The 70,405-nt window shown below is 38.7% G+C and overlaps 9 protein-coding genes across 9 annotated transcripts; 3 read left to right on the top strand and 6 right to left on the bottom strand.

The window, feature by feature from the left end:
• Positions 1-790: 790 nt before the first annotated feature.
• Positions 791-3,228, bottom strand: LOC137390177 (heat shock protein 70 B2-like). Its single transcript, XM_068076460.1, has 2 exons — positions 3,056-3,228; positions 791-2,844 (listed from the first exon to the last, which is right to left on the bottom strand). Exons 1-2 carry the CDS (start codon positions 3,147-3,149, stop codon positions 1,034-1,036), a joined length of 1,905 nt encoding a protein of 634 aa, XP_067932561.1. The 5' UTR covers positions 3,150-3,228; the 3' UTR covers positions 791-1,033.
• A 1,345-nt stretch (positions 3,229-4,573) lies between these two features.
• On the top strand, positions 4,574-6,952 carry LOC137390176 (heat shock protein 70 A1-like). Its single transcript, XM_068076459.1, has 2 exons — positions 4,574-4,736; positions 4,890-6,952. The coding sequence occupies exons 1-2, from the start codon at positions 4,643-4,645 to the stop codon at positions 6,698-6,700; spliced, it is 1,905 nt and encodes a 634-aa protein (XP_067932560.1). The 5' UTR covers positions 4,574-4,642; the 3' UTR covers positions 6,701-6,952.
• An 8,123-nt stretch (positions 6,953-15,075) lies between these two features.
• On the bottom strand, positions 15,076-17,437 carry LOC137389490 (heat shock protein 70 A1-like). The gene is made up of 2 exons (XM_068075505.1): positions 17,290-17,437; positions 15,076-17,134 (listed from the first exon to the last, which is right to left on the bottom strand). The coding sequence occupies exons 1-2, from the start codon at positions 17,381-17,383 to the stop codon at positions 15,324-15,326; spliced, it is 1,905 nt and encodes a 634-aa protein (XP_067931606.1). The 5' UTR covers positions 17,384-17,437; the 3' UTR covers positions 15,076-15,323.
• Positions 17,438-18,741: 1,304 nt separating this feature from the next.
• Positions 18,742-21,229, top strand: LOC137392307 (heat shock protein 70 B2-like). The gene is made up of 2 exons (XM_068078978.1): positions 18,742-18,886; positions 19,090-21,229. The coding sequence occupies exons 1-2, from the start codon at positions 18,793-18,795 to the stop codon at positions 20,898-20,900; spliced, it is 1,905 nt and encodes a 634-aa protein (XP_067935079.1). The 5' UTR covers positions 18,742-18,792; the 3' UTR covers positions 20,901-21,229.
• Positions 21,230-25,343: 4,114 nt separating this feature from the next.
• Positions 25,344-30,174, bottom strand: LOC137390030 (uncharacterized). Its single transcript, XM_068076255.1, has 4 exons — positions 29,473-30,174; positions 27,723-27,831; positions 26,504-27,223; positions 25,344-26,040 (listed from the first exon to the last, which is right to left on the bottom strand). The coding sequence occupies exons 1-4, from the start codon at positions 29,509-29,511 to the stop codon at positions 25,904-25,906; spliced, it is 1,005 nt and encodes a 334-aa protein (XP_067932356.1). The 5' UTR covers positions 29,512-30,174; the 3' UTR covers positions 25,344-25,903.
• Positions 30,175-30,260: 86 nt separating this feature from the next.
• Positions 30,261-32,650, bottom strand: LOC137390026 (heat shock protein 70 A1-like). Its single transcript, XM_068076252.1, has 2 exons — positions 32,475-32,650; positions 30,261-32,319 (listed from the first exon to the last, which is right to left on the bottom strand). The coding sequence occupies exons 1-2, from the start codon at positions 32,566-32,568 to the stop codon at positions 30,509-30,511; spliced, it is 1,905 nt and encodes a 634-aa protein (XP_067932353.1). The 5' UTR covers positions 32,569-32,650; the 3' UTR covers positions 30,261-30,508.
• A 1,315-nt stretch (positions 32,651-33,965) lies between these two features.
• Positions 33,966-36,436, top strand: LOC137390027 (heat shock protein 70 B2-like). Its single transcript, XM_068076253.1, has 2 exons — positions 33,966-34,102; positions 34,308-36,436. The coding sequence occupies exons 1-2, from the start codon at positions 34,009-34,011 to the stop codon at positions 36,116-36,118; spliced, it is 1,905 nt and encodes a 634-aa protein (XP_067932354.1). The 5' UTR covers positions 33,966-34,008; the 3' UTR covers positions 36,119-36,436.
• Positions 36,437-38,789: 2,353 nt separating this feature from the next.
• Positions 38,790-50,645, bottom strand: LOC137390029 (uncharacterized). Its single transcript, XM_068076254.1, has 8 exons — positions 50,472-50,645; positions 47,891-48,038; positions 46,559-46,742; positions 45,469-45,665; positions 42,736-42,906; positions 41,138-41,246; positions 39,919-40,638; positions 38,790-39,463 (listed from the first exon to the last, which is right to left on the bottom strand). Exons 1-8 carry the CDS (start codon positions 50,636-50,638, stop codon positions 39,327-39,329), a joined length of 1,833 nt encoding a protein of 610 aa, XP_067932355.1. The 5' UTR covers positions 50,639-50,645; the 3' UTR covers positions 38,790-39,326.
• A 17,966-nt stretch (positions 50,646-68,611) lies between these two features.
• LOC137390308 (CCHC-type zinc finger nucleic acid binding protein-like) lies at positions 68,612-69,388 on the bottom strand. The gene has a single exon (XM_068076640.1). The coding sequence runs from the start codon at positions 69,386-69,388 to the stop codon at positions 68,612-68,614; it is 777 nt and encodes a 258-aa protein (XP_067932741.1).
• Positions 69,389-70,405: the final 1,017 nt, after the last annotated feature.

Raw genomic sequence — 70,405 nt, forward strand, 5'->3', positions numbered from 1 at the left:
GCAGCTAGACTGGATGAGGAACTGACACCTGTCAGTAACAGGTTCATAGCAATGCGGTTCTTCCTATAAAAGAAGTCTTGCTCAGCCTTCACTAGCTGGCATTATGACAGACCCTGAGTAGGTCAATGAGAAGTTATGCAGAGGTCTGACAGACACTCCCAATAGAGTGACAGCCAATAGCAGATTAATGCTGATTGCTGAATTTAATGCTAAAACTGGCTCAGATGTTGGGAAAAGGAAAAGGTGTACCTGGCAGTTATGGAGTAAAAAAGAGCATCAATCATGATGGGCTTCTATGCCTTTCTACACTAGTACAAGTATGTCTACAACACAGCCACTACATACTCGTAAGTCGTATGTTTTTCTTTTGCCAGAAGCTTTTTGTTTTTTTATAATGAATATAATTTTAGGATGTAAGGTGGTTGCGCATGATTGAAATGACGCAGTATTCATTAACTCTTACTTCATGTCTCAGCATCTTTAGGTCTATGTCTGCATGCTTGGGAATAGCAGGCTGCAGTTTCTTACTAAGGGTTGTCTTCCATCTGAATCGAAATGCTGCGTTTCTATTGGAAACTTTAACCAATTATATGTTACTTCTTCAATTTCCTTTATAACAATATTCCTTTCTTGGCATCTGTTTGTTAGTATGTAAAAACTTCAGACAACTCATTGTAATTTGAAACTAACTTAGTTAAGCTAAGTTAAATTAGTCAACTTCGTTGACAGTAAGAAATATTCTACTCGCTACTTTGTGATGCTTTCAATATAATGGCACTGTGTTTGTAATAACCTGTTAGAAAAGTTTATTTACAAAGTAATTTGCTTCACAAAAATAACATGTATATTTCAAGATATCACTAATTCTATTTGAAGCAACAAGGAAATTCATTATTGATATCTTCCATAAAATATTAAATAAATACTATCAGCAGTTACAATAGTAAAAATAATAAAAAACAAACTATAAAAAATAACATATTAACGAGGCATGAAATATTTGTAGTGCTATATAATTAATGCAATGGTTTAATTAGTCGACCTCTTCGACAGTCGGGCCTTGGGTAGATGTCCCGTAATTTCCGGTAGACTGGCTATTGTTTCCAGAAGATTGATGAAGTTTAGCCATAATGGGAGAGCAAGTGTTCTGCAGCTCCTTAAGCTGGTGTTGGTATTCATCTTCCTCCGCTAATTGGTTGATATCCATCCAGTCTATCACTTTTTGACATACATCCTTGACCTTGGTCGAGTCTTCTGATGACAGTTTAGACTGATTTTCTTCCGCTGCTTGCTTGTATTGATAAACGGAGCTCTCGAGCTGATTTCTTGCAGAAACACGCTTTCTCTGTTTTTCATCTTCCTCTTTGTATTTCTCAGCATCTGCTAGCATCTTGTCAATGTCCGCCTGACTGAGTCGTCCTCTGTCGTTAGTGATGGTGATTTCCTTCGATTTACCAGAGCTTTTGTCTACTGCTGACACATTGAGGAGGCCGTTGGCATCAAGGTTGAAGGTCACCTCTATCTGCGGCACTCCCCTCGGCGCTGGAGGTATTCCGGTCAAGTCAAATGTGCCCAGTTTGTTGTTATTGGCTGTCATAGTTCTTTCTCCTTCAAACACTTGAATGGTGACAGCTGGTTGATTGTCAGCGTAAGTTGTGAAAATCTTGGTTTGTTTGGTTGGGATCCTCGTGTTTCTGTCTATAAGGTTAGTCATCACTCCTCCGGCTGTCTCTATTCCCAGAGACAAAGCTGCAACATCTACCAGAAGGACATCTTTAATCACATCATGTTGATCTCCTGACAAAATGGCTGCCTGAACAGCAGCTCCATACGCTACCGCTTCATCAGGGTTTATCGATCGGTTGAGGGGTTTTCCTCCCATGAAGTCTTGCAGTAACTTTTGTATTTTAGGAATTCTGGTTGAGCCTCCGACGAGAACAATTTCGTGAATATCTCCTTTGGACATCTTTGCGTCTCGCAAGGCCTGTTCTACGGGTTCGAGCGTTCCACGAAACAGATCACCGCAAAGTTCTTCAAATCGGGCTCGAGTAATGCTTGTGTAGAAATCAATGCCCTCAAACAGTGAGTCAATCTCGACATTTGCTTGCGCACTGCTCGACAAAGTTCTTTTAGCTCTCTCACAAGCTGTTCTCAGTCTTCTCAAAGCTCTCGCATTTTTTCTTAAATCTTTTTTGTGTTTTCTCTCAAACTCTTTGGCAAAGTGCTCTACCAGACGGTTGTCGAAATCTTCTCCTCCGAGATGAGTGTTTCCAGCAGTGGATCTCACCTCGAACATCGATCCTTCAGCAATGGTTAAAATCGACACATCGAATGTTCCACCTCCCAAATCAAAGATGAGAACATTCTTGTCGGCTTGAAGATTCTTGTCGAGTCCGTAAGCTAAAGCAGCTGCTGTCGGCTCATTGATGATTCTCTTGACATTGAGACCAGCGATTACACCTGCATCTTTAGTTGACTGCCTTTGAGAGTCGTTGAAATAAGCTGGCACAGTAACAACTGCCTCAGTTACCTTCTCTCCTAGGTATGCTTCTGCAGTCTCTTTCATGCTTGTCAGCACCATCGCACTAACTTCCTCAGGGCTTAGAACCTTCTTCTCTCCTTGGTATTCCACTTCTACTTTGGGCTTGCCACCATCATTGACGACTTTGAAAGGCCAGTGTTTCACATCATTTTGTATTGACTCGTCTCCGAATTTTCGTCCGATAAGCCTTTTAGCGTCGAAAACTGTGTTTGTAGGGTTCATTGCAACTTGGTTTTTGGCTGCATCTCCGATGAGTCTCTCAGAGTCTGTGAAGGCGACGTAGCTAGGAGTTGTCCGATTTCCTGTCAATAAACAAAACAATTTAGTCTACATGCATGGGAGATCAAACCAAATGGTGTGCACAGTTAGCTGCAAAATTAATAGCTAACAGACAGCTTAAAGTCACAGAAATCAAACTGAAACTTAACTATCATATTAGTCATCAGTAACATCTGTATCCGTAGTGACTCTATTGATTGATTACTACAGTAAAAGTATGCTGAAAATACTTACCCTGACTGTTAGCTATGATCTCAACTTTTCCATGTTGGAAGACTCCTACACAGGAGTAAGTAGTACCAAGGTCGATGCCAATAGTTTTTCCCATGATGTGCACAATTTTTGCTGTGTATTGCTTCTCTGTTGAAACCGTTCCTTATGGAAATGTCTTGTTATGCCTATATCATACAACTGCCACTATATATACTGCCTAGTTAGCACTCCAGCAATTACTAGAAAGCAAAGGAAATTACTAGAAGCATGTGCTACCTTGTTTATTATTGGTTTGAATAGCCAATGATTGGACGCTGTACGGTTCAGTGGACACAACAAACGCCCAGCGGGCGGAGTCAACTACATGTCTAGAAATTTCTTCGCCTGCTATATCGCGCCCGCCGAGTATCATAATCAAATCACAATGGAATGAAAGCTGCTATTCTTTAGCAGTAGCAAGTGCCTGATGACAAATAGTCCACGACCAAAATGTGAGAATGCTCACCTTTGAAGTTTTCCTGATGCTCTAAAAATATTTGTTTTGAGTTTGATGCTGCCCGAGAGTAATGAAAGCTAACTAATAGCCTTAGCTAGAGCTTGACAGTGCAGCAGATGATTTTTATGGAGTGTTCTCGGTGGTTTTAATACCCTCTTTTGCTTTCTAAGCTTCATGTTCCTCTGCCATGCTGAGAAACCTTCATTTGTTTTATTAGATGTACTCAACAATTTGTCATTTCATCAGTCCATGCTGCATTTGCAGCCAACCAAGAATTCTATTATGAAAATGAACACTTCTTGCAGAACTAGCTAGAGGCTGAAGAGAGACTTTACTTGGCAAGTTTTCTATCAAATGTGTATCATTCACTCCTGCATCCAATGCTATTACTATTGCTTGACGGTGAAACAGATGATTTTTATAGAGTGTTCTCGGTGGTTTTAAAATTTTCTTTTGCTTTATAAGCTTCATGAAATGTTTTTATGGGGTTCTGTAAAACCTTCATTTGTTTTATTATGATATAATAAAACTAGTGAAATGACCATCTGTTGAGACCATATTATGTATTCAACAATTGGTCATTTCACCAGTCCATGCTGCACTTGCAGCCAACCAAAAACTCTATTTGTGTAATGTGGAATGTTCTAGAATTACAGCTGCCCTGCTGATTTAGAACATTCTGGAATGATTTCGTTTGTACCTAGTGGCTAATGCTTATAGCGTTTTCAGTCTTTGCTCTTTGCTGAAAGTCAGACAAACAACTTATTGATTGTTGGTCAGTTCACCTGTACCAGCTATTGGATTGCATCATTTGTCTGGAATGTTCTTGGTAATTCCAACCAAGTCTTTTGGCTCCGCCTAGCTTATGTTTCATTGGATAATTCAACCAAAGACTAGCTAGTGATTAGAGATAATCAGTGAAGCTCAACAACAATAACAAGCGGATCTAGAACATTCCTCCAGCTACTAGTACAGCCTAGAATGCTCCAGAAGACTATTGGGCTAAGATATAAATACCAGTGCACTGTTGATGTGGGTTATAACTACAAAAACTTTGCTATTGGCAACGCTTAGACTGAGAATCAACAAGCAAAAGATTCAAATCATTCATTATGGGAAAGGCTATCGGAATAGACCTCGGGACCACATATTCATGTGTTGGAGTCTTTCAGCATGGAAAAGTTGAGATCATAGCTAACAGCCAAGGTATAGCTTTAATACAATTTGTTAAAATACTTTTTCTTTGAAAATATTTCTAGTGGAATGTTTCAAAAAGTTGCTAGTTGACACTTTATAAAAAACGCCTTTTTGCATCGCATGTGAAATATAGCTGTTCAATCTTCTACTTTACATTGACAGGAAATCGGACAACTCCTAGCTATGTCGCCTTCACAGACTCTGAGAGACTCATCGGAGATGCAGCCAAAAACCAAGTTGCAATGAACCCGACAAACACTGTTTTCGACGCTAAAAGGCTTATCGGACGAAAATTTGGAGATGAGTCAATACAGAATGACGTGAAACACTGGCCTTTCAAAGTCGTCAATGATGGTGGCAAGCCCAAAGTAGAAGTGGAATACCAAGGAGAGAAGAAGGTTCTAAGCCCTGAGGAAGTTAGTGCAATGGTGCTGACAAGCATGAAAGAGACTGCAGAAGCATACCTAGGAGAGAAGGTAACAGAGGCAGTTGTTACTGTGCCAGCTTATTTCAACGACTCTCAGAGGCAGTCAACTAAAGATGCAGGTGTAATCGCTGGTCTCAATGTCAAGAGAATCATCAATGAGCCGACAGCAGCTGCTTTAGCTTACGGACTCGACAAGAATCTTCAAGCCGACAAGAATGTTCTCATCTTTGATTTGGGAGGTGGAACATTTGATGTGTCGATTTTAACGATTGCTGAAGGATCGATGTTTGAGGTGAGATCCACTGCTGGAAACACTCATCTCGGAGGAGAAGATTTTGACAATCGTCTGGTAGAGCCCTTTGCCAAAGAGTTTGAGAGAAAACACAAAAAAGATTTGAGAAAAAATGCGAGAGCTTTGAGAAGACTGAGAACAGCTTGTGAGAGAGCTAAAAGAACTTTGTCGAGCAGTGCGCAAGCAAATGTCGAGATTGACTCACTGTTTGAGGGCATTGATTTCTACACAAGCATTACTCGAGCCCGATTTGAAGAGCTTTGCGGTGATCTGTTTCGTGGAACTCTCGAGCCCGTAGAACAGGCCTTGCGAGACGCAAAGATGTCCAAAGGAGATATTCACGAAATTGTTCTCGTCGGAGGCTCAACGAGAATTCCTAAAATACAAAAGATACTGCAAGACTTCATGGGAGGAAAACCCCTCAACCGATCGATAAACCCTGATGAAGCGGTAGCGTATGGAGCTGCTGTTCAGGCAGCCATTTTGTCAGGAGATCAACATGATGTGATTAAAGATGTCCTTCTGGTAGATGTGGCTGCGTTGTCTCTGGGAATAGAGACAGCCGGAGGAGTAATGACCAACCTCATAGACAGAAACACAAGGATCCCAACCAAACAAACCAAGATCTTCACAACTTACGCTGACAATCAACCAGCTGTCACCATTCAAGTGTTTGAAGGAGAAAGAGCAATGACAGCCAATAACAACAAGCTTGGCACATTTGACTTGACAGGAATACCTCCAGCGCCGAGGGGAGTGCCGCAGATAGAGGTGACCTTCAATCTTGATGCGAACGGCCTCCTCAATGTGTCAGCAGTAGACAAAAGCTCTGGTAAATCGAAGGAAATTACCATCACCAACGACAGAGGACGGCTCAGTCAGGCGGACATTGACAAGATGCTAGCAGATGCTGAGAAATACAAAGAGGAAGATGAAAAACAGAAAAAACGTGTCGCTGCAAGAAACCAGCTTGAGAGCTCCGTTTACCAATACAAGCAAGCAGCGGAAGAAAATCAGTCTAAACTGTCATCAGAAGACTCGACCAAGGTCAAGGATGTATGTCAAAAAGTGATAGACTGGATGGATATCAACCAATTAGCGGAGGAAGATGAATACCAGCACCAGCTTAAAGAACTGCAGAACACTTGCTCTCCTATTATGGCTAAACTTCATCAGTCTTCTGGGGACAATAGCCAGTCTACCGGAAATTACGGGACATCTACCCAAGGCCCCACCGTCGAAGAGGTCGACTAATTAAACAATTACATTAATTGTATAGCACTACAAATATTTCATGCATTGTTAATATGTCATTTTTTATAATTTGTATTTTATTAACTCTCCTATTGCAACTGATGATAGTAGTTCTTTAACATTTTATGAAAGATATCAATAATGAATTTCTTTTTTTGCTTCAAATAGGATTAATGATATCTTGAAATATGGATGTATTTTTTGTAAAGCAAATTACTTTGTAAATAAACTCTTCTAACAGGTTGTTACAAACACAGTGACATTCTATTAAAAGCATCACAAAGTAGCGAGTAAAGTATTTCTTACAGTCGACGAAGTTGACTAATTTAACTTAGCTTAACTAAGTTAATTTCAAATTACAATGAGTTGTCTGAAATTTTCTACATATACTGACAAACAGATGCTAAGAAAGGAATATTAATATAAAGGAAATTGAGGAAATAACATATAATTAACTAAAGTTTCCAATGGAAACGCAACATTTCCAATTCAGATAGAAGACAACCTCTGTTAAGAAACCATAACCTGCTATTCCCAAGCATGCAGACATAGTCCTAGAGATGCTCAGACATATGAAGTAAGAGTTAATGACTCTTGTGTCATTTTCATCATGCACAACACCCGTGAATCTCAAAAATATATTCATTATTGAAAACAAAAAATATTCTGGCAAAAGAAATATAAGTGATTGATATAGTTGTGATGTCGGGAGACATACTTGTACTCAGTATAGAAAGGCATAGAAGCCCATCATGATTGATGCTCTTTCTTACTCCATAACTGCCAGGTACACCTTTTCCTTTTCCCAACATCTGAGCCAGTTTGAGCATTAAAGTCAGCATTCAGGGCTAACCAGCTATTGGCTGTCACTCTAATGGTAGTGTTTTCGAGACCTCTGCATAACTTCTCATTGACCCCTCAGGGTCTGTCATAATGCCAGCTAGTGAAGGCTGAGCAAGACTTCCTTTATAGGAAGAACCACATTGCGATGAACCTGTTACTGACAGGTGTCGGTTCCTCGTCCAAGGTTGTCAACTTTATCTTTTTTTGAGTTGATACATTTCTGCTCCAACAAGGAACTAACTAGTTTCTTGCAAGCTGTTACAACCCTGCAGCATAGAAGTCTATAATTGTCTATATTAAATGGCATATGTAGCACACTGAATGCAACAAATATTCTATTTTCCTGTACAAACAAAATAAAATTCAGCTCAATAGAGCATGAACGTATGAAGCAGAGATTGTCAGAAACTGGTCTATGATAAAATGCAGTAGATGTATGGCTGTTAGACCAACCGACCTATTTTAGATCAGTGTTAACGTGCATAAACGAAATTGTTGTACTTGTAGATGCTGACCTGGTAGTGCGGGCAGCAGTTATGAATATCAGCTTTCACAAGGGAACATAATATCCATCTACTGGCAGTTTGAGTAGTGACTGCATGATGACACAATCTGTATGGCACAATCTAACATGAAAGCTCTATGTATGATACCAGCTAACATGATAACTCTATGCATGTTACTAGCTAACAAGACAACTCTATGTATGCTCCTAGCTAACATGACAACTCTATGTATGATACTAGCTAACATGAAAGCTCTATATATGCTACTTGCTAACATGACAACTCTATGTATGATAATAGCTAACATGATAACTGTATGTATGATACAGCTAACATGACAACTCTATGTATGCTAATAGCTAACATGAGAACTCTATATTAGCTACTAGCTAACATGACAACTCTATGTATGGTATTAGCTAACATGATAACTCTATGTATGATATTAGCTAACAAGACAACTCTATGTATGCTACTAGCTAACATGACAACTCTATGTATGATACTAGCTAACATGACAACTCTATGTATGCTAATAGCTAACATGACAACTCTATGTATGCTAATAGCTAACATGACAACTCTATGTATGATAATAGCTAACATGATAACTCTATGTATGTTCTGTATACATAGAGTATGCGTACATAGAGTGGTCAATCTGATCACCGGGGTGTAATATTAGTTAACCTAACAACTCCAAATGCAGACGTTGACACTGAATTCTTCTTGACCTCTGCTAAACAATATCTTGAAAATTAGTCTGATGTATATTTTCAGGCAGGCTTCAAAGTTCAAACATGTATTTTCACTGCTAGTTAACATTCTGAATTTTATCCCTGTTGTCACACTAATTGACACACAGTGATCATGTGATGATGTCATGTGTTCACCAATCACAGAAGATTATGCTTATGCGTTCAATATGACAAATCTTAACAAATATGGCAACCATATTCTCTGTGACGACTTCCCTTCACAAATGGAAGTTGAAATTTATTATCATTCACTTGTATAACATACATACATACGTACGTACATACGTACGTACATACATACGTACATATGTACATACGTACGTACATACGTACGTACATACATACGCACGTACATACGCACGTACATACGCACGTGCATACGTACGTACATACGTACATGCATACGTATGTACATACATACATACGTACATACATACATACATACATACTAGAGCATAAGGGCACAAAACTCGCACTAGGAAAATCACTCTATGGTAGGGGGGCTACCATCAAACCCTTACTCAAAGATATATTTATTTGAAGAACTCCTAATAAATCAGTAGATAAAGCAAGCTTATTATAAAAATTAGCTGCCAAAAGGCGTCTCCATGAAATAAGTGATTGTAAGCTAGTTGAACAATAAAAATATTGTTAGTGTAAGAGTGCATGTAATTAAAGATACTATTGGTTATTGTAGAAATGTTTACACAGACTAACAGACAGAAAATGACTAAGCGGGATTCATAAAAAAACAGCATACAAAGTGATTGGTTATTGATGGTTATTGGCGCGCAGAAAGAACACATAATACTCTTGGAGGCTAATCCATAACCATTCTCTGACAAGCCTCTATATTCATCAGCCATGTGTAAACATTCTATGGAGAACATGATCATTCCAGAAACATTGCATCTTTTCGAACAGACGCCGATCGCAATATTGTAGATTAAAAGGATTACTCTATCTTGAAGAAGCAAATAGGCCCATTCTTGCAGTAAAGGGGGACAACGAGCGTGTCACCCGAGATATGAAGATCAAATATGTGGAAACCTCTGTTAATATTAGAAGCGACCATCTCTGTGATCAGCTCACCTATAAAAAAAAGATTATTACAGCACTCACTGTAGCTATTCTCTAATGGCAGATGCTTGCTCGATATCAAACCTTGACCTCTGATAAAACCTATGAATGCCATAGCGCTATAGCTTCATTGAAGGCTAGCCGTACAGATGCTCTAATTTGTATCTATGAACATTCGTACTGGCATATTGTTCTCATAGTTAAAATGGCTGAACAAACAGTTAACCTGCCATTGTTAACATACTAACATACATATAACTATTAACATACTAACATACATATAACTAATAACATACTAACATACATATAACTAATAACATACTAACAAACATATAACTAATAACATACTAATATCCATATAACTAATAACATACTAACATCCATATAACTAATAACATACTAACATACATATAACTAATAACTAATAACATACTAATATATATATAACTAAAAACTAATAACATACTAATATACATATAACTAAAAACTAATAACATACTAACATACATATAACAAATAACATGCTAACATACATATAACTAATAACATACTAACATACATATAACTAATAAGATACTAACATACATATAACTAATAACTAATAACATACTAATATACATATAACTAAAAACTAATAACATACTAACATACATATAACAAATAACATGCTAACATACTAACATACATATAACTAATAACATTCTAACATACTAACATGCATATAACTAATAACATACTAACATACATATAACTAACAACATACTAACATACATATAACTAATAACATACTAACATACATTAACATTATTAAAGCAAAATCTCAAAAGCAAAAAATTATTGAAGCAAAAAACTGAAAAGAAATTAAAGCTGATTAAAGCTGAAAGTGTTTGGAAGAGAATGTTCAGGACAGTTGAGCATCAGACTACAAGATATTTTTATCAAGTCGTTCAGAGTTAGATACAGAGAACGATGAACTGAAAACACAAAGTTGAGCAAAAAGAAAATAATTGTGTATAAAATGCATGTTTCGCAATTTTCCACCGTAATCGCTAATCACACAGCAATATACCAACTAACATTATCCTCACTGTCATTTTCGACAAGTTACAAAAGGATGTGCAATTAAATGCGCGATCCTTGAATGTAGTTCAGTAAAATTTAATTAAAACGATTTGTGTGCAACTCAATTGTGTTAGACACATCTAACTTTGAATCTTTTTTGACTCTGCAAACTTCCAAATACGTTCAATATAAAGCGGACTGATTACAAAGAGAGCTGGGAATTTGCGAAATTAAGAGTTCTATTGTGTGCCACTTGATAGATTCATGCATTGTCTAAAAACTTCAATTACTTTTGTTATCAGCACTGAGTTTAGATCTTGACTTAACAACTTAGCGAACTTAACAGCCAACTTAACAACAACTGACCTGTTGCTTCGCTAAGTACTTTGATAGTATTGCAGTCTTCACTGGCCACAAGCAAGTACTTATTGCCATAGAATGTCACTCCTTCCGCATTCGCGACCTTTGCTGTCCACAAAACATGTCCTTTCACAACATCGATCCTATGAACCTCGCCTGACTTGTGCACAGAGATGGCCACGGTTGAGTCTGACATTGAAGCACGTGCATATATGAGTGTTAAAAAGGAATTCACATGGAATGTTATTAACCTTCTGCCCGGTTAACGTGAAGACAGTTAACAACTTTCTAGTTCTATCAGGTACCACTAGCCAATCGTTAACTATGGCCATCTTGGTCAACGACGTGCTGTCGATCAGCTCCCAGCTTGTGATAACTTGACCAGACATTATTGTAGACGAAGATTAAAGCCTTTGTGCCAATGATAAGCGCATAGATTCGCTCCTTATGTACAATAATGCAATCACAGTTAGTAATCGTGCTAGGAAAGATGTTAGTGGCTTTGCCAGCCTTATCGATGACAACTATTGGCTCATTATACAGACCGGCATATATCTTTGAACCGAAGACAACGGCTGAACGACAGTGGGAGCTTGTAGCCACAGATTTTAGTATACTAAGGGAAGTTGGTTGAACTATAGGGGTAACTTCACTTTTTTCAGAGTGAGCTTCAGAAACAATAGATATATCCTTTTCTGTCAGCGCAAGCTCTATGGTTCGACTTCTCGCTGCAAGCAAACGTAATACTGAAAAAACATGACTTACAAATAGCCTTTACCAGAATGCAATGGCAATTGAACAGCAATAATTGTCTTCACAATAGCTAAAATAATGACTATGGCAGTGTAAACAGACCTTTAGTTTTAGAGATCCTCCAAAGATTTAGCTAATATCTAAATGCAAATATTTATTTGTGAAAAATTACAGAAGATCTTAAAGACGATCAAGTTTGAGCTTGAAGACGATCTATCAAGTTTGCATGATAATGAAACACAATCATGAGATAACTAGTACTTGTATCGATAATAGCGGCTCGCGATAGTAAGAAAAAATGACTTCAGCATCCGAAATAATACACAAAATGTGGATTTACACTATCATTTACTGATGAAACCGTAATATAGACCGTGTTATGTTAAGAATGTAAAATAATTCCGTTTTTTGTTTTTGAGAATGTGAGCCCAACTTATTTTAAGACTTGTCATTCCTTGTAAGTCTGATTTAAACCCACCTTTCTTCTTCAATTCTCTCACATTCTTCATATGCTGTTCTTGAATAGCCTTTGCTAATGCCTCTTGCATCATAGACATAATTTGATCATGCTTCACCACGATATCAACCTAACGATGAGATATCAGAGGCTATATATATAACCTATATATATATGCGCTTATATAGTTGTGAAAAAGAGTCTGCTGTTAAATAAGGAGACACGGTCTGAACACAAATAGAGCATTTGTTTATATATGTGAGTACTCCACACAGGAAGCCATGCAGAAATGCTTCATAAACTCATAAATAGTGCTTGAGACGTGAAACAAATTAAACAAGGCAAGCGTATTCCACACGCAATATCAGCCTTGACTAATGGACTTGCATAAGTCATATGTTATCGCAAAGAAGTTACAAAGAATCTTTGGCGCAACAAAAAATGAACAGCTCTGTGCAGCTCATTGAGATGAGCTGCACGGTGTTGTTCTTTTTTCATTAAAAAGATAATTATTTTTATAATCTGGTATTGAGATATTGTTGAGCACAGTTTTACATACTGCATCATGTAATTCATCAAGTACTGTATTAAATACTGCATCATATACTTTATCAAGTACTGTATTAAATACTGCATTATATACTTTATCAAGTACTGAAATAAATACTGCATCATATACTTTATCAAGTACTGTAATAAATACTGCATCATGTACTTTATCAAGTTCTGTAATAAATACTGCATCAGGTACTTCATCACGTACTGTATTAAATACTGTATCATATACTTTATCAAGTTCTGTAATAAATACTGCATCCTGTATTTCATCAAGTACTGTATCAAATACTGCATCATGTACTTCATCAAGTACTGTATTAAATACTGCATCATGTACTTTATCAAGTACTGTATTAACTACTGCATCGTGTACTTTATCAAGTACTTTACTAAAACTGATAAAGACGAATTAGAATGCGTTGAAAAATGATACTTTAGGGTTAATCTACCCTGATATGAACAGCTATGATCAGCGTATAAATACCCTGAATGCAGAGGAGCTAAATGTGTTTTCAGATATTTGCTGTCTAAAATACTAAAATCGTATCTCCAATCTGACTGACCATCCATTACACTCCTACTTCCCCAAAAACCACTACACCTTCTACCAGACACCAACACCTTCCCAATTTACATTATAGAACAGTGTTATGCAAAAAGAGCTCTTTCTTTGAATACACATAATTTACTTTACTATATTTTTGTTTTTGTTGTCTCGTGGTCCAAGTTGCTTAAAACGAAATTGACTGGTGTAAAGTTAACCTCTATCTGCTGTCTGCCAAATATTTCTAGCACTTTAGAGGCATACAATTATTTTTATCTTAAAGAATAGAGAAAGCATAATATTTTATGCTTTATTATTTATCTTGAGGTGTTGACTGATGTTCTAAAAAAGAATCAAGAAGATTGACCAACCAGAAGCTGAGATATAGCCAGCCAAACACAGGTCTACCAAAAAACATAAGTGTTTTGGTAGTCATGTAGGCCAAGTATGCGCTGAGTGATTGTTTTTATGGGTGTCTTTGAAAGCCTCTCAGTTGTATATTACCCTGTGATAAGACAAATGTCGTTTTTTAAAAATATAGTTCAACGGTACCGTTACTATTTTCAACAGAGTTACTCTTAGCTAGCAGGGTTGTAGCAGCTTGCAAGGAACTAGTTATGTCCTTTTTGGAGCAGAAATGCATCAACTCAAAAGAGAGAAAGCAACAACCTTGGATGAGGAACTGACACCTGTCAGTAACAGGTTCATGGCAATGTGGCTTTCTCTATAAAGGAAGTCTTGCTGCCTTAACTAGCTGTCCTTATGACAACCCTGAGGAGGTCAACGAGGGGTAGTATCATACACTGATCTGAAAAACACTCCAAATAGAGTGCCAGCCAATAGCAGGTTAAAGCTGACTGCTGACTTTAGTGTTCAAACTGGCTCAGATGTTAGGAAAAGGTAAGGGTGTACTTGGCAGGATTAAGAAAGAGCATCAACCATGAGTGGTTTCTATGCCTTTTTATATTGAGTACCACCATGTCTCTCAACACAAATCGCATATTTTTCACTACATAAATCGCATGTTTTTCCCTTGCCAGCAATTTGTTGTTTTCAATAATGAATATATTTTTAGGATGCAAGGTGGTTGCGCATGATTAAAATGACACAATAGTCATCAACTGTTATTTCATACGTCTGAACATCTTCAAGTCTATGTCTGCATGTTTGGGAATAGCAGGCTATAGTTTCTTAATAGGGGTTGTCTTCTATCTGAATCGAAATGCTGCACTTCCATTGGAAACATTAGCCGAGTATATGTTATTTTCACAACTTCCTTTATATTAATATTACCTCTTTGGCATGTGTTTGTTAGTATGTAGAATGTTACAGACAACTCATTTTAATTTGAAATTAATTTAGTTCAGCTAAGTTAAATTAGTCAACTTCGTCGACAGTGGGAAATACTCTACTCGCTACTTTGTGATACTGTCAAAATAATGTTGCTGTGTGTGTGACAACCTGTTAGAAAAGTTTATTTACAAAATAATTTGCTTTACAAAAAATACATCCATATCTCAGGATATCATTAATTCTATTTGAAGCAAAAAAGGAACTTTATTATTGCTATCTTCCATAAAATATTAATTAAATACTATCAGCAGTTACAATAGGAGAGTTAATGAAATACAAATTATAAAAAATAACATATTAACAAAGCGTGAAATATTTGTAATGCTATATAGTTAATATAATGGTTTAATTAGTCGACCTCTTCGACAGTGGGGCCTTGGGTAGATGTCCCGTAATTTCCGGTAGACTGGCTATTGTCAGCAGAAGACTGGTGAAGTTTAGCCATAATAGGAGAGCAAGTGTTCTGTAGTTCCTTAAGCTGGTGTTGGTATTCATCTTCCTCCGCTAATTGGTTGATATCCATCCAGTCTATCACTTTTTGACATACATCCTTGACCTTGGTCGAGTCTTCTGATGGCAGTTTAGACTGATTTTCTTCCGCTGCTTGCTTGTATTGGTAAACAGAGCTCTCAAGCTGGTTTCTTGCAGCGACACGTTTTTTCTGTTTTTCATCTTCCTCTTTGTATTTCTCAGCATCTGCTAGCATCTTGTCAATGTCCGCCTGACTGAGCCGTCCTCTGTCGTTGGTGATGGTGATTTCCTTCGATTTACCAGAGCTTTTGTCTACTGCTGACACATTGAGGAGGCCGTTCGCATCAAGATTGAAGGTCACCTCTATCTGCGGCACTCCCCTCGGTGCTGGAGGTATTCCTGTCAAGTCAAATGTGCCCAGTTTGTTGTTATTGGCTGTCATTGCTCTTTCTCCTTCAAACACTTGAATGGTGACAGCTGGTTGATTGTCAGCGTAAGTTGTGAAGATCTTGGTTTGTTTGGTTGGGATCCTTGTGTTTCTGTCTATGAGGTTGGTCATTACTCCTCCGGCTGTCTCTATTCCCAGAGACAAAGCAGCAACATCTACCAGAAGGACATCTTTGATCACATCATGTTGATCTCCTGACAAAATGGCTGCCTGAACAGCAGCTCCATACGCTACCGCTTCATCAGGGTTTATCGACCGGTTGAGGGGTTTTCCTCCCATGAAGTCTTGCAGTAACTTTTGTATTTTGGGAATTCTGGTTGAGCCTCCGACGAGAACGATTTCATGAATATCTCCTTTGGACATCTTTGCGTCTCGCAAGGCCTGTTCTACGGGTTCGAGAGTTCCACGAAACAGATCACCGCAAAGCTCTTCAAATCGGGCTCGAGTAATGCTTGTGTAGAAATCGATGCCCTCAAACAGTGAGTCAATCTCGACATTTGCTTGCGCACTGCTCGATAAAGTTCTTTTAGCTCTCTCACAAGCTGTTCTCAGTCTTCTCAAAGCTCTCGCATTTTTTCTTAAATCTTTTTTGTGTTTTCTTTCAAACTCTTTGGCAAAGTGCTCTACCAGGCGGTTGTCGAAATCTTCTCCTCCGAGATGAGTGTTTCCAGCAGTGGATCTCACCTCAAACATCGATCCTTCAGCAATCGTTAAAATCGACACATCAAATGTTCCACCTCCCAAATCAAAGATGAGAACATTCTTGTCGGCTTGAAGATTCTTGTCGAGTCCGTAAGCTAAAGCAGCTGCTGTCGGCTCATTGATGATTCTCTTGACATTGAGACCAGCGATTACACCTGCATCTTTGGTTGACTGCCTTTGAGAGTCATTGAAGTAAGCCGGCACAGTAACAACTGCCTCAGTTACCTTCTCTCCTAGGTATGCTTCTGCAGTCTCTTTCATGCTTGTCAGCACCATCGCACTAACTTCCTCAGGGCTTAGAACCTTCTTCTCTCCTTGGTATTCCACCTCTATTTTGGGCTTGCCACCATCATTGACGACTTTGAAAGGCCAGTGTTTCACGTCATTTTGTATTGACTCGTCTCCGAATTTTCGTCCGATAAGCCTTTTAGCGTCGAACACTGTGTTTGTCGGGTTCATTGCAACTTGGTTTTTAGCTGCGTCTCCGATGAGTCTCTCAGAGTCTGTGAAGGCGACATAGCTAGGAGTTGTCCGATTTCCTGTCAATGTAAAGTAGAAAATTGAACAGCTATATTTCACATGCGATGCATAAAAGCATTTATTATAAAGTGGTAACTAGCAACTTTTTAAAGCATTCCACTAAAAATATTTATAAAAAAGAAATATTTTAACAAGTTGTTTTAAAGAGATGTACCTTGGCTGTTCGCTATGATCTCAACTTTTCCATGCTGAAAGACTCCAACACATGAATATGTAGTCCCGAGGTCTATTCCGATAGCCTTTCCCATGATGAATGATGCGAATCTTTTGCTTGTTGCTTCTCAGTCTAAGTGTTGCCTATAGCAAAGTTTTTGTAGTTATGATCCACATCAACAGTGCACTGGTATTTATATCTTAGAACACTAGTCTTCTGGAGTATTCTAGCCTGTACTAGTAGCTGGAGGAATGTTCTAGATCTGCTTGTTATTGTTGTTGAGCTTCACTGAACACCTATAATCAATTGCTAGCCTCTGGTTGAATTATCCAATGAAACATAAGCTAGGCGGAGCCAAAAGACTTGGTTGGAATTACCAAGAACATTCCAGACAAATGATGCAATCCAATAGCTGGTACAGATGGACTGATAATTAATTTTAGCAATCAACAAGGTTTTTGTCTGACTTTCAGCAGAGCAAAGACTGAAAACAAGCACTAAACTGACAAGCACTAAGACTTAAATAAGCATTAGCCACTAGATTCAATCGAAATCATTCCAGAATGTTTTAAATCAGCACATTCTTATCAACAAATTGATTACTGCTGTTATAGTATGTGAAAAATATATTTCAAACGAACAAAAACAAACGAAAGTTTTTCAGAGCGTAGAGGAACATTTTATGAAGCGTACAAAGCGAAAGAGGATTTTAGAACCGCCAAAAAAGCTCTATAAAAATTATCTGTTACGCCATCCAGCAATATTAATAGCAGTGAATGTTGGAGTAAATGATACACATTTGATAGAAAACTTTGCCAAGCAAAGTCTCTCTTCAGCCTTTAGCTAGTTTTGCAAGAAGTGTTCATTTTCATAATAGAATTCTTGGTTGGTCGCAAGTGCAGCATGGACTGATGAAACGACAAATTGGTGAGTACATCTAATAAAACAAATGAGGGTTTATTTAAAACCAAAGAAGAACATTTCATGAAGCGTAGAAACCAAAAGAAGGTTTTAAAACCACCGAGAACACTCCATAAAAATCATCTGCTTCACCGTCAAGCTCTAACTAAGGCTATTAGTTGGCTTTCATTACTCTCGGGCAGCATCAAACTCAAAACTAAATGCTTTTTAGAGCATCAGGAAAACTTCAAAGGTGAGCATTTTCTTATCTCGGTAGTTGAATATTTGTCATTAGGCAATTCCTATCAGCTAAAGAATAGTAAAGAATACTCTGGGATTTTCCAGACATGTAGTTGACTCCGCCCACTACGCGTTTGGCACGTCACTGAGCCATACAGCGACCAATCATTGGCTATTCAAACCAATAATAAACAAGGTAACGCACGCTTCTAGTAATTTCCTTCGCTCCCTAGTAATTGCTGGAATGCCAACTAGGCAGTATATATAGTGGCAGTCGTATACAATAGGCATAGCAAGACATTAGTTCCATAACGAACAGTTTCAACAGAGAAGCAATACACAGCAAAAACTCGTTAGCACATCATGGGAAAGACTATTGGCATCGACCTTGGTACTACTTACTCCTGTGTAGGAGTCTTCCAACATGGAAAAGTTGAGATCATAGCTAACAGTCAGGGTAAGTATTTTCAGCATACTTTTGCTGTAGTAATCAATAGTCACTGCAGATACAGATGTTACTGATGACTTTTAACCTAGTTAAGTTTCAGTTTGTTTTATGTGACTTTAAGCTGTCTGTTAGCTATTAATTTTGCAGCTAACTGTGCACCTTTTGGTTTGGTCTCCAGTGCATGTAGACTGAATTGCTTTGTTTATTGACAGGAAATCAGACAACTCCTAGCTATGTCGCCTTCACAGACTCTGAGAGACTCATCGGAGATGCCGCCAAAAACCAAGTTGCGATGAACCCGACAAACACAGTTTTCGACGCTAAAAGGCTTATCGGACGAAAATTCGGAGACGAGTCAATACAAAATGATGTGAAACACTGGCCTTTCAAAGTCGTCAATGATGGTGGCAAGCCCAAAGTAGAAGTGGAATACCAAGGAGAGAAGAAGGTGCTAAGCCCTGAGGAAGTTAGTGCGATGGTGCTGACAAGCATGAAAGAGACTGCAGAAGCATACCTAGGAGAGAAGGTAACTGAGGCAGTTGTTACTGTGCCAGCTTATTTCAACGACTCTCAGAGGCAGTCAACCAAAGATGCAGGTGTAATCGCTGGTCTCAATGTCAAAAGAATCATCAATGAGCCGACAGCAGCTGCTTTAGCTTACGGACTCGACAAGAATCTTCAAGCCGACAAAAATGTTCTCATCTTTGATTTGGGAGGTGGAACATTTGATGTGTCGATTTTAACAATTGCTGAAGGATCGATGTTCGAGGTGAGATCCACTGCCGGAAACACTCATCTCGGAGGAGAAGATTTCGACAACCGCCTGGTAGAGCACTTTGCCAAAGAGTTTGAGAGAAAACACAAAAAGAATTTGAGAAAAAATGCGAGAGCTTTGAGAAGACTGAGAACAGCTTGTGAGAGAGCTAAAAGAACTTTGTCAAGCAGTGCGCAAGCAAATGTCGAGATTGACTCACTGTTTGAGGGCATCGATTTCTACACAAGCATTACTCGAGCCCGATTTGAAGAGCTTTGCGGTGATCTGTTCCGTGGAACTCTTGAACCTGTAGAACAGGCCTTGCGAGACGCAAAGATGTCCAAAGGAGATATTCATGAAATTGTTCTTGTCGGAGGCTCAACCAGAATTCCTAAAATACAAAAGTTACTGCAAGACTTCATGGGAGGAAAACCCCTCAACCGATCGATAAACCCTGATGAAGCGGTAGCGTATGGAGCCGCTGTTCAAGCAGCCATTTTGTCAGGAGATCAACATGATGTGATTAAAGATGTCCTTCTGGTAGATGTTGCAGCTTTGTCTCTGGGAATAGAGACAGCTGGAGGTGTAATGACCAACCTCATAGACAGAAACACGAGGATCCCAACCAAACAAACCAAGATCTTCACAACTTACGCTGACAATCAACCAGCTGTCACCATTCAAGTGTTTGAAGGAGAAAGAACTATGACAGCCAATAACAACAAGCTTGGCACGTTTGACTTGACAGGAATACCTCCAGCACCGAGGGGAGTGCCGCAAATAGAGGTGACCTTCAACCTTGATGCCAACGGTCTCCTCAATGTGTCAGCAGTAGACAAAAGCTCTGGTAAATCGAAGGAAATCACCATCACCAACGACAGAGGACGGCTCAGTCAGGCGGACATTGACAAGATGCTAGCAGATGCTGAAAAATACAAAGAGGAAGATGAAAAACAGAGAAAGCGTGTTTCTGCGAGAAACCAGCTCGAGAGCTCTGTTTACCAATACAAGCAAGCAGCGGAAGAAAATCAGTCTAAACTGTCATCAGAAAACTTGACCAAGGTCAAGGATGTATGTCAAAAAGTGATAGACTGGATGGACAACAATCAATTAGCGGAGGAAGATGAATACCAACACCAGCTTAAGGAACTGCAAAACACTTGCTCTCCTATTATGGCTAAACTTCATCAGTCTTCTGGGGACGATAGCCAGTCTACCGGAAATTACGGGACATCTACTCAAGGCCCCACTGTCGAAGAGGTCGACTAATTAAACCATTACATTAATTATACAGCACTACAAGTTTTTTATGCCTTATTAATGTTATTTTTTATAATTAGTTTTTATTATTTTCCTATTGTAACTGATGATAGTATTTATTTAATATTTGGTGGAAGATATCAATAAGAAATTTCCTTTTTTGCTTCAAATAGAATTAATGATATCTTGAAATATGGATGTATTTTTTTGTGAAGCAAATTACTTTGCAAATAAACTTTTTTAACAGGTTGTTACAAAAACAGTAACATTATTTTGAAAGCATCAGCAAGTAGCAAGAAGAGTAATCCCCGAATGTCGAAGAGGTTGACTAATTTAACTTTTACATAAATTTCAAGCATAAAAACTACTTGCATACATTATCAATATAATATGATTAGCAAGTATTCTGTAAAAAAAATATATTGTTTGTTCAACTCAGGCGTATGACATCTGTTTTTTTTGTATTTTGTTCAAATTGTAACTTTAATTCAATGCAGTACTATGTATTAACAATAAGTCAATTGTAAAAAGCACATTTTCAAGATGTCGTTATAAAACTAACTGTTCAACTGACCAACTGAATCTAAAAATGACAATTGTAAAAATCTCAAGAATAGCTAATTTCAAATTAAAATGAGTTATCTGTAGCTTTCCACATACTGACAAACAGATGCCAAGGAAGGAATACCGGTATTAATATAAAGGAAATTGAGAAAATAACATATAATTGGCTAAAGTTTCCAATGGAAACAGCAGCATTTCTAATTCAGATAGAAGACAACCCCTATTAAGAAACTATAGCCTGCTAATCCCAAACATGCAGACATAGACTTAAAGATGCTCAGACATATGAAGTAAGAGTTAATGACTATTGTGTCATTTTAAACATGACTTCCACCATGCCATGCGCAACCACCTTGCATCTTAAAGATATATTCGTTATAAAAAAACAAAAAACCTCTGGAAAAAGAAAAGCATGTGATTTATGTAGTTGTGATTGGGATAGATCGTTATACTTAGTATAAAAAGGCATAAAAGCCCCTCATGGTTAATGCTCTTTCTTACTCCATAACTGCCAAGCACACCTTTTTCCAACATCTGAGCCAGTTTGAGCAGTAAAGTCAGCAATCAGCATTAACCTGCTATTGGCTGTCACTCTATTGGGAGTGATTTTTAGACCTCTGCATAACTTGTCATTGATCTACTCGGGTTGTCATGCCAGCTAGAAAAGGCTGAGCAAGACTTTCTTTATAGAGAGAGCCACATTGCTATGAACCTGTTACTGACAGGTGTCGGTTCTTCATCCAAGGTTGTTGCTTTCTCTTTTTTGAGTTGATGCATTTCTGCTCTAAAAAGGACATAACTAGTTTCTTGCAAGCTGTTACAACCCTGAAGTTTAGGATCACTAAGTGTTGGTAATCCATGCTGCGTTTGCCTATGACATGACCCTAAGTGTAGTCTGCCTTTCTGGATGATTTGACATCGACCTACGTATCACCATATGAACCTTCTATCCAGAAAAACATACTCTACCTCTCTGCCAGTCTTATTGTCATACTCTTTACTCCACATGACTTCTAGTTTTCAGTCGGTGTCTGATTCAAAGTGGTGTTGAACAGCAATGCACTTTATAGCAAACAGTGAACAAAATGGCTCTAATTTGGATACGTTGTACTTTCTTAAATAAATCCAGTCAATCTTCAAGTGACAACTATTTCATAGGTCTCATGCGACTGTCAAGTCCTTATTTCAGTGTGTAAGAGCATAGCGTAATTACCACAACTAAATTTTTGTCCAGGTTACAACAAGAACAGAAATCTATAATTGTCTATATTAAATAGCATATGTAGCTCACTGAATGCAACAAATATTCTGTTTCCATGTACAAACAAAATAAGATTCAGCTCAATAGAGTATGCGTGTATGAAGAAGAGATTGTGAGAAACTGGTCTATGATAAAAATGCAGTAGATGAATGGCTGTTAGACCCACCAACCTATTTTAGCTGAGTGTTAATGTGCATAAAATAATTGCTCTACTTGTAGATGCTGACTTGGTAGTGCGGGCAGCAGTTATGAATATCAGCTTTCACAAAGGAACATAATAACATCCATCTACTGGCAGTTTGAGAAGTTACTGCACGATGACACAATCTGTATGACACAATCTAACATGAAAGCTATGGCGCCTTGTGGGTGCCGTGTGACATGTGCCACGAACCAAACCATCCTCCGAACCGAACCTACGTCGGTTCGGTGCTCGTGTGACCACGCCTTTACAGTGCCTGGTATGGCACCTTACAGTGCCTCGCCTTGCGCGTTCACAACTCGAGTTGTACAACTCGAGTTGCCGTGTTGTCCAACTCGAGTTGCCGAATTGTACAACTCGGACTGGGTTTATGATTAACTCCCGTGGTGTTATACGCAAAACTAACACGGGTTTGTAAAAAAGCAAAGTGAGTAATTGGGGTGTCTCATTGACAGAACATTTACAGAAATTTAACACTCTTAATTTAAATGTATATACACATTTAAATTATATAATTATATTGGCGATATTTATTTCTATAAATATAACGAGACAAAAGCAATTGTAGAATGTAAAAAGCAAACTAAAAACAATCTATATGAGAGCCGGGCAGCGAAATTTTTTTTCCCAAACAGGTTTACATTAGGCAGTAAAATTTTGGCTCATGATTGGCTTTAGTAATTGAGTTTAGTAATCAAAACCTACATCATTACATTGAAAGTCAATAGTTATAATTAGAGAGGAACACAAAATTCCAAAATTTTATTCAAAATGGCTTAAATTAATTAGTTTTAAGAGAGCGCCTCTTACGTTTTAACAGCACTTTTTGAATGATAACATCAGTTTTGCTACGTTATTTAGTATTTTGTGTTCCTTTCTAATTATAACTATTGATTTCTAATGTAATGATGTAAGTTTTGGTTACTAAAACTCAATTACTAAAGCCAATCATGAACCAAAATTTTACTGCCGTATGTAAACCTGTTTGGGAAAAAGAAATTCGCAGCCAGCCGGGCAACTTCTTTTTGAAATGAAAAAAACCATTTCTCTAGAATCTGACAAGAAACTGAAGGAACACCGAAAATGAACATAGAAATTATTTCAACGGCGTTTAATGATGCACAAAAAAATTCCATATAGCTAGAGAAAATGAAACGATGAGATGTTCTCAAGCCGAGTTGTTGAACTCGAGTTGCTGTTGAAAGAACTCGGCTTGGGTTTTGATGAACTCGAGTTGTGCAACTCGAGTTGTACAACTCGAGTTATATTTACAAACTCGAGTTGTACAACTCGAGTTGTGCAACTCGAGTTGCACAAATCGAGTTGCAAACTCGGCACAGTATAATTTTAATAATTCGCTATTAGCTCTAGTTTTACAGTACATACATAGTTTAATTTCTATTAGCTAACAGGTGCCTATTGATGTACCATTGTTAATATAACCAGATCTACGGTTATGCTACCGTAATACCAATATATTGCACCTTACTTTTGAAAAGTCGCGTTGCGTGTTCACAACTCGAGTTGTGCAACTCGAGTTGTACAACTCGAGTTGTGAACGCGCAACGCACTGTAAGGCGCCATAGCTTGGGTTTTGATGAACTCGAGTTGTACAACTCGAGTTATATTTACAAACTCGAGTTGTACAACTCGAGTTGTGCAACTCGAGTTGTACAACTCGAGTTGCAAACTCGGCACAGTATAATTCTAATAATTCGCTATTAGCTCTAGTTTTACAGTACATATATAGTTTAATTTCTATTAGCTAATGGGTGCCTATTGATGTACCATTGTTAATATAACCAGATCTACGGTTATGCTACCGTAATACCAATATATTGCACCTTACTTTTGAAAAGTCGTGTTGCGCGTTCACAACTCGAGTTGTGAACGCGCAACGCGAGGCACTGTAAGGCGCCATAGAGGCACTGTAAGGCGCCATACTATGTATGATACTAGCTAACATGACAACTCAATGTATGATATGAGCTAACATGACAACTCTATGTATGATATTAGCTAACATGATAACTCTATGTATGATATTAGCTAACATGACATCTCTATGTATATTCTGTATACATAGAGTATGTGTACATATAGTTGCCAATCTGACCACTGGGGTATATTATTAATTAACCTAGCAACTCCAAATTCAGAAGTTGACATTGAATTCTTCTTGACCTCTGCTAAACAATATCTTGAACACTAGTCTGAGGTACACTTTGAGGCAGGCTTCAAAGTTCAAACTTGTATTTTCACTGCTAGTTAACATTCTGAATTTTATCCCTGTTGTCACACTAATTGACACACAGTGATCATGTGATGATACCGTGTGTTCACCAATCACAGAAGATTATGGTTATGGGTTTGATATGACAAATCTTAACAAATATGGCAACCATATTCTGTGTGACGACATCCTTTCACATATGGGAGTCGAAATTTATTATCATTCACTTGTATAATATACATACATACTAGAGCATTGGGCCACAAAACTCACACTACTAAAATCATTCTATGGTGGGGGACTACCATCAAACCCTCACTCAAAGATATATTTATTTAAAAAACTCATAATAAATCAGTAGATAAAGCAAGCTTATTATAAAAATTAGCTGCCAAAAGGCGTCTCCATGAAATAAGTGATTGTAAGCTAGTTGAACAATAAAAATATTGTTAGCGTAAGAGTGCATGTAATTAAAGATACTATTGGTTATTGTAGAAATGTTTACGCAGACTAACAGACAGAAAATGACTAAGCGGGATTCATAAAAAACAGCATACAAAGTGATTGGTTATTGATGGTTATTGGCGCGCAGAAAGAACACATAATACTCTTGGAGGCTAATCCATAACCATTTTCTAACAAGCCTCTATATTCATCAGCCATGCATAAACATTCTATGGAGAACATAATCATTCCAGAAACGTTGCATCTTTTCGAACAGACGCCGATCGCAATATTGTAGATTAAAAGGATTACTCTATCTTGAAGAAGAAAATGGGCCCATTCTTGCAGTAAAGGGGGACAACAAGAGTGTCACCTGAGATGTGAAGGTCAAATATGTGGAAACCTCTGTTAATATTAGAAGCGACCATCTCTGTGATCAGCTCACCTGAAGAAAAAAGATAATTATAGTACTCACTGCAGCTATTCTCTAATGGCAGATACTTGCTCGAGATCAAACCTTGACCTCTGATAAAACCTAGGAATAGCGTTATAGCTTCATTGCTTCATATGCCATTAAATATTATTTCAATTTTCACTTAGTGCTAGTATATTGTCATATCAGTAGGTACATAAGTTTTTTTATTGCTAATATGCGGTAAAAATAAAAGTTTAATTTAGTCATGATATGCATTGTCTAGAAACTTTCATTACTTTGGTTATCAGCATTTAGTTTAGATATAACTTAACAACTTAGCGACCTTAACAACTTAGCGAACTTAACAACTTAGCGAACTTAACAACTTAGCGAACTTAACAACTTAGCGAACTTAACAACTTAGCGAACTTAACAACTTAGCGAACTTAACAACTTAGCCAACTTAACGAACTTAACAACTTAGCCAACTGACCTGTTGCTTCGCTAAGTACTTTGATAGTATTGCAGTCTTCACTGGCCACAAGCAAGTACTTATTGCCATAGAATGTCACTCCTTCCGCATTCGCGACCTTTGCTGTCCACAAAACATGTCCTTTCACAACATCGATCCTATGAACCTCGCCTGACTTGTGCACAGAGATGGCCACGGTTGAGTCTGACATTGAGCACATGCATATATGAGTGTTAAAAAGGAATTCACATGGAATGTTATTAACCTTATGCCCGGTTAACGTGAAGACAGTTAACAACTTTCTAGTTCTATCAGGTACCACTAGCCAGTCGTTAACTATGGCCATCTTGGTAAACGGCGTGCTGTCGATCAGCTCCCAGCTTGTGATAACTTGACCAGACATGTTGTAGACGAAGATTAAAGCCTTTGTGCCAATGATAAGCGCATAGATTTGCTCCTTATGTACAATAATGCAATCACAGTTAGTACTCGTGCTAGGAAAGAGGTTGGTGGCTTTGCCAGCCTTATCGATGACAACTATTGGCTCATTATACAGACCGGCGTATATCTTTGAGTCGAAGACAATGGCTGAACGACAGTGGGAGCTTGTAGCCACAGATTTTAGTATACTAAGGGAAGTTGGTTGAACTATAGGGGTAACTTCACTTTTTTCAGAGTGAGCTTCAGAAACAATAGATATATCCTTTTCTGTCAGCGCAAGCTCTATGGTTCGACTTCTCGCTGCAAGCAAACGTAATACTGAAAAAACATGACTTACAAATAGCCTTTACCAGAATGCAATGGCAATTGAACAGCAATTGTCTTCACAATATCTAAAATAATGACTATGGCAGTGTAAACAGACCTTTAGTTTCAGAGATCTTCCAAAGATTTAGCTAATATCTAAATGCAAATATTTATTTGTGAAAAATTACAGAAGATCTTAAAGACGATCAAGTTTGAGCTTGAAGACGATCTATCAAGTTTGCATGATAATGAAACACAATCATGAGATAACTAGTACTTGTATCGATAATAGCGGCTCGCGATAGTAAGAAAAATGACTTCAGCATCCGAAATAATACACAAAATGTGGATTTACACTATCATTTACTGATGAAACCATAATATAGGCCATGTTATGTTAAGAATGTAAAATAATTCCGTTTTTTGTTTTTGAGAATGTGAGCCCAACTTATTTTAAGACTTGTCATTCCTTGTAAGTCTGATTTAAACCCACCTTTCTTCTTCAATTCTCTCACATTCTTCATGTGCTGTTCTGGAATAGCCTTTGCTAATGCCTCTTGCATCATAGACATAATTTGATCATGCTTCACCACGATATCAACCTAACGATGAGATATCAGAGGCTATATATATAACCTATATATATATGCGCTTATATAGTTGTGAAAAAGAGTCTGCTGTTAAATAAGGAGACACGGTCTGAACACAAATAGAGCATTTGTTTATATATGTGAGTACTCCACATAGGAACTCCTGCAGAAATGCTTCATAAACTCATAAATAGTGCTTGAGACGTGAAACAAATTAAACAAGGCAAGCGTATTCCACACGCAATATCAGCCTTGACTAATGGACTTGCATAAGTCATATGTTATCGCAAAGAAGTTACAAAGAATCTTTGGCGCAACAAAAAATGAACAGCTCTGTGCAGCTCATTGAGATGAGCTGCACGGTGTTGTTCTTTTTTCATTAAAAAGGTATTTATTTTTATAATCTGGTATTGAGATATTGTTGAGCACAGTTTTACATACTGCATCATGTAATTCATCAAGTACTGTATTAAATACTGCATCATATACTTTATCAAGTACTGTATTAAATACTGCATCATATACCTTATCAAGTACTGTAATAAATACTGCATCATATACTTTATCAAGTACTGTAATAAATACTGCATCATGTACTTTATCAAGTTCTGTAATAAATACTGCATCAGGTACTTCATCACGTACTGTAGTAAATACTGCATCATATACTTTATCAAGTTCTGTAATAAATACTGCATCCTGTATTTCATCAAGTACTGTATCAAATACTGCATCATGTACTTCATCAAGTACTGTATTAAATACTGCATCATGTACTTTATCAAGTACTGTATTAACTACTGCATCATGTACTTTATCAAGTACTTTACTAAAACTGATAAAGACGAATTAGAATGCGTTGAAAAATGATACTTTAGGGTTAATCTACCCTGATATGAACAGCTATGACCAGCGTCTAATTACCCTTAATGCTGAGAAGATAAATATGTTTTCAGATATTTGCTGTTTAACATTCTAAAATCGTATCTCCAATCTGACTGACCATCCATTACACTCCTACTTCCCCAAAAACCACTACACCTTCTACCAGACACCAACACCTTCCCAATTTACATTATAGAACAGTGTTATGCAAAAAGAGCTCTTTCTTTGAATACACATAATTTACTTTACTATATTTTTGTTTTTGTTGTCTCGTGGTCCAAGTTGCTTAAAACGAAATTGACTGGTGTAAAGTTAACCTCTATCTGCTGTCTGCCAAATATTTCTAGCACTTTAGAGGCATACAATTATTTTTATCTTAAAGAATAGAGAAAGCATAATATTTTATGCTTTATTATTTATCTTGAGGTGTTGACTGATGTTCTAAAAAAGAATCAAGAAGATTGACCAACCAGAAGCTGAGATATAGCCAGCCAAACACAGGTCTACCAAAAAACATAAGTGTTTTGGTAGTCATGTAGGCCAAGTATGCGCTGAGTGATTGTTTTTATGGGTGTCTTTGAAAGCCTCTCAGTTGTATATTACCCTGTGATAAGACAAATGTCGTTTTTTAAAAATATAGTTCAACGGTACCGTTACTATTTTCAACAGAGTTACTCTTAGCTAGCAGGGTTGTCGCAGCTTGCAAGGAACTAGTTATGTCCTTTTTGGAGCAGAAATGCATCAACTCAAAAGAGAGAAAGCAACAACCTTGGATGAGGAACTGACACCTGTCAGTAACAGGTTCATGGCAATGTGGCTTTCTCTATTACGGAAGTCTTGCTTTGCCTTCACTAGCGGTCCTTATGAAAACCCTGAGGAGGTCAACGAGGGGTAGTATCATACAGTGACCTGAAAAACACTCCAAATAGAGTGCCAGCCAATAGCAGGTTAAAGCTGACTGCTGACTTTAGTGTTCAAACTGGCTCGGATGTTAGGAAAAGGTAAGGGTGTACTTGGCAGGATTAAGAAAGAGCATCAACCATGAGTGGTTTCTATGCCTTTTTATATTGAGTACCACCATGTCTCTCAACACAAATTGCATATTTTTCACTACATAAATCGCATGTTTTTCCCTTGCCAGCAATTTGTTGTTTTCAATAATGAATATATTTTTAGGATGCAAGGTGGTTGCGCATGATTAAAATGACACAATAGTCATCAACTGTTATTTCATACGTCTGAACATCTTCAAGTCTATGTCTGCATGTTTGGGAATAGCAGGCTATAGTTTCTTAATAGGGGTTGTCTTCTATCTGAATTAGAAATGCTGCACTTCCATTGGAAACATTAGCCGAGTATATGTTATTTTCACAACTTCCTTTATATTAATATTACCTCTTTGGCATGTGTTTGTTAGTATGTAGAATGTTACAGACAACTCATTTTAATTTGAAATTAATTTAGTTCAGCTAAGTTAAATTAGTCAACTTCGTCGACAGTGGGAAATACTCTACTCGCTACTTTGTGATACTGTCAAAATAATGTTGCTGTGTGTGTGACAACCTGTTAGAAAAGTTTATTTACAAAATAATTTGCTTTACAAAAAATACATCCATATCTCAGGATATCATTAATTCTATTTGAAGCAAAAAAGGAACTTCATTATTGCTATCTTCCATAAAATATTAATTAAATACTATCAGCAGTTACAATAGGAGAGTTAATGAAATACAAATTATAAAAAATAACATATTAACAAAGCATGAAATATTTGTAATGCTATATAGTTAATATAATGGTTTAATTAGTCGACCTCTTCGACAGTGGGGCCTTGGGTAGATGTCCCGTAATTTCCGGTAGACTGGCTATTGTCAGCAGAAGACTGGTGAAGTTTAGCCATAATAGGAGAGCAAGTGTTCTGTAGTTCCTTAAGCTGGTGTTGGTATTCATCTTCCTCCGCTAATTGGTTGATATCCATCCAGTCTATCACTTGTTGACATACATCCTTGACCTTGGTCGAGTCTTCTGATGACAGTTTAGACTGATTTTCTTCTGCTGCTTGCTTGTATTGGTAAACGGAGCTCTCAAGCTGGTTTCTTGCAGCGACACGTTTTTTTTGTTTTTCATCTTCCTCTTTGTATTTCTCAGCATCTGCTAGCATCTTGTCAATGTCCGCCTGACTGAGCCGTCCTCTGTCGTTGGTGATGGTGATTTCCTTCGATTTACCAGAGCTTTTGTCTACTGCTGACACATTGAGGAGGCCGTTCGCATCAAGATTGAAGGTCACCTCTATCTGCGGCACTCCCCTCGGCGCCGGAGTTATTCCTGTCAAGTCAAATGTGCCAAGCTTGTTGTTATTGGCTGTCATTGCTCTTTCTCCTTCAAACACTTGAATGGTGACAGCTGGTTGATTGTCAGCGTAAGTTGTGAAGATCTTGGTTTGTTTGGTTGGGATCCTTGTGTTTCTGTCTATGAGGTTGGTCATTACACCTCCGGCTGTCTCTATTCCCAGAGACAAAGCAGCAACATCTACCAGAAGGACATCTTTGATCACATCATGTTGATCTCCTGACAAAATGGCTGCCTGAACAGCAGCTCCATACGCTACCGCTTCATCAGGGTTTATCGACCGGTTGAGGGGTTTTCCTCCCATGAAGTCTTGCAGTAACTTTTGTATTTTAGGAATTCTGGTTGAGCCTCCGACGAGAACGATTTCATGAATATCTCCTTTGGACATCTTTGCGTCTCGCAAGGCCTGTTCTACGGGTTCGAGAGTTCCACGAAACAGATCACCGCAAAGCTCTTCAAATCGGGCTCGAGTAATGCTTGTGTAGAAATCGATGCCCTCAAACAGTGAGTCAATCTCGACATTTGCTTGCGCACTGCTCGATAAAGTTCTTTTAGCTCTCTCACAAGCTGTTCTCAGTCTTCTCAAAGCTCTCGCATTTTTTCTTAAATCTTTTTTGTGTTTTCTTTCAAACTCTTTGGCAAAGTGCTCTACCAGGCGGTTGTCGAAATCTTCTCCTCCGAGATGAGTGTTTCCAGCAGTGGATCTCACCTCAAACATCGATCCTTCAGCAATCGTTAAAATCGACACATCAAATGTTCCACCTCCCAAATCAAAGATGAGAACATTCTTGTCGGCTTGAAGATTCTTGTCGAGTCCGTAAGCTAAAGCAGCTGCTGTCGGCTCATTGATGATTCTCTTGACATTGAGACCAGCGATTACACCTGCATCTTTGGTTGACTGCCTTTGAGAGTCATTGAAGTAAGCCGGCACAGTAACAACTGCCTCAGTTACCTTCTCTCCTAGGTATGCTTCTGCAGTCTCTTTCATGCTTGTCAGCACCATCGCACTAACTTCCTCAGGGCTTAGAACCTTCTTCTCTCCTTGGTATTCCACCTCTATTTTGGGCTTGCCACCATCATTGACGACTTTGAAAGGCCAGTGTTTCACGTCATTTTGTATTGACTCGTCTCCGAATTTTCGTCCGATAAGCCTTTTAGCGTCGAACACAGTGTTTGTCGGGTTCATTGCAACTTGGTTTTTAGCTGCGTCTCCGATGAGTCTCTCAGAGTCTGTGAAGGCGACATAGCTAGGAGTTGTCCGATTTCCTGTCAATGTAAAGTAGAAAATTGAACAGCTATATTTCACATGCGATGCATAAAAGCATTTATTATAAAGTGTTAACTAGCAACTTTTTGAAGCATTCCACTAAAAATATTTATAAAAAAGAAATATTTTAACAAGTTGTTTTAAAGAGATGTACCTTGGCTGTTCGCTATGATCTCAACTTTTCCATGCTGAAAGACTCCAACACATGAATATGTAGTCCCGAGGTCTATTCCGATAGCCTTTCCCATGATGAATGATGCGAATCTTTTGCTTGTTGCTTCTCAGTCTAAGTGTTGCCTATAGCAAAGTTTTTGTAGTTATAACCCACATCAACAGTGCACTGGTATTTATATCTTAGAACACTAGTCTTCTGGAGTATTCTAGCCTGTACTAGTAGCTGGAGGAATGTTCTAGATCCGCTTGTTATTGTTGTTGAGCTTCACTGAACACCTATAATCAATTGCTAGCCTCTGGTTGAATTATCCAATGAAACATAAGCTAGGCGGAGCCAAAAGACTTCCTTGGAAATACCAAGAACATTCCAGACAAATGATGCAATCCAATAGCTGGTACAGATGGACTGATAATTAATTTTAGCAATCAACAAGTTGTTTGTCTGGCTTTCAGCAGAGCAAAGACTGAAAACGCTATAAGCATTTGCCACTAGATTCAATCGAAATCATTCCAGAATGTTCTAAATCAGCACATTCTTATCAACAAATTGATTACTGCTGTTATAGTATGTGAAAAATATATTTCAAACGAACAAAAACAAACGAAAGTTTTTCAGAACGTAGAGGAACATTTTATGAAACGTACAAAGCGAAAGAGGATTTTAAAACCACCAAAAAAACTATAAAAATTATCTGTTACGCCATCCAGCAATATTAATAGCAGTGAATGTTGGAGTAAATGATACACATTTGATAGAAAACTTTGCCAAGCAAAGTCTCTCTTCAGCCTTTAGCTAGTTTTGCAAGAAGTGTTCATTTTCATAATAGAATTCTTGGTAGGTTGCAAATACAGCATAGACTGATGAAACGACAAATTGTTGAGTACATCTAATAAAACAAATGAGGGTTTATTTAAAACCAAAGAAGAACATTTCATGAAGCGTAGAAAGCAAAAGAAGGTTTTAAAACCACCGAGAACACTCCATAAAAATCATCTGCTTCACCGTCAAGCTCTAGCTAAGGCTATTAGTTGGCTTTCATTACTCTTGCGCAGCATCAAACTCAAAACTAAATGTTTTTTAGAGCATCAGGAAAACTTCAAAGGTGAGCATTCTCACATTTCGGTAGTTGGATATTTGTCATTAAGCAATTGCTACTGCTAAAGAATAGCAGCTTTCATGCCATTGTGATTTGATGACGATTTCGGTCCGATACGGAAGGTAAGAAATACTAAGAATATTCTGGGAGTTTCAGGATATGTATGTTGACTCCGCCCACTAAGCGTTTGCCGCGTTCACTAAAGCGTACAGCGTCCAATCATTGGCTGTTCAAACCAATAATAAACAAGGTAACGCACGCTTCTAGTAATTTCCTTCGCTCCCTAGTAATTGCTGGAATGCCAACTAGGCAGTATATATAGTGGCAGTCGTATACAATAGGCATAGCAAGACATTAGTTCCATAACGAACAGTTTCAACAGAGAAGCAATACACAGCAAAAACTCGTTAGCACATCATGGGAAAGACTATTGGCATTGACCTTGGTACTACTTACTCCTGTGTAGGAGTCTTCCAACATGGAAAAGTTGAGATCATAGCTAACAGTCAGGGTAAGTATTTTCAGCATATTTTTACTGTAGTAATCAATAGAGTCACTACAGATACAGATGTTACTGATGACTTTTAACCTAGTTAAGTTTCAGTTTGTTTTATGTGACTTTAAGCTGTCTGTTAGCTATTAATTTTGCAGCTAACTGTGCACCTTTTGGTTTGGTCTCCAGTGCATGTAGACTGAATTGTTTTGTTTATTGACAGGAAATCGGACAACTCCTAGCTATGTCGCCTTCACAGACTCTGAGAGACTCATCGGAGATGCAGCCAAAAACCAAGTTGCAATGAACCCGACAAACACAGTTTTCGACGCTAAAAGGCTTATCGGACGAAAATTTGGAGACGAGTCAATACAAAATGATGTGAAACACTGGCCTTTCAAAGTCGTCAATGATGGTGGCAAGCCCAAAGTAGAAGTGGAATATCAAGGAGAAAAGAAGGTTCTAAGCCCTGAGGAAGTTAGTGCGATGGTGCTGACAAGCATGAAAGAGACTGCAGAAGCATACCTAGGAGAGAAGGTAACAGAGGCAGTTGTTACTGTGCCAGCTTATTTCAACGACTCTCAAAGGCAGTCAACTAAAGATGCAGGTGTAATCGCTGGTCTCAATGTCAAAAGAATCATCAATGAGCCGACAGCAGCTGCCTTAGCTTACGGGCTCGACAAGAATCTTCAAGCCGACAAAAATGTTCTCATCTTTGATTTGGGAGGTGGAACATTTGATGTGTCGATTTTAACGATTGCTGAAGGATCGATGTTCGAGGTGAGATCCACTGCCGGAAACACTCATCTCGGAGGAGAAGATTTCGACAACCGCCTGGTAGAGCACTTTGCCAAAGAGTTTGAGAGAAAACACAAAAAAGATTTAAGAAAAAATGCGAGAGCTTTGAGAAGACTGAGAACAGCTTGTGAGAGAGCTAAAAGAACTTTGTCGAGCAGTGCGCAAGCAAATGTCGAGATTGACTCACTGTTTGAGGGCGTCGATTTCTACACAAGCATTACTCGAGCCCGATTTGAAGAGCTTTGCGGTGATCTGTTTCGTGGAACTCTCGAACCCGTAGAACAGGCCTTGCGAGACGCAAAGATGTCCAAAGGAGATATTCACGAAATCGTTCTCGTCGGAGGCTCAACCCGAATTCCCAAAATACAAAAGTTACTGCAAGACTTCATGGGAGGAAAACCCCTCAACCGATCGATAAACCCTGATGAAGCGGTAGCGTATGGAGCTGCTGTTCAGGCAGCCATTTTGTCAGGAGATCAACATGATGTGATCAAAGATGTCCTTCTAGTAGATGTTGCAGCTTTGTCTCTGGGAATAGAGACAGCCGGAGGTGTAATGACCAACCTCATAGACAGAAACACGAGGATCCCAACCAAACAAACCAAGATCTTCACAACTTACGCTGACAATCAACCAGCTGTCACCATTCAAGTGTTTGAAGGAGAAAGAACTATGACAGCCAATAACAACAAGCTTGGCACATTTGACTTGACAGGAATACCTCCAGCACCGAGGGGAGTGCCGCAAATAGAGGTGACCTTCAACCTTGATGCCAACGGTCTCCTCAATGTGTCAGCAGTAGACAAAAGCTCTGGTAAATCGAAGGAAATCACCATCACCAACGACAGAGGACGGCTCAGTCAGGCGGACATTGACAAGATGCTAGCAGATGCTGAAAAATACAAAGAGGAAGATGAAAAACAGAGAAAGCGTGTTTCTGCGAGAAACCAGCTCGAGAGCTCTGTTTACCAATACAAGCAAGCAGCGGAAGAAAATCAGTCTAAACTGTCATCAGAAGACTCGACCAAGGTCAAGGATGTATGTCAACAAGTGATAGACTGGATGGATAACAATCAATTAGCGGAGGAAGATGAATACCAACACCAGCTTAAGGAACTACAGAACACTTGCTCTCCCATTATGGCTAAACTTCATCAGTCTTCTGGGGACAATAGCCAGTCTACCGGAAATTACGGGACATCTACCCAAGGCCCCACTGTCGAAGAGGTCGACTAATTAAACCATTACATTAATTATACAGCACTACAAATTTTTTATGCCTTATTAATGCTATTTTTTATAATTGGTTTTTATTATTTTCCTATTGTAACTGATGATAGTATTTATTTAATATTTGGTGGAAGATATCAATAATAAATTTCCTTTTTTGCTTCAAATAAAATTAATGATATCTTGAAATATGGATGTATTTTGTTGTGAAGCAAATTACTTTGCAAATAAACTTTTCTAACAGGTTGTTACTAAAACAGTAACATTATTTTGAAAGCATCAGCAAGTAGCAAGTAGAGTAATCCCCGCTGTCAAAGAGGTTGACTAATTTAACTCTTACATAAATTTCAAGCATAAAAACTACTTGCATACATTATCAATATAATATGATTAGCAAGTATTCTGTAAAAAAATATATATTGTTTGTTCAACTCAGGCGTATGACATCTGTTTTTTTTTTGTATTTTGTTCAAATTGTAACTTTAATTCAATGCAGTACTATGTATTAACAACAAGTCAATTGTAAAAAGCACATTTTTAAGATGTCGTTATAAAACTAACTGTTCAACTGACCAACTGAATCTAAAAATGACAAATGTAAAAATCTCAAGAATAGCTAATTTCAAATTAAAATGAGTTATCTGTAGCTTTCCACATACTGACAAACAGATGCCAAGGAAGGAATACCGGTATTAATATAAAGGAAATTGAGAAAATAACATATAATTGGCTAAAGTTTCCAATGGAAATGCAGCATTTCTAATTCAGATAGAAGACAACCCCTATTAAGAAACTATAGCCTGCTAATCCCAAACATGCAGACATAGACTTAAAGATGCTCAGACATATGAAGTAAGAGTTAATGACTATTGTGTCATTTTAAACATGCGCAACCACCTTGCATCTTAAAGATATATTCGTTATTTAAAAACAAAAAACCTCTGGGAAAAGAAAAGCATGTGATTTATGTAGTTGTGATTGGGATACATCGTTATACTTGGTATAAAAAGGCATAAAAGCCCCTCATGGTTAATGCTCTTTCTTACTCCATAACTGCCAAGTACACCTTTTTCCAACATCTGAGCCAGTTTGAGCAGTAAAGTCAGCAATCAGCATTAACCTGCTATTGGCTGTCACTCTATTGGGAGTGATTTTTAGACCTCTGCATAACTTGTCATTGATCTACTCGGGTTGTCATGCCAGCTAGAAAAGGCTGAGCAAGACTTTCTTTATAGAGAGAGCCACATTGCTATGAACCTGTTACTGACAGGTGTCGGTTCTTCATCTAAGGTTGTTGCTTTCTCTCTTTTGAGTTGATGCAAATCTGCTCTAAAAAGGACATAACTAGTTTCTTGCAAGCTGTTATAACCCTGCAGTTTAGGTTCACTAAGTGTTGGTAATCCATGCTGCGTTTGCCTATGACATGACCCTAAGTGTAGTCTGCCTTTTCGGATGATTTGACATCGACCTACGTATCAGCAAATGAACATTCTAACCAGAAAAACATACTTTACCTCTCTGCCAGTTTTACTGTTTTTTTGTCATAATTTGTACTCACCATGACTTCTAGTTTTCAGTCGGTGTCTGATTCAAAGTGGTGTTGGACAGCAATGCACTTTATAGCAAACGGTGAACGCAATTGCTCTAATTTGGATACGTTGTACTTTCTTAAATAAATCCAGTCAATCTTCAAGTGACAACTATTTCATAGGTCTCATGCTGCTGTCAAGTCGTTATTTGAGTGCGTAAGAGCATAGAGTAATTACCACAACTAAATTTTTGTCCAGGTTACAACAAGAACAGAAGTCTATAATTGACTATATTAAATAGCATATATAGCACACTGAATGCAACAAATATTCTATTTTCATGTACAAAGAAAAAATAACATTCAGCTCAATAGAGTATGCGTGTATGAAGAAGAGATTGTCAGAAACTGGTCTATGATAAAATGCAGTAGATGTATGGCTGTTAGACCAACCAACCTATTTTAGCTGAGTGTTAATGTGCATAAAAAAAATTGCTCTACTTGTAGATGCTGACTTGGTAGTGCGGGCAGCAGTTATGAATATCAGCTTTCACAAGGGAACATAATAACATCCATCTACTGGCAGTTTGAGAAGTTACTGCACGATGACACAATCTGTATGACACAATCTAACATGAAAGCTCTATGTATGATACTAGCTAACATGACAACTCAATGTATGATATGAGCTAACATGACAACTTTATGTATGATATTAGCTAACATGATAACTCTATGTATGATATTAGCTAACATGACATCTCTATGTATATTCTGTATACATATAGTATGCGTACATATAGTTGCCAATCTGACCACCGGGGTGTATTATTAATTAACCTAGCAACTCCAAATTCAGAAGTTGACATTGAATTCTTCTTGACCTCTGCTAAACAATATCTTGAACACTAGTCTGAGGTACACTTTGAGGCAGGCTTCAAAGTTCAAACTTGTATTTTCACTGCTAGTTAACATTCTGAATTTTATCCCTGTTGTCACACTAATTGACACACAGTGATCATGTGATGATACTGTGTGTTCACCAATCACAGAAGATTATGGTTATGGGTTTGATACGACAAATCTTAACAAATATGGCAACCATATTCTGTGTGACGACGTCCTTTCACATATGAGAGTCGAAATTTATTATCATTCACTTGTATAATATACATACATACTAGAGCATTGGGCCACAAAACTCACACTACTAAAATCATTCTATGGTGGGGGACTACCATCAAACCCTCACTCAAAGATATATTTATTTAAAAAACTCATAATAAATCAGTAGATAAAGCAAGCTTATTATAAAAATTAGCAGCCAAAAGGCGTTTCCATGAAATAAGTGATTGTAAGCTAGTTGAACAATAAAAATATTGTTAGCGTAAGAGTGCATGTAATTAAAGATACTATTGGTTATTGTAGAAATGTTTACACCGACTCACAGACAGAAAATGACTAAGCGGGATTTATAAAAAAACAGCATACAAAGTGATTGGTTATTGATGGTTATTGGCGCGCAGAAAGAACACATAATACTCTTGGAGGCTAATCCATAACCATTCTGTGACAAGCCTCTATATTCATCAGCCATGCGTAAACATTCTATGGAGAACATAATCATTCCAGAAACGTTGCATCTTTTCGAACAGACGCCGATCGCAATATTGTAGATTGAAAGGATTACTCTATCTTGAAGAAGAAAATGGGCCCATTCTTGCAGTAAAGGGGGACAACAAGAGTGTCACCTGAGATGTGAAGGTCAAATATGTGGAAACCTCTGTTAATATTAGAAGCGACCATCTCTGTGATCAGCTCACCTGTAGAAAAAAGATAATTATAGTACTCACTGTAGCTATTCTCTAATGGCAGATACTTGCTCGACATCAAACCTTGACCTCTGATACAACCTAGGAATAGCGTTATAGCTTCATTGCTTCACATGCCATTAAATATTATTTCAATTTTCACTTAGTGCTAGTATATTGTCATATCAGTAGGTACATAATTTTTTTTATTGCGAATATGCGGTAAAAATTAAAGTTTAATTTAGTCATGATATGCATTGTCTAGAAACTTTCATTACTTTGGTTATCAGCATTTAGTTTAGATCTTAACTTAACAACTTAGCGACTTTAACAACTTAGCGAACTTAACAACTTAGCGAACTTAACAACTTAGCGAACTTAACAACTTAGCGAACTTAACAACTTAGCGAACTTAACAAATTAGCGAACTTAACAACTTAGCGAACTTAACAACTTAGCCAACTGACCTGTTGCTTCGCTAAGTACTTTGATAGTATTGCAGTCTTCACTGGCCACAAGCAAGTACTTATTGCCATAGAATGTCACTCCTTCCGCATTCGCGACCTTTGCTGTCCACAAAACATGTCCTTTCACAACATCGATCCTATGAACCTCGCCTGACTTGTGCACAGAGATGGCCACAGATGAGTCTGACATTGAGCACATGCATATATGAGTGTTAAAAAGGAATTCACATGGAATGTTATTAACCTTCAGCCCGGTTAACGTGAAGACAGTTAACAACTTTCTAGTTCTATCAGGTACCACTAGCCAATCGTTAACTATGGCCATCTTGGTAAACGGCGTGCTGTCGATCAGCTCCCAGCTTGTGATAACTTGACCAGACATGTTGTAGACAAAGATTAAAGCCTTTGTGCCAATGATAAGCGCATAGATTCGCTCCTTATGTACAATAATGCAATCACAGTTAGTACTCGTGCTAGGAAAGAGGTTAGTGGCTTTGCCAGCCTTATCGATGACAACTATTGGCTCATTATACAGACCGGCGTATATTTTTGAACCGAAAACAACGGCTGCACGACAGTGGGAGCTTGTAGCCACAGATTTTAGGATACTAAGGGAAGTTGGTTGAACGATAGGGGTAACTTCACTTTTTTCAGAGGGAGCTTCAGAAACAATAGACATATCCTTTTCTGTCAGTGCAAGCTCTATGGTTCGACTTCTCGCTGCAAGCAAACGTAAACTGAAAGAACATGACTTACAAATAGCCTTTACCAGAATGCAATGGCAATTGAACAGCAATTGTCTCCACAATAACTAAAATAATGACTACGACCTTTAGTAAACAGACCTTTAGTTTTAGAGATTCTCTAAAGATTTAGCTAATATCTAAATGCAAATATTTATTTGTGAAAAATTACAGAAGAGCTTGAAGGCGATCTATCAAGTTTGCATGATAATGAAACACAATACTGAGATAAGTGGTACTATGGTATTTTTTTTAAAGTTTCGTGTCGATAATAGCAGCTCCCGATAGTAAGAAAAATGACTCCGGCATCCGAAATAATACACGAAATCTGGATTTATACTATCATTTACCGATGAAAACGTAATATAGGCCATGTTATGTTAAGAATGTAAAATAATTCTGTTTTTTGTTTTTGAGAATGTGAGCCCAACTTATTTTAAGACTTGTCATTCCTTGTATGTCTGATTTAAACCCACCTTTCTTCTTCAATTCTTTCACATTCTTCATGTGCTGTTCTGGAATAGCCTTTGCTAATGCCTCTTGCATCATAGACATGATTTGATCATGCTTCACCACGATATCAACCTAACGATGAGATATCAGTGGCTATATATATATATATATACATTATATGCGCTTATATAGTTGTGAGAAGAGTTTGCTATTAAATAAGGAGACATGGTCTGAACACAAATAGAGCATTTGTTTATATATGTAGGTAAGTACTCCCAGAAGGCACCCATGCAAAAATGCTTCATAAACTCATAGATAGCGTTTGAGATGAGAAACAAACTAAACAAGGCAAGAGTACTATCACGCAATATCAGCCTTGACTAATGGACTTGCAAAGCAGTTTTGCATGAGTCATATGTTATCACAAAGAAGTTACAAAAAATCTTTGGCGCAACAAAATGTAAACAACTCCGTGCAGCTCAACTCAATGAGTTGCACGGAGTTGTTCTTTTTTCATTATTTTTATAATTTGGTATTGAGATATTGTTGAGCAGTTTTACAAAAGATTTGTTTCTGCATGATCTTCTGCATGCATTCCCATTTAAATATTGCCCAGTACATACACAAAGTTTGAAACTCACACACATTAAATGAACACTGTAATATGACAGTGTGAAGAAAATTTACGCATATGTGCACTGAGTAGATTATTACAAAAAATACATCAGGTTAAATATGTGTTTTAAAATCCTACACAAACTGTGCGCAAATTATTTGCATTTATCCTTTGACATATGACGAACTTCATTTTCTATTTTGTGACACCGGCGTACACATCTACCATCATGTTTCAGTTTATGAACTTTCCGCAACTACAACATACAACTCTCTATCCAAACTCCTCTGCAATACCATTAGAATACCAACTTTCAAAACACGTCTGTTCAACTCGCTCAGAAATCAGTTTCTGATTTCGGTCTTTTCATTTTTGTTTCGAAATGTAACGGAATTGTAACAATGTAATTTGTTTTCTTTATGACTTGTTAGGAAAAGTAACATTTTGTTGACGATTAGTAATGCCAAGAAAAGGTTATACATACATACATTTATACATCTACATATTATAAATCTCAAAGCCTGTCATCGTCTGTCGTCCTTCGGTATCTGTCTATTATAGCGATTAGAGTCTAGCAATGAAAAATCTAATGTGTCGAAGAAGATTTGAACTCGGAACCTCCGCTCACAAGGCGACTTGCTAACCTATTAGGCTACATGGAATGTAATGGATTCATGGAGTGATACGAGCCAATATCTCAGTTAAAATAATCATAGCGATTCTACATTACGTGCAACGTCACTAAAGCTTGCTCTCATAGCTCTTATTAATAAGTTTAGCAATACATATACTAGCTTACCCAAATTAGCCAATGACAACTGCATTACCTGCCACTGTTTATAAACTGTTTTCTAACACCCTGGCAACGCTGGATATTCGGCTAGTATACATTAAATACATAAAAAAGAAGTTGTCTTCTCAACAAAGACCACTGCCGATTCATTACAGTGTGTGAGTAAGTGTGCAGATGAGAACAAGAGAGGACATAAAACAGTATAAGTTCACCTGATGGCTTGTCTGAAGCATTCCATCTACCTTCAGTCGCAATTGGTTTACTTCGCAAATAGATTCAATGACGATATCTTCGAGAAAACTACCCAGTTCATCACCTTTGGCTGACCTTGAATCGACCAGCTGATTTCCTAGCTGTTCATATTCCAGCTCGATGGCCTTTATCTGTTGACAGCATCGTTAGGGTACACATAGAAAAAACCAAAACATGTAAAATCAATTTACAAAAACTGTGATTTTAATTTTTTACAATTTTTAAGCTAGTCTTTACTGGTAAAGAACCTGACAAACACTTAATAAAATATAAATAACCTTTGACCTGCTGACACTACACAAATAGCCTTCGAGTGGCTGCCTCACTATTCTTGTAAGCTCATACTGAAAACAAAATATCATTAGAAGGTAGTGTCATTTTTATTCTTTCTTGTCTGAGCATGTTTTTACCAAGTCATGTTTTTTTATATCTGGAAAAACATCATGTACTTCATCAAGTACTGTATTAAATACTGCATCATGTACTTCATCAAGCACCGTATCAAATACTGCATCATGTACTTTATCAAGTACTGTATTAAATACTGCATCAAGTACTGTATCAAATACTGCATCATATACTTTATCAAGTACTGTATTAAAAACTACATCATGTACTGCATCAAGTACTGTATCAAATACTGCATCATGTACTTTATCAAGTACTGTATTAAATACTACATCATGTACTGCATCAAGTACTGTATTAAATACTACATCATGTACTGCATCAAGTACTGTATTAAATACTGCATCATGTACTGCATCAAGTACTGTATCAAATACTGCATCATGTACTTTATCAAGTACTGTATTAAATACTACATCATATACTGCATCAAGCACTGTATCAAATACTGCATCATGTACTGCATTAAGTACTGTATCAAATACTGCATCATGTACTTTATCAAGAACTGTATTAAATACTGCATCAAGTACTGTATTAAAAACTGATAAAGAAAAATTAGAATGATTTCCAAATTATGCTTTAGAGTTATGCTACCTGTTATGGACAGTCACGATCAGCGTCTAAATACCCTGAATGCTGATGAGCTAAATGCATTTTCAGATATTTGCTGTTTAAAATACTCAAATCGTATCTTCAATCCGACTGACCATCCATTACATTCCTACTTTTTCCTAAATTCCTGTACTCCTTATAAGGACACCAACACCTTGTTAATTTACGTTATAAACCAGGATTATGCAGAAAGAGCTTTTCTTTCACTACACATAATTTACCATGTTTTGTTTTAGTTTGCTTTAAATGGCACGGACCGGTGTAAAGTTAACCGCTACCTGCCAAATCTTTCTAGTACCTTAAAGGCATACAATTATTTTTATCTTGAAAGGCCATGTATGGCTGTCTTGAAAAACCTCTCAGTTGTATATTACCTTATGCTAAGACAAATGTCGTTTTCTTAAAATATAATTCAATGAAACTGTTAGTAATTTTAACAGAGTTACTCTTAGCTAGCATCTCTTAACGCCGGACATACAAACAAAAAATAGGATGAGAAGAGCTATGAAATTCATGGGTATGAACATTCGCCATGCGGCTTTCATACAATGTCAACTTTTTCCTTCGTGTTGTAATCTGTATTTTCATTGGATAAGTTAGATACATAAAGTTGGATGTTTTATTTGTTCTCAATAAATGAGAGATTAAGGCTTACATTTTTAATCAGGCCTACTCAATTGATCAGATCAAAACACAAAAAGACTGTCATTAATTACGATTTTACCATTGAGTAATCGCTTTTTCAAAATCAAGCTATAGCCATTACGAATGTAGTACAGATAATTCCTTACCGCTTTGCGGTTCACCTTTCACGGCTTTTGTACTTGAGGAGTAAAAAAAATTTCTTCAAAATTAACAAAAAAGAATAAAAATAAAGAATACAAACTACATAAATCTTTCATATTTAAATCCGTCCAAGAGCATCGTTATGCTAGCAGCCGCCGCAGCTTTCTATTTTTCTGAAACGTTTTATGATGTGTAAAAATGCAATGTGCTTGCGACGCCCTTCATTACGTCTCTTAACTCTTTTGCCACCGCAAGCCGATGTATCGGCTTATCAATAGGGTTTCAATTTTCTTTTCATTACAAAGCACACACATTAGCTAGACTAATCAAACTTTGTCTTTAATAAAACAACCTTGTTGCTAAGCAAGTGTAACCAATAAACAATTTTTTGGTTCAACAATTCCATTTCTAATAATTTTTCAAAACGGCAAAACCAGATTGTTATCGTCATGGCAATAAGAAACACACGTTAGTTCAACGCAAAGAAGGCGTCAGAAAATTGCGAGAGTGTGATTCACTAAACAATTTTGTACTTATCTTGTAGATTTTTTCTGAATGAGATGCATTTTACAGTAAGATGATTTCTGTTTTTATTCTCGGGATATTGCTTGAATACTAGCAGTGTATCGACTTTTTGAAAATCTGTTTGAATTAATTTCGGCAGAATAATCGTTTGGTCAGAATTTAATGCGGTAGCAAAAAAGTTAAGCATCTACGACTCTCAGAATTGTCTATTGAACTAATAAAGCTAATGATTGACGAAAAGGCGACTTTATTAGACAAGAATTTAATAGTTTCTATTTCATGGAGTTTCCTGATTGCAGCGGGCCCCTATCCAGATTAATCACGACGAGTGAGAAATTACTGCAGGCAGCTACCAGTACCTGTTTGTCTCTAGCATCGTTCACCATCTGCAATAGTTGTTCAGTTGTCTCATTATATTCAGCTATAAATTCAGTTGTCTGCTTGGATAAGTCGACCAGGACGCCTTCTCTATTGATCAATCGAATGATATATTCATACACATTCTTGTTGAGAGCTTTGACAAGTTCATCCATAGGTAAAAGGTCGTGAGGTTTACCTGAAGTAACAATAACAACAATATTAATAACGATATGTATAAGACAATAATAATAACGACATGTATAAGACAAGCTAATGTATTTTACCTAAGGTTGTTTATGCTGGCTAAACGGAAAAAATGAGGATTTTGAAATAAGACATTTATTCAAAACAGACGCTGAGAATTACAAACTATTTAAAAAAAATTTTTTTTTTAATGCAACTATTGATCAAGTTAAAGATAAACTTGATCAATAGTTTAGTAGATTTTGTCAGAAAGTATCAGTATTTTTGTATCATTTGTGATTATTTTTGATGTTTGAGGTGATCTGACTGCCAAGATGTTTTAAGATTAAAATTGATAAAATCGCAGTTAAAACATTATCTACTGAAAATTTGTGCAAGTTCATCTTCAAGTCTACTTTCTGATTGGACGAATCTACAAGTGTTTCCATAGTTACATCATCACGACCATATGAAACATAATTATTGTGATACAAATTGCTTGCATGAAGGTCGCCACAATTTCACAGCGCGTTGAATGAGTGATAAATTTTGTACTAATAAGTCAAATTATTTTTATTGCAGTAAAACTGAGTTTCTATTTGAGAAAATTAAAAACAATTGATTTTTCACACTTGCTGCTCATAAAATTAAGCAAAAAGGTGCAAGCGGATGAGAAAATGATAAAAACCATTTGTAGATCAGATTATTAAGAAAAGCAAGCACTAACTTGTACAGATACCGTTACAGCCATAGATACATGTTACAGCCAACAGAGTTCCATTAGCCAAGCGCAATGACAGTCTATTAGCTAGAGCAATAAAAATGTCAACTTTCGAACAAAAAAAGGTTTATATTGTTGTAAATGATACTTGGCTAGGGAGAAATGTAGATATAACATGTACTGACCGTCACTGCATTCGGCTAGGCCATAAACGCACTCAGCGCAATAGACCTCCTTGCACTTCTTGCACCCCCTCACATAGTTTAGGTCCTCGTGCCGACTGCATTTCCTAACCTCCAACTTCCTCGCTTGACGTCGGTATGAGTCGATTGATATTTTCTCGTGATCTTCGAAGAATTCATTATGTGACTACAAAAATACTATGAAACGTACACCAGATATTGCCATACCATTATTTTTGTGTGTCATTTTTGAACTTGATTTTAAATTTTAATGAAACATAAAATTCAAGGAGATCCACTTGTACATATATGCTAAACTAGCTTAACATCTTTGTATGTTGAAATCCGAATTCAGTGATATTTTACAGATAGTCGCAACAGTTGAGAGTTATCTACTCCATGAAGTTAACAGCGGCAGCATTTACGAGTTATTTACGTTTATTTCATGACAGTTTTGTTGACAGTTTAGGAATAAATATAAAACAAACAACATTATAGTTACAAAAAAACATAACTTTAGCTTAGGCTAAGTTCTACTACAGCCCTAATAAATTTTTCAAAGCAATACTTCTGGGGTCCAAATAACGTGATAGCCTTATGCACTAGGACAAAGTCTAAATTAAACGCTATTGAAAACAATTACATGTATGCGAAACTGTTCTATGATTGGATTGTTCATATGATTGGTTTGTTCATATGATTGGCCTGTTCCATGATTGGATTATCATATAGTCCGCCATCACAGATGTCAGACTACCATACAGTCGGTTTTTAAAAGAGGCCAGCAAAGATAATATTTACAATCTATGCAGATTTGAATTCTATATCCCTTCATATTCCTAGGCACTGAATAATTTCATTGATAATTGTTTATCTAAATAAAATCTCTAAATAAATCCTTCAAGCATTGGTAGTAATGCGTGTATCGGAATTTCCTGTATGACCAATAATTTGTGTGTCGGACTTTCCAGCAAGGGTAAGAATATGTGAGTTGTTGATGCAAGTTACTTATCTCTAAGAATGTGAGTGTATGGTAAGTAAGACACGATGTACGACTGCGTGTACAATCTTAATGATTGAATTGTTATGAACTTAGAAGAGCTAACCTGACCAGATATCTAGAACATTAGAAGCAAACTAGAGTCAGAGCATTTAGCGGAGTTGAAAGTTCAGCAGTAACAACGCCCTCAACGCTTCCTCGAGGTATCTGTGCGTGCATTCCGTGTTGAAAAATAAAGTTTAACAGTAAAATAATAAATAATGTTGTGAAATAAAATTTTAGAAGTAAAACTCTGTTAAAATTAATGTTTACGTATTTATGAATGTTTACGCAACCTCATTATGCTGCTGACAGTACTTCTTCAAGCATGCCGTACAATAGCCAATAGCTAGTCGCTTCTCGCCTTTCTTCTCGCAGACATCACAGCATAGCATAGAAAATTCTTTCTTCTCCAAATCTTCTAATTTCATTTCAAACACCCTCCTAAAACAAATTCGGTTCACAATGTCACTTTCCAAAAAACATTACAAAAAAAACTACAAATGCCCATAGTTTTTTTAGTATTTTAAATGGCTGTTTTCAGTATGAAAACAAATTAAGAATATCAGAAAATTATTAAATTTTCTGACAACCAACTTTGTGCGCGAGCAAAGCAGTAGTGTTTTGTTTCTGATTTAATGTGTGCTATAATAAAGCCCGTGTACCAATGCCAGTATCAATTATGAACTAATACCAGAGCGTATTGAATGTAATTTGTATCGACAGCTCATGCGTTGGAAATATTTTATTGAAATACTCTTGTAAGGAAATTAAGTAATTTTGCACAAACCTACTCACATAATTAGAAAATTTTAATCCTTCTCAAAATACAGATAAAGCAGCCGGCATAAATTTTTATGTTAAATTAGGATGAAAAGTTTCTAACTAGTTTGAGAGGTGAGTGAAGAAAAGCAGTAAAAATTGAGAGCTCAATTCAACTGTTAAAACCACACTAGAAAGACATGAAAGAATGTCTGTAATCTTATGGAGAGTGATGCTGTTAAAATGATAAAATCTAGAAATAGAGTGTGACTCTTGGTCATGCAAGGTGCTAGCAAAAGTTGTTAACAAAGCTGTCAAAAATACTCTTTATGTGTACTTTTGATAGTTATTTGCTTTACATAGTTTTTCTTGCTGGTTCTATAATCACTTCGACATCAAAATGGTATATATCTTTTGATGTAGAATTTTATACACGTTAACATTAAGCAAACATTAAAATAAATAACATTTTTTTTGACAATTTGAATATGCGTATGAAGTGCAACAAATAACATTACAAATAATTCAAACACTTTGGAGCCGATGAGTTAAACATGTTGAATGTTCAGTATATGCAATAATAATGCTATGTATCTACAAGCTGATGACTTCAGGCAATACCAATAAGCAAAATGGCGGTCAGCAGCAGTTCTCCTCATATGTATTACATGACAACAAGCAATTGGAGTTATGGTACCCTGTCAATTAACTACACTGCTCGGGGAAGTATACGAGATACTTACCGTAAAACCTCTAATTGAACACCATGGCGCTCATTTTTCTACATTTCCTTTACAGTGGCAGTCAATTGAGGCTGGCAGTCTATTTTTCAAATGACTCGTCAGAATTTTTGGAAGATATATTTAGTTCTCTTACAGGCGAAGCAAACGTCGCTTATAATTTGCTCTCTTTTTTCGGTGGAGCGATATTAAACCTTTTGGATGCAATAAATCTGCTAACTTACCTCTAACTTGTCAAAGATCTCTTAATAAATGTGCATCGAGAAACCAAGAAATATTTCTACCAGTTGATGTCTATTGCATGTAATTGACCTGTGATGATATTATAGCCTATATCATTCTTTGCAATTTGTTGGCATTTTCCATTTTTACTTCATTCAAAATTTGAAGACATATTTTTATTTTATATCGATATTTAACATTGTTGCATAAGAGCTCATTGCACTCACTGATATGTTTTCTACAGCTTGCAGCCAAAACTAGCTTTTTATGTGCATAGATCCATTGTAAGCTGTGTTAAGATAATAACCTATCAAATGATACAAAGATATATATTCATGAACAAGTGACATAAGCAAATCATAGTTATATTACATGCAGAAACAAAATTTCCGTTTTTAAAACAAAAATATTTCCATTGTTTGCTCGAATAGCTGCGTTCTGATTGTTGCTTTCGATGGAACAAACATCTTCTAGTTGTCCAATACCTTGCGCAATATCTTCTAGCTTCAACTCTTTTTCTGCACTGCTGAACTAGTCGATATTAGCATCCAAACAATTTTTTGGCAGAGCAAACTTTCACACACTGCATTTAGCACTAATGCAATGCGTAAAAGTATGCTCAGTAAACGTAACCTTTGGTCTAAAACTTGCGAGCCAGTTTTTATATGCATGTCCTTTGACGTATTAGGACCACGCTAAACAAGAAACTGCTATTAGCTTGAGACAAGTAGTAGTTATTTATATGGCGCTGCTTTCAAAGTTCCATCTACCATCATAAACTTGAACCGTTTTTTATATATGTACATGTACTTCGAAGTATCAGGACCCCGTTAAATGAGGAACCACTATTATCTTGTGACGGTAGTTATTTCTATAGCGTTTCTTTGAAAGTTCATCTACCATCGTAAACTGAAGCCGTTTTTTTCTTCATATATGTAGGCTACTTCAGAGTAAAAAGACCGCGTTAAACACGGAACTAATACTAGCCTGAGACCGTTATTGATTATTGCCATGGTGTTGCTTTCAAAGTTTTAACGATAAAAACGAAAAGCTTTGGAACTGGACAATGAGAGAATTAGGTAACTACTTTACCTATTGTACCTAACTATACCGCTCACGAAATACTGAACAGCATATTATTCAGATTAGTTACCTGCAGTTTTCCAAAGGACACCTTAGTATTTTTGAAGCGGTAAACTGAGCTTTAAGGCAGGTTCCACAGTGGACATGGTCACAAGGTAGTAGCCGAGGGTCATCCATGTCCGAGTCAAACCGCAAACAAAATCCACACTCCAGCGTAGTAGCGCTCTCTTCTGCCATAGTTATATCAACTAAAAGTACACAAACAATGTAATACGATGTGTAAAATTTACAATTATCGTTGCACTTTATATCGTTACACTTTATATCGTTACACTTTATATCGTTACACTTTATATCGTTACACTTCGTATCGTTACACTTCGTATCGTTACACTTCGTATCGTTACACTTCGTATCGTTACACTTCGTATCGTTACACTTCGTATCGTTACACTTCGTATCGTTACACTTCGTATCGTTACACTTCGTATCGTTACACTTCGTATCGTTACACTTCGTATCGTTACACTTCGTATCGTTACACTTCGTACCATTACACTTCGTACCGTTACACTTTATATTACGTAGCTGGTAGACAACAATAAGAACTTACTATAATAAGAATCATTATCGTTCCGGAAAAAAGATTGCACTGCATGATAATCGAACCAAAACATTCAGTTTTGCAGCCAGGCACACTACTAACAGCACCCCTCGATCATCTAACTACTGATCAATAGTAGCAAGGCGTCAAAGTTAGTAATAAGGAAATGTTGGAAATATATAGCTATTGCACATGACTATCTCTCACGGTGCACGGGATTACCAGCAAACTAGTATAGACAAATTGTCAGAGCATGAACACAGACTCTTGAGGACTTAAATTTGCTTTACTTGCATCCAAAACACTTTTATTTTGGAAAAAGATTTTGATGAAAAATTTTTTTGGTTAATTTACTTACACATCAGCCAGACAAACTTAAAGCAGACCTTTTAAAAGCTGTGCTAGCCAAGTCGATCTTAGCGTTTGAAGATAGTAGCTTACTGCCTCTCCATCAACCTCGGTAATGTCTCATTTGTGGGAATGTGATTACAAGGTTGAAGCAGTAGATACTGACACCTTAGTACGGTAACTTTTTAAGTTCTAAACTTGGCTTATATACGAGGATGTTAACAAATGTAATACGTAAATAATAAGAGCATATGCAAGGAAAATAAATAAAAGTCATTACCTATTGAAATATTGCAAAAATATTGACATAACTATATGACTAAGAAAGATAGACTGACACACAAGAGACTCCTCATCCTTAAGAATGCACACCTAAAAACTATATTTAGTAGCTCTTTTTCAAAGTGCAAAACATGGTTTGAATATTTTGATTTTTCTAAGTGCACTTTGCTCACCAATCATGCATGCAATTCTGAATAAGCTGCTAACATGAGAGAAAACAATGAGGTTTAGGAGTTTATGTTGCGTTGGTATTTCATCGCTATAGAAAACTCCCAGAACAGCCATGTCATACCTCTCATCATTGTAGAATTGCCAAAATATTTGCACACTTTCATTTTTGAGCATCTGGACTATTTCAATGCATGTGTTCAAGACTTTCAGTAGATTGGTGATACGTGAAAGTATGTTCCATTCATTCACATTAATTCTAAAAAGCTTTCAAACTATGAAGCCTTGGCTCGCAATAATTTGAAGAAATGTTTCCCCATCTGATCCTACATCCGAGTAAAGTCAACTTTGTAGCTTCACTTTGTTTTTCTGTACTTTTGGTTTACGTCAATTTACAAACCTTTGGTCATTTGAAATTTTGTGTGGTATAAGTTTTCCATATAATTCTAAAGTTTCAAGACAGTCAAAATTTTGTGTGGTATACGTTTTCCATATAATTCTAAAGTTTCAAGACAGTTGGATTATTAGTTGTAAAATATCGCCAAAATACTGACGGCATTTCTATCGACCAAAAAAATGCAAAATGGCTACCGACAGAACATTAGTTTTAATGACATTCCTTTCTCTTTTTTCTTTTCACTCAAAAGAGAAAAGTATTAGTAGACAGCCTAAAAATACCATAAGTTGTTATGCAAAGTCTACGGTTGTTGACGCATTTTGTCTTACAACCGCTTTGACCAAATGCCCAGACCAGTTGAGCTTTGATTACCAATAAGTAGAAAAACTCTAAGCTGATGAAGCACCTGTGAATCAGCCCCTTTTATACAGCTGAGGTTCTTCCAGCTGTGGTTAAAACCTTATTTGACTGATCTGAATCTTCCAACATGCTGTTTGGTCAATCTCACCGCATTGGGTTAGCCACATTTTCAACTAATTTATAAAACAAAAGTAACAATTCAAATTTCTAGTTTATAAATATTGTTTGTAATAGACCTAGAAAATTGGAATCCGTTTTGGTCAGATATTTTTTCTAACTCAGTCGACCTTTACCACAACAATGAATTCACATCACAATTCACATCATTCATTTGACGCTTTGGATTAAACACGATCTGTAATTCTTGCTCCTTGCTAGGCATCTCTGAATATCATCCTGATTCTCCCAGTTTCCTCATTTTTTCTTCTGTCAGGAAGTGATGTGTAATAATTTTTGAAGTGGCAAATGACTTCTACAAGCTCTATAAAGTTATTCAGCAATAGTCGCACTACTTTTCTTGGCTGTTTCAGCACAGGAAATGACATTGAAGAGGTCTTGTAATAAACATGGGCCTAGAGTGGTTCTTCAATCTTCATCACAGTGTTCATTTGCAAAGCCTGCTCCTAAATATTTGTTTGCATCCGCTGTAAAAGCGTCAATGTATCTACTCGTAGTTTCGATGCCAAAAGTTTGGCGAGGACTGTAGCACCAAGCAGTGACTAGATGGCCATCTCACCACTCACCAGCAGAATCAAGCCCACAGTACTTTCCATTGTAATCTTGAGACATCATTACTAACCCCAAAAAGTAACAGAAAACTCTTGCAGTCTCCAGCTATGTGTTTACTAGCACATCGCGATCTTCTCAGGCTGACCTGGCCTTCATCCTCACTTTCTACATAGCCAGAGAGGCAAAACGGCAAGCCTAGTCCTTCTACACCTTGGGCCTCTTTAGTGCCACCATCTATTATCAAGAGTGTATACCGTACTTAAAAAAGTTAATGTGTTATCCGATCCAAGTTGGCAAATTCGATGTACTTAGGAAATTAGCTTATAATGGTTGGCAGCATTGATTGTGTGAGAGAAATGTAGAATTATATCACCAGTGAACTTTTTATAACAAATATCTTTGTGAAATTGTTCCTATGGTTTAAGCCAGCCGTCTAAGTTTTTCATGATCAACATGGTCGAAGCAAAGCAGTTTTCTGTTTGCTATTGTATGAAGAAACCAGATATCAGAGGGAAGTAAAGTCTGAACCACAAAAATATAGGCAATACGTGCAATAAGCACAACGCCATATACATCAAGGATCTGCAGACAAACCAATTAAAAAGCTGTATCAACAAGCAGATTAGAAACTGCCAAGTGGAAGAAATTAATCAGACATATGTGCACAGCTTTACCAAATGGGACCAAAATAGCAAAAGTTAATTATCATTTTCAACCAGGGCACTCCCTCAACGTACTCAAGACAGCACTGTACAGATACCGACCCTGCACAACATAAAGACCATGAGCAACTAACATTTTTTTCACATGCTAACAGAGGCATCTATAAAAAAGAACAATAACAGTCTATCCAATGACTTGACCTTTTTTCTTTCGATAACTCAGGCTCTTTATTTTTCACCTGTTGAGCATCTTTACTTTTGGACTGTAATGGCACTTTTTTGACTGTCACAAATTGTAGATGTAAAAAAAACTGAGCAAAAGAACACGGACAACTGTTTGAGGAAGGGCGTAAATATTATTTGCTATTACATGTATTAACATTTTATCACTGCTATTATTGTTTTAGTATTTAGATTGTTGTGTATTTAAGTGTTATACTTAGAGAAATTGAAAAGTATTCTTTACTGGTAAATATAGATATTGCTTATACTCTCGTATAGCTTAGCACTTCACTAGTATCTGAACCAATATTAACACAATTAGTTCACGCAACCTAAGCAAATCTCACAAGCTAAACATAGTCAAAAATACAATCAGATGACAAAGCAAACTCAACAATGATGTCGGTGGATGCGGAAGAGTTATGTATAACACAATACTTCTATTCTACATATGACAACACCCACACAACCAAACTATATGTTCTTAACATTAAAACAACTAAAGATTTATCATAAAACTTAAGATTTAATGGTAATGTGAAAGAAATCTGCCCACTTGGTAGCTCAACATTATCGCGACTCGCCATTTCGACACCGGCAGAAGCGTTTAAATATCATCATACTTATCTTATACATGTATATTTCAAAATCATCCAAGCAACTGAAGCAACCTTTTTATTTGTGATCCTAGTAGTAAAAAAACAGCTAAAGAGCACACTTAAATAACAAAGGTAATGGCAAAATACTACTTGAAATGTTTTTTAATGAAACTGTGAAATTGCTGTTATATCGACATGAAGCTTTAAACAGAGCCGCATATAGATTCACGAAGCTCTGGCTTTAAACAGAAACTGGCTTGTACAGTTTTTTTTCCAAACCTCAGAATTAGACTATGCACGGAGTCTAACTCATGAAATCATAGACACATAGACATCTTAATAAAGCCAAATCGAAAAATGTAGAACTCCAAAGATGTCTGATCCGTCAGTCTATAGTTCGTGATAAAAGATTTGGAGGTGTGGCTCGAGCGACAAACGATGGTGAGAAATGTACGCTTACCTAATTATCGGGCTTATTTATTTGCATTGCATACATTAAAGAAAAGATTTAAGTAATATATAAATAAAATTATGTTGTTTCAAAATAATAAATATGAGTCTGCAAGAGATTATGCTTTTTACATACACCAAATAGGTATCAAATTATTACGTTTAGTATAATTTCTCTTGATTTCGAGCGAACGTTCATTCGCAGTGAAATGGAATTGGTTATATATCTCAAATAAATATCATTCCAAATCAAAAACACGGGTCCTTTGTCTAGTGAGTATTTACTTTATTACAAATGAATACTATCTGGGTTGTACAACAAGTTGTAGAATCAACCCAGATTCAAAACATACAATACAACGATACAATACAATACAATTTACAATTACAATTACAAATACGACAAGGAAAATTAACAATTCCGATGGAATTCTATTTACCTCTAACACACTCTTCTTAAAACACGTCCGAATTGACTGAACTGATCATCAAAAAGAGAGTGAGTTAAACGCAAAACAAAAAGCTATCTCATTTAAAAGTAAAGCTAGCCATCTGATCACAAAAGAAAAATCACACAATACAAAAAAAATAATTCTAGGAACATAAGCTATAAAAATTAGTATCATTGGACTCGCCAAAATGTAATTTCATAACATTCTCCGCCCCTAGATGCGACACAGTATCAACATGATCTTAGCATCGATTGCCAACAAAAAGAAATTACATATAAGTTTGTTCTTCGACAATTCGTCGAAACTTATTAATAGGAGAAGTTGTTAAGTTTTACCCCAATTCAACATTGGAAACTCGTACAACTTTAATTCCCTATAAATTTGTGAATCAAATCTCTAGCCATTCCCAGGTGTCTCCCAATTTGCTGGATTTGGGAAAGGTGCTCTTGTACAGTTCCAATCGTCTGTCGAGCGCCTTGGTTTTCCACTCGCAGAGCAATGTTCTCTTCGCGGAGGCGATCACGTTCTGCAGTAACCCTCTTTAACTCCTCTCGAAGTACCAAAACTTCAGCATTGCAGTGTACATTGGTAGTAGCCGTATTTAGCGTAGTTGGTCGGGGAGCCGCTGTGAAAGGAGTCGAGGGTCTAACAACACTACCGCTCATTGTTCGTTTCAGGGCAGGTCGGAGGGCAGCAACACATGCCGAGGATGGTTTATGGGATTGTTGTTGCTTTTGTTCCCGACCAGCACGAATGCTTGCTGCGGCAGCAGTCGACTCCTCTTCATTCATAAGTAGCCGAACATCCCGATTCCGTTTGTTGAAAGTCACACTGAGGGATGACGCATCATTAGAAGTGGTGGCTGGGGCAGTTACTGTTTCCACTTTGATGCTGCGAGCACCATCCTTCCTGTGCACCAGTTCTCCAAACGCTGTAGAATCTGGTAACCCCACAAACTGTAGGAAATTCTGGAAAAGCGTTCGGTCCACTTCATAACAACTCGTTATGTCCTGGTGATCGGCGGCCAAGTTCCTCTTCTGCTGTTGAATATGCATGCCGATCAACGATTTGATATTTTCCGACACACCACAGGAGCAGAAAAACCTTGTGAAGTGGGTGCGGATATGCTCCGTAAGTTTGTCAGGGATAGATATGGTAAACGAACACAGTTTGCATCCATTAGGGTGAAGGCGGGCATTCTTGACTTCCACGGATGTTTGTTCATCGACAAACTTTACAGTGCGCAGTCGCTTTCTGACGGGGCCCGTGGTCGTAAGCTGAGTTTCGGGCTCCTCTACATTGACCACCGGTTCTTCAGGTTCCGGTGATACCGTTAAATTTTCGTCTTCATTATTATCCAGCACAATCTGTTCCTCCTCTACGTCTACTTCAATTTGGAGTGGGACCGATTCCGCCATCTGTAGTAAGAGACGTAACCAACTTCAGAATTGGAAGCAAGGAAGAGTTGCTGGTGCCATAAGTAGTTGTAGGTGCAGCATGCTGGTGTGTGCAATGATAGACAGAAAGTCCTTCACCTCGTGCATAGGGAAATAAACCAAACAGTCTATGTTAACAATTACATATGAAAAGAGAATTAGATCTACATGCTCATAATTATCACAACTGACACTACCAAAGAAGTCAATCTACTTAGTTTAGTTTTGCACCGCTACTCAAAACTAATACAATGTGTAATCAAATAAATGCCTCGGTCGGCGTCGAGTCCTTCCTAACCTTCCCGTAGGCAACACAGGTTCTGGAACAACAGGATCACCAGCCAAGTCTGAGTGAACAGACCTGTTGTCAGGTTCATCTGTGTACTCTAGAATAGACTGATGGGTGGTTTGTCCTAAATGAGGAGTTTGTCGACCGTCCGCGTCAGCACAAGGAACAAATAATTTCAATCGACATTCGTTGACTACTCCTCGGCCGTCTATTTTATAGGTGCCATTATTAAATGACTTGCGAATAAAAAAAGGACCCTCGAACTTTGGCAGAAGCTTAGGGTTAACTCCTTTTTTCTTTCGCTTGCGTTGTACCAAAACCAACTCGCCGGGTTTAAATAAGGGTTCCTCGTCAGAGTCAGGCCATCTCATGAGTAAACTCTGTTGGGACCTCAACAGATCATGAGCTGACTCTAGACGCTCCTTTAGTCTTTGGGCATACTCTAGCCTTGTGTTCAGCTCACATGAATACGTACCACCAATCAACTGATCTGGCAGGCGACATTCCCGTCCAAACATGAGAAAGTTGCTAGTTTCCTCAGTTTTTGAATGCGGAGTAGCTCGCAGAGCTCGCATAATTTGAGGTAGCAAACAATCCCAGTTATTCTGTTCTTGTCCGGAACTGAGGAGCATGGATCGAAGTGAGTCACCAAGAGTTCGATTACCCCGTTCCACCACTCCATTAGACTGAGGGTGGTACGGTGTAGTACGTGTTTTAGTTATTCGCCAAAAACGACATAGTTCGGTCATAAGTTCACCTTCAAACTGCGAACCACGATCGCTATGAAGTTCTTCAGGGAGACCAAAATAACAAAAAACTCGACTATCTAAAGCTTCGGCAACAACGGGTGCGGTTGCATCCGAAAGAGGCAACGCATCTTGCCACCGAGTAAAGTGATCGGTAAGAACTAAGACCCACTTATTTCCTCTCAAGGTTTCTGGCAACGGTCCCACTAAATCAATAGCAACTTTTTGCCATGGTCGACCAACCCAGAGTGGCCCAGCCCTGGAAGAGGGAAGAAGGCCCCCGGACTTAGCACGTTGACAAATTTCACAAGTACGTAACAGCCTACGTACATCAGCGGTCATGCCCGGCCAATACCAGGTTAGCCTCAACCTTTTTAAGGTCTTTGTCCGACCGGAATGAGAGAGGGTATGGGTGGACCATATTAAATCCTTTCGCAATGTCTTAGGACAGACAATGACCTCTTTAGTTCTTTGGCCATTGAGAATTCGAACAACCAGGACACCATCGTCTCGAATTCTCATTAATGACATCATTGAATTGAGTTTTCGTAGTTCCCAACTTCCCAAATTGACGATAGATGCATCAATAGCTACCTGGTCATCAACAGCCTTATATACCGTTGAAACTTCTCCTTGTTCCTTCTGAGCGCCACTCAGTACAAGGTTGGTTTCGGTAGAATCAGGCGTTGGTAGCGGTAGAGATACTTGTTCTTCCCCGCTGTCTTGCAGATTGTCTCCATTAACTGGACACACAAGAGAACCATCTCTGGCTTTTTCCTGCAAGACACTATGGCACTCATTAGAGGGATTATCATAGTGACTAACAAAGTCAGAAGCACCATACAGTTGCTCGCCAATAATATCGGTGACAACCGTATCTTCCTGGGTTCTCATGTCTGAGAGTTCTTTACGAATATCAGGTAAACTAGGGCCCCCACCAGTGCGATCCATTCTGTCACACTGTGAACAGTCGCGGCATGGGCGGCGTGACAGGCCATCTGCATTACTGTGGACTCCGCCGGGCCTATGCTCTATACCAAAATTGAATTCACTTAGAATTTCTAGCCATCTAGCCACTTGTGCTGAAGGAGTTGTCTTCCGGCACAGCCAGAGCAGAGAAGCATGATCGGTGCGAATTCTAAATCTTCGACCGTATAGATAAGGTCTGAAATGGATTACCGCCTTCACAATAGCTAGGAGCTCACGACGTGTGACACAGTAATTGCGTTCTGCCGATGAAAGAGCTTTGCTGTAATACGATATCACTTTTTCCTCACCCTTTTGAATTTGGGATAACACTGCGCCCACACCATTTAGAGAGGCATCCGTGTCTAAGATATACTCCAACTGAGGATTAGGATAAGACAGGACAGGTGCGGTCATCAAAGATTGTCGAAGAAAATCAAACGCTTTTTGGCATTCCTCTGACCACTGGAAACGTGTATTTTTCCCAGTTAATTTAGTTAAAGGGCGGGCTTTACATGCAAAGTTGTCGACAAAACGACGATAGTACCCCACGAACCCGAGGAACGATTGCAGCTCTGTCAAGTTCTCTGGAACTGGCCACTCCTGCACAGCGGCTATCTTATCCGGGTCGGTAGACACTCCTGCATCACTAACCACATGACCCAAATATTTCACTTTTTGTTGAAAAATGTGACATTTCGATGGTTTGAGCTTTAACCCGGCAGCGCGAAGACGTGATAGGACCTCTTCTAGATGCAAACATTGTTGCTCAAAGGTTTTACCAATGACAATGATATCGTCTAGATAGAGTAACACTGACTTCCAATGAAGACCGTGGAGAACCCGCTCCATCGTACGTTGGAAAGTGGCCGGGGCGGCGGTCAAACCAAATGGTAAGACTTTCCATCGCCATAACCCTCCCCGAGTACAAAAAGCAGATTTGTTCTTCGCGTCTTCATCTAAAGGAACCTGCCAATATCCACTCATTAAATCAAGAGTAGAAAAATATTGACTATCAGCTAAAGCTTCTAAACTTTCGTCGATTCTGGGAAGTGGGTAAGCATCATGTACCGTGACGGCATTAAGTCGTCGATAATCGATACAAAATCTCCAGCTTCCGTCTTTCTTTTTAACCAGCACCACTGGAGAACTCCACGCCCCCTGTGCTGGTTCAATAAGATCTTGCTCGATCAACTTCTTAACCTGCTTATCGACCTCCACCTCTTTCTCCGCCCCTAGACGACGAGGTGCCTGTTTAATGGGTCTAGTTCCCGGTTCGATAGGAATCGAATGTTGAACCAGAGTTGTGCACCCCATATCGTGATCTCCGGCAGAGAAAACATCTCCAAACCGGTCTAGTAGGCCGGCAATCACTTTCTGTTGTGATGTCAGTGTACAAATGCTACTGGCTTCTCTGTATAAATTTTCCAAGTGTTCTGGTACAGGTTTATCAGATAGCAATTCCCCTTGCTTTGAATTCTGACCTGTGTCACACTCGACTGGCGTTTCGACAAGCTGGTCACTTTCCACACTAAAAAATTGACCAATAATTGACCCAGACGGAATGAATACCGTCTTATTTTGTGGATTCAAACATCTGACCACAAACCTATCTCCCTTGGTGCATGCTACAACACAAGAAGCCAAAGCTAAACCTCTGGAAACTGTCGCTCTACTCATTTCTACCATTCCAACAGAAGAATTGATAACTCTTGATAATTGGCAATCCAACAGTTTTTCAGATTGCGGAGGAACATCTACGTCAGACACTACCTGCACAGAGCTAGTGTAGTCCACTCCATGGCGGTCAGAACATCGTAGAGTTTTACCATTCATTACTAATGTGAAATTACTACAGAAAAGTTGACAATTATTACCTAGCAGAAAAGGCATACCTAAAATGGCGTCAGGTTCAATGTTGGCTACTACCGAAGACACATTGATCATTTCTGATCTAAGTCTACTATCCAACTCTACCTGACCCTCAATTGGCAACCCTGACCCATCTGCCAAGGTTCCAGTATTGCAATGAAAAGGCTTCATACTCTTCTTAGTAACCTGAGGAAGTTTATTAAATATTCTTTTGGAGAGAATGTTGAGGGTACATCCGCTATCCAATAGATAGCGAACTGCTATACGCCCAACTCTTCCAGGCAAATATAACGCAGGTGTGCATGATGCCATGTTCACGGAAAAGTTTTCCGATATTGTGCAAGCAGTGGTTTGGTTCGAAGTAGTCGTAACTGAAGAACCGTACGTTGACGCAGGTAACCTGTTGGTGAGTAGGTGATCAGGCACCTCAACTGGCTCTTTTACCACGTCTCGGCTATCAATGTTAACTACTGTTTCCTCCCCACCACTGTTTATGCGGAAATATGATTCCGGTCTACCACCAGCCTCCGCAGTGTTCTGTGCAGACCTACTTAGTTTTCCGAATTGCTAGAATTTTTAGATTTAGCACTGGTTAATTGTGGACACTCTCGCTTAAAATGCGATGTACTGCCACACTGGTAACAGGCCCGACTATTCTTTTCTGCATTAACACGATTTGAAGAAGAATTAGGCCTCAACAAATTGTCAGTCTGACGTCGGTTACCTTGCTCGTAGAGAGCAAGACGACGTGACTGTTCCTCAATTTGCTTAGTCTGTGCATCCAACTTCTGGGAGAATGAAGCTAACAGTGTTTCAAATTTGTCGGGTTTCGGGCAACCGGCTTTGAATCTTGAAGTTTCGTCAGGTGTGGAGTCCACTACAGCCACTCTAGCACTTCGCTCCAGTCGTGGAGCAGGTTTAGGAGGTACTTGTGCAAGCATTACATAGCGCTCTGCAGCTTTAACAGCTCCATCCAATGTATTGACTTTGGCTAGGGATATATATTGCCTTAATGCTGGGTCGTCTAGCGCTCGATCAAACGCTTCCACAGCAAGAGTACTTTCCACCTCTGAACCAAGACCCCCATAACTAAGACGAGCCAGTCTTCCTACCCGGTTTCCCAAGTTCATATAGCTTTCACCAGGCTCACGTCGGGTTTGATGAAGTTTCTCACGTGCTTCCTCTGGTAAAAGACCAAACATGTATAACAACCGTCGAAACACCTCTTTAACACTATCAGCTCTGCCGGCTTCTTTTGCTCCTTTATCGAGAGCACCTCTCAGCTGTGCTAAAGCCACCCTTTCCTCCCAACCACTCAATGCGCATACATCATTATACTGTTGTATAAACAGATGTACATCTCCTGTACCATCAAAGCGAGGGGTTTTCAATGTTGATTTGACTACATTTGAAGTTGACCTTTCCTCTATAGCGTGGGTGAACTCGTTGACCAAAGTCCGCAACATATCTTCGGTATTACTATTAATTTGAGCTGAGGTTGAAGAATGCAACGGCTTTGGAGCCGACTCAGCAGCACTGGGTTTATGTAACACAGGCAGCCCTGTACTTGCGTAGGCGTCGGAAACACAAGGAGTCGTTTCAAACTTATTTACAGTTTGGTTAGGCCTACTCAATCTCTTCCCTAAAGAATCAGGATATTGATTTATCCTCACTAATTTTGACCTAGCAGTGGGCACCGGAGAAATGTTTAGGCCTATCTGTGGCTCTGAGCTGGGAAAGCACCTATTATAGGCATCATCTATCACAGTCTCAGCAGATAACGTTTCTCTGGGGGTGACAGAAGGATAAGATGACCCAACTACTACGGTAGATCTAGGCCTAGGTGTAGGAGGAATAGTTCTCTGTGGAATAAATGAAGGTATAGTAGGTAAACCTACAGTGGTAGATTGGAAAGTGTCTTCCCTACTGTCATAAAATATGTCATCTCCATCAATATACCCAGCCTCAACAGAGTCATCATGGTTTGACATAATTGCAATTAGCTACTGCTAACACAGACTGACAAATTCACTAGACAAATAAACTCAAAGTTAAGAATCTTAAATCCCAACTCTAAATTTAAATATCCCGGACAAGCCCCCAATGAAATGGAATTGGTTATATATCTCAAATAAATATCATTCCAAATCAAAAACACGGGTCCTTTGTCTAGTGAGTATTTACTTTATTACAAATGAATACTATCTGGGTTGTACAACAAGTTGTAGAATCAACCCAGATTCAAAACATACAATACAACGATACAATACAATACAATTTACAATTACAATTACAAATACGACAAGGAAAATTAACAATTCCGATGGAATTCTATTTACCTCTAACACACTCTTCTTAAAACACGTCCGAATTGACTGAACTGATCATCAAAAAGAGAGTGAGTTAAACGCAAAACAAAAAGCTATCTCATTTAAAAGTAAAGCTAGCCATCTGATCACAAAAGAAAAATCACACAATACAAAAAAAATAATTCTAGGAACATAAGCTATAAAAATTAGTATCATTGGACTCGCCAAAATGTAATTTCATAACAGCAGCAAATGCTCGTGTTAAGTTGAGCGTAGCAGAGCGATTTGCATTTCTCTAACGCCGTGTCCTTGTAGCGACTGTTTTAATTTGATGTGAGATCATTGCAGTTATGTTTTTGGAGTCTATCATTTTTTTTTGAACTTCACCATACGTATTTGCGGCCAAATGCGGAGTATGGGCCTTGCAGAAGATAAGGCGTGCGGAACATGCGTGTCATTGACTTGATCCACCCAACAGAATTGCAAAATTTTAAGCAGGCGATTATTAGCGAATTTCCTCGATATCATTTGTAGGAAAACACTAGTAACATGGTAATGTATGATGACATTTTAACTAAAAGGATAAAGTTTAAAGATTGACTTTATTTTTTACTTTTGTTTCAAGTCAACCTGTAAGCTTTCTTATTAGAGAGAACGCACTGGTTGTAATCCCGTTGTATGCACCTCTGACACGAGCATGTTGTGTTTTTATCACCAGATTGTGTATATTTAGGCTAGCTGTACTATAGACATTGTGAATATGCTTTACTAAATCGTGTTAATAGTAAGTTAGAAGCTATCTCTTCTTTCCAACTGTTGGGTATTCGTTGTTATACAGAAGTTCATTACCAGCATTAAACCTAATCAATGCATACATAACACAAGTTGTCTTGCTCAGCTTGGTAGATCATTTGTCATTGTGTATTGTGAACTAAAGCTAATCTAGTTCAGTGGGCCTTTAACAAGTAGCTACTTAGCAGGAGACAAAACAAACACGTTAACACTCACCGAGCTTCTAGTCGTAAGAAAGCGATGAGAGGTTTTCTTCCAGCGGTCTCGCGTCTTTCTCGTTTCCGGTCAAGCCAGAGTTCTAGCGAGCTGAGTCGATGATATCACATCTCCTTTTGTTTGTTGGATGCCGATCTTTAACAGGGGGTGTTCAGTGGATTCTGGGAGATCCCGTGAGGCCAAACCCTCAGCATCCTGTATAGCCTGTAGGCGACTACTTGCTGGTCTTCTGCACTCTCAAGTGCACATGGGTAAACATGGGTTTCTCCCAGAGTCTGGTGTCTCTGTGAGTAGAGCCTGGTAATTCTACTTTGCTTCTAGGGCGCTTTGGTACTCCGGGTATCCTTGGAAACGCGAGGTTTAGGAAAAGGAGCACGCAAAAGTGCAGCACGTTCTTCTCTGAGGGTCCGCAGGTCTCCCTCAAAATCAGTCTGGGGACTAGAGTCCCCCCTGATCATTGCTTGGATGTCGTCCAAGGTGAAGACATCGGTGGCACTCGCAGTCTGTCTGGCTACGGGTGGGTTGTACGGGGTACGGGATGTCGTGTGCCGCCTGCTCCCACCTTCCTCCCGTCTTTCCACCTTTCGTTGGCCTGAGGCCTGTCCCGTTTTTGAAGGATTACCTGCAGATACTGAAGGCCTGAAGGGCTTTCCTCCTCTTCTTCTCCACGCGTTCCGGCAGACCTTTACTGTGTGGCCCTTTTCCCCACACATATTGCAGACTATGCGGGGCACTGTTTTCTCTCGTGACCCTCCTGCCTACACTTCTTGCACCTGACGCGAGTGCACCAGTCGGTTGCGTGGGAGGTCTCCCCACATCTCCAGCATCTTGGGCAGTCCTTCCCCAAGTGTTCTCCTGACTCCTTGCAGTGTGTATTGGGACACTTCATAATATTGGATCAATGTAGTAGGAACTAGTAATCTACAAAAAGGAGAACACTATTTATAATAAAGGAATCCATCGTGCCTCTTTGTCTTGACAGTCCGACCACTTCTGGTCACTCTGTCACCAGTCTGAGCAACGGGGTTTGCAACCCGGCTGCTACTACTAGTTTGTCCCGCTTCTGCAGGTCTGTCAGGCTAAGCCTCACCCTCTGTTAGGCGGTCAGAAAATAAGGTATCTAAAGCTAAATCACTTTCTACACTATTAGTTATGCTCAGGTTAGCAGGTAGCGTGTTGTTGTAACCACCATTGCTGCAGATACCATCCCCCAAGCATTAGTGCTACTGTTATAAGTGTTATCACTACTGGCGTGAGCCTCGTCGTCTATTGCGTCTTCCACATTACCAGTGTTATCTCTAATCGAAGGGGGGTAGTAGAATTAGGCACCCTAGGGGTTAGCAAAGCGGGAAAAGCTTGTCTATCTACGACCCTTTTACTCACGGCAGCCTCTTCGGCATTCCCCACATCGATAGGCTGTATGAAAAAATAGTCATCCTCTTTACAATCAGAGTCAGAAAGCACAAATAAATGCTTACAGTTGCGACGAAGGTCGCTCTGTCCTACGCGAACCCAATAGCTCTCCGGAGAGCTGTCCGCCCAGACTACAACCCCTTCTTTACCGACATCGGATGGAGCATTAGCCCATACCCGCTGACCCGGTAGGAGGTCTGACAGAGGCTTAGCCCTGTGTTTAGCGTTCCATTTCTCATGCTTAGCCTCTTTGGCTTCGAGTTCTTTATGTTCAAATAGATCATAGTCTACAACTCGGGGAACAGGTTTTCCTGACGTTGTCCTGATTGATCTAGGAAACATTAACTCGCTTGGGGAGTAACCCGATTTGAGTGGTGTTGATCAGTAATCAAGGAGTGATTTGTCCTTGTCCGTTGACATGTCCCACATCCGTTTGACGGTTTTGACTGCCCGTTCTGCTAGTCCGTTGGATGGCGCATACCTTGGGCTGCTGGTGGCTATTTGGAAACCCCATGCTTGCACAAAGTTGCGATATTCCTGGCTAGCAAAACATGGTCCGTTATCACTCCTGACTAATTTTGGCACCCCCAGCCTGGCAAACACCGGCCTCATTGCCTGGATTACAAGACAAGAAGTCTGAGCTTGAATCAGGGGTACTTCAATCCATCTGGAGTAATAATCCATCATGACTAGGTACAAGTTACCTTGATGTTCCATAAAATCACACCCAATCTCCAACCAAGGAGCTTCAGGAAGCTGAGCATGCTCCATGGGCTGGTGTTTAATAGAACAGTGTCTAATACAGACATTACATCGAGAGACATAATGGTCTATTTCACCACTCATTGAAGGCCACCAAGTGAATTGCCTCATTTTTACTCGCATCTTTTCGATCCCCTGATGGCTTTCATGTAACCGTGCCAGGTAAATGGGCCTCAACTCACTCGGAATGTAAATTCTGCCTTTAAACAGAACTAGACCCTGGTATGACGTAATCGTATCACGACTACCATACAACTTAGCGAGCTCTGCATCCAATTTTTTTTTGTCTGGCCACCCTTTCGCAAGGTATTCCAAACATTTTCTGGATGTTGTGTCTCGCCGAGTGGCGTCAAACAACTCAGTTCGCCTACACGGGTCTAGCATCTCTGCAACCTGTGTCTCGACGTACTGTTCCACAGCAGAACAGTGACCTATATTTTCACTGCTAGCGGCGCTAGGCCGACTCAGTGTGTCTGCTAAGTACATTTGAGGTCCTGGGGTATGAAAAATTGAATACCCGTACCTCATCATCCTCATTTTAAACCGTTGTACCCGCACAGGTAGCTTAGACAGATCTTTGTCACCAAGGATGGAGACTAAAGGTTTGTGGTCTGTCTCTACCTCGAAATATCGACCTATTAGGTAATAATCGAATTTTTCGCAGGCCCATGTGACTGCCAGCGCTTCTTTTTTGACCATTGCATACCTAGTTTCAACCTCAGTCAATTTGTGTGAAGCGTATTTGACTGGTTGCCAAGTATTCAGCTCGGTCTGCTGTAATAGCACAGAACCGAAAGCATACTGGCTTGAATCTGCTGACATGCGATGCAGCTTATTCAAGTCGAATGCACATAGCACAGGGGCTCGTGACAGTTCCCGTTTGATCTGTTCAAAAGCCAACTGTTGACTACTGTCCCACAGCCACATTCTGCGCGCTCCCATCACTGCATAAATAGGTATAGCTAAACCCGACAAATTTCTGGAAAACTTGCTGAGATAGTTAACCATGCCAATGAAGCGCCTAGCAGCTTTTTTATCTTCTGGAGGATTTAACTGACAAATTGCTTTTACTTTTTCTGGGTCTGGCCTTACACCTTCAGCGTTGACAAGATGTCCAAGGAATTTGACCAAAGTACAGCCAAATTCACATTTGTCTTCGCGAAGTGTCACTCCAGCAGCTTCGATCTTGGATAGAACCTGTCTCAACCGTTTCCAGTGAGTGGTCTCATCTTTACCGAAGATTAAGACATCATCCATTAGACAGATAACTCCGTCCATCTGGCCTAATATCTTTTCCATGCCCCTTTGGTAATACTCAGGAGCTGGTGATATGCCGAAGGGCATTCGTTTAAAGCAATACCTCCCCCATGGAGAGATGAACGTCGTCAGTAGCTTGCTCTTAGGGTCGAGTTTAACTTGCCAAAATCCGGAATTTGCATCGACCTTGGAAAAAATATGACCCTCGGCCAGTCTTGACAACATGTCACTGACCCTTGGGAGTGGATATGTCTCCCTTTTCACCTCTTTATTGATGTGGGTAAGGTCTACACACATCCTAATGGCGCCATTAGGTTTTGAAGCTATGGTCAGTCCCGAACACCAATCAATTGGTTGTTCTACTGACTCAATAACTCCCAGCGCTAACATCTTCTCTATTTCAGCCCTTGCCTTGTCATAAAGACCGGCAGCTATAGGCCTCAGAGAGAAAAGATGATGAGGTTCAGTGTTTTCCTTTAGTTCAATGCTAAACAAGCCTGGCATCGTTCCTAGCCCTTGAAAGAGCCTAGAAAACTCCTTTACTGGATCAAATGCCTCAATGTTTATAGCATTGACAATCGCTAAAAGACCTAAGTCTATAATTTCTTGTGCTCCCAATAAATTTCTATTAGCACCTAGCACTACATGTGCTTTGCAATTAGTGGACTTTCACTTGCTTTTGATCTTAATATCAGCAACTCCTGCCACACTCAACCTCTTTCCACCTGCGCCAACCAAAATTGTGGAACTAAGAGAGAGTGGCAAGTCCAAAGACTTCTGAGTTCCCTCTGTCAACACAGTGACATCCACCCCAGTGTCTAGACAAAAAGGATCATCTTGGCCATGGACCGAGAGCGCGAGTCTGAAATCATCAGCTAGTCAACTAGAGTCCCGGTTAGAGGCTATCCTAACCTTTTTATCGCTATTGCGGTCTTTCCCTGATTTAAAGGGGCACTCGCTCTCCGCATGATATTTGCCGTCGCATGTACGGCACCTGCTTGGTCTGCCGCATGCACCTGCCATGTGCCCAAGTTTCTTGCAAACATTGCATCTAACTTGGGGGCAATCTCTAACAAAGTGATCCACTGCGCCACACTCATAACAACAGTCGTCATTTCTCCGGTAGGGAGAGTCACGGCGCCTCCGCCGGTAACTATTCCTGCCCACACGGTCCTTGGGGTCGTCTGAATCGCTGTTAACACTATAACAGCGATAGCAATAACGTCTTTCGTGGCTATTTTCCCGGCTGTTAGAGCCACCTTTGTAGCCACTACGACGCCTAAAGCGTTCCTGACTACCCTCACGGCTGCTAGAGCCGCGTCCGTAGCCATCGTAACGCCCTTGACGTCCACAATCCTTGTAGCCGTCACTGCTACCATCCCTTCTCTTTCGCCAACAGTCTCGGTCCTCTCGCTTCCGTACCTCGCCAACCTCCTGTTTGACACGCTGCTGTGCTCCAGCCCCACCGCCTGTCGCCTCCGAAGAGACATGAGCCCCTGGGGTCGGCACCGCAGCATCCTGTGTCGCACTAAGTTGGGCGGCAGCAGGTCGAGTCGAACTAGACTCTGCCGCGATCATCTCTGAAGCCTCTTGCGCTACATTTCTAGTTCGAAGAAGGTTTGTCAACCTCTCCCAATCCAGATCATTTTGGGCCATTAATTCCTTACTCAATTTTATATCGCGCAGTCCATTCACGGCAATGACTAGGGCAAAGCTCGTATGTGAATCGTCATTCCTACCAAAATCGAGCTGCCTACTGAGCCGTTCTACTCTGAGGAGAAAATCTCTGTCATCTTCCGCAAGTTGTCTCGCAGAAACAAACTTTTGGGTCTTGACCTAGACATTTTCCTCTCGTTCATAATGCCCTCTCAGCAGGCCCCAAGCCTGGTTGAATGTTGAGTTCGGGTTATTGGACTCAAAACCCAACGATCTTAGGGTTTCCCTACCCTCTTGGCCTATGGCTTTTAAGAGTGCTAGCAATTGAGCCCTAGGAGTGAAGTTGGGGACCACGACGGCCTCCACCGTAGCCTCACTATCCCCCATCTCAAAGTCCTTCATTTCCATTCATAGTGTAAACTCTTCGCTAAACCTTTTCCAACTACCGAATACATCAGTAGCCAAAATCTCTAGCGCAGGCAAGCTAGCAAAAATATTTGCACCCACCCTTCTTCCAGCCATAATTCTATTTTAATTCGAAAAATTACAATGGAATCTACTGAAAAATTACTGGAATCAATAGCAGAATGGTCAACTGAAATCCATTCTTGTATCTATGGTGTCACTACACCGCATTGCACCTCGCTGAGCGTCTATACCCACACCAAAATTGTCCAACACTATTCAATTTACTATACTCACCTCCTTTAACTCTACACTATCGTACAACTTAGCTCAACACAAACGTATTACACTTATCCTGTAAGTAAACACTCGTGGTACCATGTGAACTAAGGCTAATCTAGTTCAGTGGGTCTTTAACAAGTAGCTACTTAGCAGGAGACAAAACAAACACGTTAACACTCACCGAGCTTCTAGTCGTAAAAGAGCGATGAGAGGTTTTCTCCCAGCGGTCTCGCGTCTTTCTCGTTTCCGGTCAAGCAGGAGTTCTAGCGAGCCGAGTCGATGATATCACAGTATATTGCGAGATGGCAAAGTATTTGCTCTTGCAATAGT

Source organism: Watersipora subatra, chromosome 3, assembly GCF_963576615.1.
Source record: "Watersipora subatra chromosome 3, tzWatSuba1.1, whole genome shotgun sequence".
NCBI lineage: Eukaryota > Metazoa > Bryozoa > Gymnolaemata > Cheilostomatida > Watersiporidae > Watersipora > Watersipora subatra.

What these genes read in the sequence shown, in the direction of transcription:
- LOC137390029 (XM_068076254.1), bottom strand. Translation starts at nt 50,638, where the DNA reads ATGGCAGAAGAGAGCGCTACTACGCTGGAGTGTGGATTTTGTTTGCGG. An exon ending in ACTGTCAGCAGCATAATGAG is followed by an intron (nt 46,743 to 47,890) that starts GTTGCGTAAACA and finishes GTATTTTTGTAG; the next exon opens with TCACATAATGAATTCTTCGA. An exon ending in ACGATGCTAGAGACAAACAG is followed by an intron (nt 42,907 to 45,468) that starts GTACTGGTAGCT and finishes TGCTGTCAACAG; the next exon opens with ATAAAGGCCATCGAGCTGGA.
- LOC137389490 (XM_068075505.1), bottom strand. Translation starts at nt 17,383, where the DNA reads ATGGGAAAGGCTATCGGAATAGACCTCGGGACTACATATTCATGTGTT. An exon ending in GATCATAGCGAACAGCCAAG is followed by an intron (nt 17,135 to 17,289) that starts GTACATCTCTTT and finishes TTACATTGACAG; the next exon opens with GAAATCGGACAACTCCTAGC.
- LOC137390030 (XM_068076255.1), bottom strand. Translation starts at nt 29,511, where the DNA reads ATGAACCTGTTACTGACAGGTGTCAGTTCCTCATCCAAG. An exon ending in GTGTCAGTTCCTCATCCAAG is followed by an intron (nt 27,832 to 29,472) that starts GTTGTTGCTTTC and finishes TCTCATCGTTAG; the next exon opens with GTTGATATCGTGGTGAAGCA. An exon ending in GAGAGAATTGAAGAAGAAAG is followed by an intron (nt 27,224 to 27,722) that starts GTGGGTTTAAAT and finishes GTTTGCTTGCAG; the next exon opens with CGAGAAGTCGAACCATAGAG.
- LOC137390027 (XM_068076253.1), top strand. Translation starts at nt 34,009, where the DNA reads ATGGGAAAGACTATTGGCATTGACCTTGGTACTACTTACTCCTGTGTA. An exon ending in GATCATAGCTAACAGTCAGG is followed by an intron (nt 34,103 to 34,307) that starts GTAAGTATTTTC and finishes GTTTATTGACAG; the next exon opens with GAAATCGGACAACTCCTAGC.
- LOC137390308 (XM_068076640.1), bottom strand. Translation starts at nt 69,388, where the DNA reads ATGGCCCAAAATGATCTGGATTGGGAGAGGTTGACAAACCTTCTTCGA.
- LOC137392307 (XM_068078978.1), top strand. Translation starts at nt 18,793, where the DNA reads ATGGGAAAGACTATTGGCATCGACCTTGGTACTACTTACTCCTGTGTA. An exon ending in GATCATAGCTAACAGTCAGG is followed by an intron (nt 18,887 to 19,089) that starts GTAAGTATTTTC and finishes GTTTATTGACAG; the next exon opens with GAAATCAGACAACTCCTAGC.
- LOC137390176 (XM_068076459.1), top strand. Translation starts at nt 4,643, where the DNA reads ATGGGAAAGGCTATCGGAATAGACCTCGGGACCACATATTCATGTGTT. An exon ending in GATCATAGCTAACAGCCAAG is followed by an intron (nt 4,737 to 4,889) that starts GTATAGCTTTAA and finishes TTACATTGACAG; the next exon opens with GAAATCGGACAACTCCTAGC.
- LOC137390177 (XM_068076460.1), bottom strand. Translation starts at nt 3,149, where the DNA reads ATGGGAAAAACTATTGGCATCGACCTTGGTACTACTTACTCCTGTGTA. An exon ending in GATCATAGCTAACAGTCAGG is followed by an intron (nt 2,845 to 3,055) that starts GTAAGTATTTTC and finishes GTTTATTGACAG; the next exon opens with GAAATCGGACAACTCCTAGC.
- LOC137390026 (XM_068076252.1), bottom strand. Translation starts at nt 32,568, where the DNA reads ATGGGAAAGGCTATCGGAATAGACCTCGGGACTACATATTCATGTGTT. An exon ending in GATCATAGCGAACAGCCAAG is followed by an intron (nt 32,320 to 32,474) that starts GTACATCTCTTT and finishes TTACATTGACAG; the next exon opens with GAAATCGGACAACTCCTAGC.